This window comes from Musca autumnalis, unplaced genomic scaffold, assembly GCF_047663935.1.
Source record: "Musca autumnalis isolate F117 unplaced genomic scaffold, ASM4766393v1 scaffold_4, whole genome shotgun sequence".
Lineage (NCBI taxonomy): Eukaryota > Metazoa > Arthropoda > Insecta > Diptera > Muscidae > Musca > Musca autumnalis.
The window spans coordinates 231,776,852-231,848,940 of NW_027411977.1; the positions used below are offsets into that span (position 1 = coordinate 231,776,852).

The following is a 72,089-nucleotide window of genomic DNA, read 5'->3' on the forward strand; positions in this document are numbered from 1 at the left end:
ACAAGAACGTGGATTTTTAATATATATATTTTTTAAATTTGCAACAAGGACGTGGATTTTTTAAAAATATTTTTTCAATTTCCAACTAGGCCGTGGATTTTTTAAAAATATTTTTTCAATTTGCCAGAAGGACGTGTATTTTTTAAAAATATTTTTTCAATTTCCAACTAGGCCGTGGATTTTTTAAAAATATTTTTTCAATTTGCAAGAAGGACGTGTATTTTTTAAAAATATTTTTTCAATTTCCAACAATGGCGTCGATTTTTTAAAAATATTTTTTCTAGTATACATTTTTCAATGAAGCAATATTGGCGCCTAAAGCTATGCTTTATTTAGCTCATATATTTTCTAAAAAATGTTTTTTTTCAATTTCCAACGAGGACGTGGATTTTTTAAAAATATTTTTCCAAGTATACATTTTCAAAGAAGCAATATTGGCGCCTAAAGCTATGCTTTATTTAACAACCTAAACTACATGGTTTATTAAAATTTGCTTGATGTAAATGTGGCTTTACTCTCTGTACATTAGTCAAGGTGGACAAGAAATTACATGCTCTTCGATTAATAGAAATAACGGGTTTTATTAAGACATCATTAAAAGGACACACAAAATTTGACAGCCGTTAATATTTGTATGGGAAAAATACATAAATTATTGCACAGCTGATGTAATTTCCCTTTTTTTTTGATTAGGTGACTCTCTCTCTCTCCCTTTGTTGGTATTCAAGTATTATAAAAAAGAGCACAGTTGGAGTCTAGGTGTGCAAAAAAGGACATGCTCTTTAATAAATAATACAGGGATGCTCACAAAAATTTTTTATTTTTGTTGGCAAGAGCCATTTTTCTACACAAGGGTAAGGACATAAATAGAGAGAGAGTGACAATACTGTGAATTGTTGACACGATAATGTATTGTGGCGAGTGTGGCTGAAATAAAATCATGTACATTTTAATTAAGAGAGTCAGGATAATGCGCAGCATTCAATTTATTTCTCTATAAAATAGAAAGAAATCTAATACTCTCAGCTGGTCTGGCTGGCTGCAGTGGAGTATTTGTGGCAACTTATAGGGAAATATTATGATGATGTGAAGAAAAATCAGTTGCAAAGTTACGTGATTAAAGGATACAACAAATACAACGGTTGAAATATTCTACGAAAGGAAAGAATAATTTTGTTTTATAAGAAATGTAATAAATGTTGTTTTGAAAAGAAGAAAAAAAATAGGAAAAAATATGTGCAAAAAATAATAATATCACACTTGTGAAAAGAGAGAATATTGTGTAAACAAAAAAGATTAAAAGGAAAATCCCACAAAATATGGCAAATTCAAAGAAGAAATTTCTAAAGCAACAAAAAACAGCTTGAAAATCTCCTGGTTTAGTAAAACTTTGAAACTGCGGACAACAAAAACGGAATATTTTAATCTCCAAACAAATGTCCAGTTTATGGAAATTATGTAAAATTTTCTTCGGTGTTATGTGTTGTTGCTGCTGAAGAAGATACAGAAGAAGAGGAGGAAATAGTAATGAAAAATAACTCGCCTTGTAATGCTAACTAAAATTATCCTTCTTCTTCATTGTTGTTCGTTGTCTGCTGCTGTAAATTAAAAAGTTTTCCATTTAGAAAAAAAAGTAAAGAACTTGAATCTCTGCTACCCCTCAGTCACCTGCTCCTGCACAAAGTAAGTAACCGAAAAAAAAGATTTTTTTTGACAAAAATTCCCCAACAATTATAAAAGTCCTGACGTCTGACTCCCCAAGTGTTAACTTTCATTTGGCCTTTTTAACCTTTTTTGTTGTTGCTGTTTTGGTTTCAAAATCGATTGGTTAAAGAAATACGAAAAAAACGTAACAAAACGACTTTTGAAATAGCCATGCCATAGCTTCCTTAAACAGAAGAAAGCAACGAACGTTCTGCAATTATTTTCTGCTTTTCAAATGTTTGCTACAAATTTCTCCCTCCCTCTTGCTACTCTGCTCCTCAGCTGGCTAGCTGACTCTACACTTTGACTGGCTGCTTGTCGTCGTAGACTCATTTAGACGTGTGGTGGTTCTGTCCTGTGGTGTTTTTGTTCCTTTTGCTGGTTTTGTTTTTGTAATTTACCCTTAAACCAAATAATACCACAAACAGCAACAACAACAACAATATTCACGACAGTTACACAATAACACAAAAAATATAGTAGCTGATGGTGATGTTGATGATGAAGAAGAAGAAAAAACCTCGCGTGCATAAAAATCCTAGACATAGTGGAACTGTCTAGGACTGACTGACTTGACTGGAGTGGAGTATACGCGGCGCATAGATGGGTGTGTGTACCATTTAGTTAGGCGCATATCCTATTTAATGTTTGTATGTATGTAGATATGTATGTGTGCGCGTCTCTATAATAAACCAAAAACGTCAACTCCCTATTTTTGATGGGTTGCTTTAGTTTCTCGCTCGTTTTTTTTTTGGGAATGTTGTCTTTTGTCCTTTAGCTTCTCATATATACAAAATAAAACAATAACAACAACAGAGATGAAAAAAGTTTTGAATGGCGAACACAATTATGAATGAAACATTATTTGAATGTGGGAAAAATGTTAGGAAGGATGTTGATTTTTTTGAAAATATTTTTCAAAACAGCCACAAGCTGGTGGATTTTTTAAAAATATTTTTCAAAGCAGCCACAAATACGTGGATTTTTTAAAAATATTTTTCAAAGCAGCCACAAGGACGAGGATTTTTTAAAATATTTTTCAAAGCAGCCACAAGGACGAGGATTTTTTAAAAATATTTTTCAAAGCAGCCACAAGCAGGTGGATTTTTTAAAAATATTTTTCAAAGAAGCCACAAGCAGGTGGATTTTTTAAAAATATTTTTCAAAGAAGCCACAAGGACGTGGATTTTTAAAAATATTTTTCAAAGAAACCACAAGGACGAGGATTTTTTAAAAATAATTTTCAAAGAAGCCACAAAGACGTGGATTTTTTAAAATTTTTTTTCAAAGCAGCCACAAATACGTGGATTTTTTAAAAATATTTTTCAAAGAAGCCACAAGCAGGTGGATTTTTTAAAAATATTTGTCAAAGCAGCCACAAGCAGGTGGATTTTTTAAAAATATTTTTCAAAGAAGCCACAAGCAGGTGGATTTTTTAAAAATATTTGTCAAAGCAGCCACAAGCAGGTGGATTTTTTAAAAATATTTTTAAAAGTAGCCACAAGCAGGTGGATTTTTTAAAAATATTTTTAAAAGAAGCCACAAGCAGGTGGATTTTTTAAAAATATTTTTCAAAGAAGCCACAAGCAGGTGGATTTTTTAAAAATATTTTTAAAAGAAGTCACAAGCAGGTGGATTTTTTAAAAATATTTTTAAAAGAAGCCACAAGCAGGTGGATTTTTTTACAAATATTTTTCAAAGCAGCCACAAAGACGTGGATTTTTTAAAAATATTTTTCAAAGAAGCCACAAGCAGGTGGATTTTTTAAAAATATTTTCCAAAGAAGCCACAAGGACGTGGATTTTTTAAAAATATTTTTCAAAGCAGCCACAAGCAGGTGGATTTTTTAAAAATATTTTTCAAAGAAGCCACAAGCAGGTGGATTTTTTTACAAATATTTTTCAAAGCAGCCACAAAGACGTGGATTTTTTAAAAATATTTTTCAAAGAAGCCACAAGCAGGTGGATTTTTTAAAAATATTTTCCAAAGAAGCCACAAGGACGTGGATTTTTTAAAAATATTTTTCAAAGAAGCCACAAGCAGGTGGATTTTTTAAAAATATTTTTCAAAGAAGCCACAAGCAGGTGGATTTTTTAAAAATATTTGTCAAAGCAGCCACAAGCAGGTGGATTTTTTAAAAATATTTTTAAAAGAAGCCACAAGCAGGTGGATTTTTTAAAAATATTTGTCAAAGCAGCCACAAGCAGGTGGATTTTTTAAAAATATTTTTCAAAGCAGCCACATGGACGAGGATTTTTTAAAAATATTTTTCAAAGCAGCCACAAATACGTGGATTTTTTAAAAATATTTTTCAAAGCAGCCACATGGACGAGGATTTTTTAAAAATATTTTTCAAAGCAGCCACAAATACGTGGATTTTTTAAAAATATTTTTCAAAGCAGCCACAAATACGTGGATTTTTTAAAAATATTTTTCAAAGAAGCCACAAGCTGGTGGATTTTTTAAAAATATTTTTCAAAGAAGCCACAAGCAGGTGGATTTTTTAAAAATATTTTTCAAAGAAGCCACAACCAGGTGGATTTTTTAAAAATATTTTTCAAAGAAGCCACAAGCAGGTGGATTTTTTAAAAAATATTTTTCAATGAAGCCACAAGCAGGTGGATTTTTTAAAAATATTTTTCAATGAAGCCACAAGCAGGTGGATTTTTTAAAAATATTTTTCAAAGAAGCCACAAGCAGGTGGATTTTTTAAAAATATTTTTCAAAGAAGCCACATGCAGGTGGATTTTTTAAAAATATTTTTCAAAGAAGCCACAAGCAGGTGGATTTTTTAAAAATATTTTTCAAAGAAGCCACAAGCAGGTGGATTTTTTAAAAATATTTTTCAAAGAAGCCACAAGCAGGTGGATTTTTTAAAAATATTTGTCAAAGCAGCCACAAGCAGGTGGATTTTTTAAAAATATTTTTAAAAGAAGCCACAAGCAGGTGGATTTTTTAAAAATATTTGTCAAAGCAGCCACAAGCAGGTGGATTTTTTAAAAATATTTTTAAAAGTAGCCACAAGCAGGTGGATTTTTTAAAAATATTTTTAAAAGAAGCCACAAGCAGGTGGATTTTTTAAAAATATTTTTCAAAGAAGCCACAAGCAGGTGGATTTTTTTAAAATATTTTTAAAAGAAGTCACAAGCAGGTGGATTTTTTAAAAATATTTGTCAAAGCAGCCACAAGCAGGTGGATTTTTTAAAAATATATTTCAAAGCAGTCACAAGGACGAGGATTTTTTAAAAATATTTTTCAAAGCAGCCACAAGGACGAGGATTTTTTAAAAATATTTTTCAAAGCAGTCACAAGGACGAGGATTTTTTAAAAATATTTTTCAAAGAAGCCACAAATACGTGGATTTTTTAAAAATATTTTTCAAAGCAGCCACAAGGACGAGGATTTTTTAAAAATATTTTTCAAAGCAGCCACAAATACGTGGATTTTTTAAAAATATTTTTCAAAGCAGTCACAAGGACGAGGATTTTTTAAAAATATTTTTCAAATCAGCCACAAGGACGAGGATTTTTTAAAAATATTTTTCAAAGCAGTCACAAGGACGAGGATTTTTTAAAAATATTTTTCAAAGAAGCCACAAATACGTGGATTTTTTAAAAATATTTTTCAAAGCAGCCACAAGGACGAGGATTTTTTAAAAATATTTTTTAAAGCAGCCACAAATACGTGGATTTTTTAAAAATATTTTTCAAAGCAGCCACAAGGACGAGGATTTTTTAAAAATATTTTTCAAAGCAGCCACAAGGACGAGGATTTTTTAAAAATATTTTTTAAAGCAGCCACAAATACGTGGATTTTTTAAAAATATTTTTCAAAGCAGCCACAAGGACGAGGATTTTTTAAAAATATTTTTCAAAGCAGCCACAAATACGTGGATTTTTTAAAAATATTTTTCAAAGCAGCCACAAGGACGAGGATTTTTTAAAAATATTTTTCAAAGCAGCCACAAATACGTGGATTTTTTAAAAATATTTTTCAAAGCAGCCACAAATACGTGGATTTTTTAAAAATATTTTTCAAAGCAGCCACAAGGACGAGGATTTTTTAAAAATATTTTTCAAAGCAGCCACAAATACGTGGATTTTTTAAAAATATTTTTCAAAGTAGCCACAAGGACGAGGATTTTTTAAAAATATTTTTCAAAGAAGCCACAAGCAGGTGGATTTTTTAAAAATATTTTTCAAAGAAGCCACAAGCAGGTGGATTTTTTAAAAATATTTTTCAAAGAAGCCACAAGGACGAGGATTTTTTAAAAATATTTTTCAAAGCAGTCACAAGCAGGTGGATTTTTTAAAAATATTTTTCAAAGAAGCCACAAGCAGGTGGATTTTTTAAAAATATTTTTCAAAGAAGCCACAAGCAGGTGGATTTTTTAAAAATATTTTTCAAAGCAGCCACAAATACGTGGATTGTTTAAATACTTTTCTAAGGGCGTGGATTTTTTAAAAAATATTTTTTAAGGACGTGGAATTTTTAAAAATATTTTTCCAATGACGTGGATTTTTTGAAAATTTTTCTAAGGACGTGGATTTTTTAAAAATTTTTTTTTTTTTTAATTTTTTAAAAAATATTTTTTTAAGGACGTTATTTTTTTAATATTTTTCTAAAGACGTGGATTTTTGAAAAACAATTTTTTAAGGACGTGTATTTTTTTAAACATTTTTCTAAGGACGTGTATGTATTTTTAAATATTTTTCTAAGGACGTGTATATTTTTTAGATATTTTTCTTAAGACTTGTATATTTTTTAAATTTTTCTCTAAGGACGTCTATATTTCTTAAATTTTTTTTCTAAGGACGTGTATATTTTTTAAATATTTTTCTAAGGACTGGATTTTTTAAAAAATATTTTTTAAGGACGTGGAATTTTTAAAAATATTTTTCCAATGACGTGGATTTTTTGAAAATTTTTCTAAGGACGTGGATTTTTTAAAAAAATATTTTTTTAAGGACGTGTATTTTTTTAATATTTTTCTAAGGACGTGTATATTTTTTAAATATTTTTCTAAGGACGTGGATTTTTTAAAAAATATTTTTTAAGGACGTGTATTTTTTTAATATTTTTCTAAGGATGTGTATATTTTTTAAATATTTTTCTAAGGACGTGGATTTTTTAAAAAATATTTTTTAAGGACGTGTATATTTTTAATATTTTTCTAAGGACGTGTATATTTTTTAAATATTTTTCTAAGGACGTGGATTTTTTAAAAAATGTTTTTTAAGGACGTGTATTTTTTTAATATTTTTCTAAGGACGTGTATATTTTTTAAATATTTTTTAAGGACGTGTATTTTTTTAATAAGGACGTCTATATTTTTTAAATATTTTTTTAAGGACGTGTATTTTTTTAATATTTTTCTAAGGACGTGTATATTTTTTAAATATTTTTCTAAGGACGTGGATATTTTTTAAATATTTTTTAAGGACGTATATTTTTTAATATTTTTCTAAGGACGTGTATATTTTTTAAATATTTTTCTAAGGACGAGGATTTTTGAAAAAAAAAAAATTTTAAGGACGTGTATTTTTTTTAAACATTTTTCTAAGGACGTGTATTTTTTTAATATTTTTCTAAGGACGTGTATATTTCTTAAATATTTTTTCTAAGGACGTGTATTTATTTAAAATATTTTTCTAAGGACGAGTATATTTTTTAAAAATTTTTCTAAGGACGTTTATATTTTTAAATATTTTTCTAAGGTCGTGTATACTTTTTATATATTTTTCTAAGGATGTGCATATTTTTTAAATATTTTTATATTGTATTTTGTGGTTTATTTCGTACCGGTCTCAACCTTCGAATACATAAAGTCAATCATTATACGCCACGAATAACCACCTTATTGTCTACAATACTCATATTTCTTCTTTAAATGTCAAATTTAAATGTCAAACCACAATTACTTAACGGTTCAATTATTGCGGGGTAGAGAGACAGCAACGACATTAAAACACAAGTACTTCACCCACTTACCTTGATCCATTAGTAAATGGCTGGTTTTATCAATCAATAACAATCTCTATAAAGAATAACCATGTTAATAATGACATTTCAGGACTTGTTTATGTTTGTCGTGAACACACAGTGACGCACACACACACTCACCATACATAATGATTTGCCTTTTGTGTTTAGGCAGGAGGCACATTACCCTTGTCCTTATACTTGGAGATAATTACTAAGCACTTAGAGCTTTATTAGCATTAGTCTTCTTCTTTCTTTCTTCCATTTTCATTATGTTTTTATCAGTATTTTTTTAATTATATTTTCCATCATTATTTTACAATTTCAATAACTTGTTTTATACACTCCCTTGCATGCATTTTATACCACCCTCTTTCGAACAACAACAACAATGTGTCATGTGTGTTTACACAGAATCACAACAACACTCAAAGTCAAACACACACGAACTCTATTTACAGAACAGCTGGCACCTTATGCTCTTTCCTCTTCTCATAACAGTAGTTCCCTCCCTCCTCATAACATTACTCTCTTCCTCTCGCATGTAACGGAGGATTACCACCCTCCATAAAAGGTTATATGAGTTTAAGATATGAAAAACAATAAAACAAAATTAGAACAATAACAATATGTTAAGTACTCGGGTACTTCATATTTCTCCTCTTGTCGTGTCTTTTCATGATTTTTCTTGTTTCGATGAGTTGATGCCAAAACCCCTCTCAACCTTTCTTTCTCTCTCTCTCTCCCTATAATATTTATATTTTTATTTTACTCTTCAAAAGAGATGTAACTGTTGTTGGTTACATTGCCGCATACTTGTTTTTGTTGTCTAAGTGTTTAGGGAAAATAACAGTAAAAACAACAACAACAAAATCCTTTATGCATCATTGAAGATGTTAGATTTTCAAAAAGAAGAAGAAGAACATGACAAAGCAACACAATTATATGGGGGCAAAGAAATTATCAACCGGGAGAAGTACCTACCAAACCTTCATTACTCAATGATAGGTGGAAAATGTCATTAGAGTGGGAGGCCAAGTCAATGAAAGTGAATTTTTCGCATCCTCTTCCTCTCTCACCATCATATTTATCCTTTATAAAGAAAAAGAAATACTTGAAGGACACTTTACTGTAGCTCGACTTGACTTGATATTATGTTTGTTGTTGTTGCCAGATGTTCTTCTATACCCCACATGACAAAAATATGTTATTTGCCGGGTGGCTTTGTGGGATTTTTTGTGTATTCCAAGGCTTTATTTATATATAACTTCGTCAAGAAAGACATCTTGACACTTTTTTTTATCAAAAATAAGTTCTATTGTTACTCATGATTATTCTGTCAATAAAACAACAAAAATAGGCAACTATAATAAAACAAGCGTATGAGTTACAAACATATCAAGCTCCAAATTTGATCATACGCCACCTCCATCAAGACCGAATAATCATCAAGGAGACTAAATAATACTTCTATAGGGAATCTTCAATTCAGCCAGGCTTAATTGAAGAAACCTCAGCAAGGCCGAATTGAAGATTCCACCTCAATTCAGAAAGCTTTCAGCCTGGCTAAATATATTCAAACATTTATTGTTTCAAATTTAAAAACAGCAAGTTTTTAAAGTGGGCGTAGTTAAAATGTATATACTTTAGGGAAAGGAAAAAAGATTTAAAATATACATCCTTAGATAAATATTTTAAAAGAACACAGGTCCTTGAAAAAATATGTTAAAAATATAAACGTCCCTAGAAAAATATTACAAAACTATAAACGTCCTTAGAGAAATATTTAAAAAATATACACGTTCTCAAAAAATATTTAAAAAATATACACGTGCTCTGAAAAAGTATCTAAAAAATATACATATCCTTAAAGAAAAATTTAAAAAATTAATACGTCCTTAGAGAAATATTTAAAAATACACAACTCCTTAGAAAAATATTTAAGAATTATACACGTCCTTGGAAAACCATTTATACACGTCCTTGGAAAACTTAGAGAAATATTCATAAAAATGAAAAAATATTTAAAAAAATATACACAAACTTAGAAAAATATTTAAAATTATACACGTCCTTGGAAAAATATATAAAAAAGCACCTCCTTAGAAAAATATTTAAAAAATATACACGTCATTGGAAAAATATTTAAAAATATACACGTCCTTGGAAAAATATTTAAAAAAATATGCACCTCCTTAGAAAAATATTTAAAAAATATACACGTCATTGGAAAAATATTTAAAAATATACACGTCCTTTGAAAAATATTTTAAAAAAAAATATGCACCTCCTTAGAAAAATATTTAAGAAATATATATATTAAAACAAGTAAGAAAAGTCTATAGTCGGACGGAGCCGACCATGGGATACCCTATACCACTGTCCCTGGACAATCGCTCTCCACGGAACTTCTTTTCAATGATTGTGAACATTTAATTATCAAATATCAGAGATGTAATGTATAATACTTATGACCAAAACCAAAAAGTTATCTAGCATGACAAATACATTTTTAGCAGGAAAGGAACATTTAGTTCACACAAACGTTGATTTGTACGCTTCTTCTTCATCATAAACTCAAACTTTGTTTAAAATTTTGCGGGTTATTATTTTGACTTACAGAGCCGCTACAAAATTGGTTAAAATTTTGTTTTTGGTCTATTTCATCCCCTGAACATTTCATGATCATCACCAAAAACTAATCATTTCTATTCTGGCCCGAACCCAACCTCCTTAAAAAAAATCGTTACAATCGGTCCATAATTGCGGCCTTGTTTACAATTTTTAATGGACGGACACACATCGCTAAATCGCTTTATAAATTCGAGATATGAATTTTGGCATACCAAATAAGGGGTCTAGGACGAATATTTCGTGGTGTTACATAAACTTTTGGAGAGACAATATGTAGCATGGGATAAAAATGTGAAAAATGTGAGAACCCATTATATATTAGGCAGTAGGCCCGTTATCTAGCAAACACTTTATTGCAATTTACATCAGAGGAAAGGTCAGTAGTTTTTTCCATATGTAGGCTACTTTGCGAAATATATATGTCCTCGAGGAATTCAAATATCGACCAAAAATAAAATTTTTATATTTTTCATACAAAAGTAGTGGTCCATTTCACCCGCTAAAGAATATCAGATCATCATTCAAAATTGTAGGCATCTTTTTCGACCTATACTCTTACCCGGTGCAAAATTTCGTAACTATTGATGTATAATTGCGACTTCTAGCGAGTTTATTATTACACTACAAACAAATAACGGAATATATTAGGCTGTAACTCTGTTATATGATCATGCACACCAACATAATTGGCATCAATTGCAAGGTCAAGCGTTCCACTTTCAAGTATATCTCACTTGTCCGGAATGTCACTTCCAGGAATTAAGATATAAGCTGTATATTAAATATTTTCACAATTTTCACACAAAAGTTTTGGTCCATTTAACCCTCTAAATATTATCCGATCGCCATCTCAAATTGCAAGCTACTCCTTTGTGATATACTCTTACCTTATTTAAAATTACGCGTTGATCAGACTATTATTGAGACCTACAGAGCCGCTAGAAAATTGGATAAATATTATGTTTTTGGTCCATTTCACCCGCTAAATATTTCACGATCATCACCAATAAGAATAGGGATCTATTCTGATCTGAACCCGACCTCCATACAAAATTTCGTGACGATCGGTCCATAATTGCGGCCTGGAGCGTGTTTACAATTTATAATGGACAGACGGACGGACGGACGGACGGACTGACGGACGGACACACATCTCAAAATCGCTTTATCTAGTCGAGATATGAAGATTGGTATACCACATTGGGGGTCTCCGACGAATATTTCGCGGTGTTACATGAATTTTTACCAAAACAAACTTATAATACCCTTTTCCACATTGTGGTATAGGGTATAAAAATATGAACGCCCTCAGAAATATATTTTAAAAGTATACGCGTCCTTAGAAAAATATTTAAAAAATATACACGTCCTTGGATTTTTTCTTTAAATCCACGACGTTGAAAAAAAAAAAATTAAAATCCACGTCCTTAGAAAAATATTTAAAAAATATAAACGTCCTAAGAAAAATATTTAAAAAATATACACGTCCTTAGAAAAATATTTAAAAATATACACGTCCTTGGAATTTTTTTAAATCCGCAAGGTGGAAAAAATTTAAAATCCACGTCCTTAGAAAAATATTACAAAAATATACACGTCTTTAAAAAAATATTTAAAAAATATACACGTCCTTAGAAAAATATTTAAAAAATATACACGTCCTTGGATTTTTTTTTTAAATCCACGAAGTTGAAAAAAAAAATTAAAATCCACGTCTTTAGAAAAATATTAAAAAAATATACACGTCTTTAGAAAAATATTTAAAAAATATAAATGTCCTAAGAAAAATATTTAAAAAATATACACGTCCTTAGAAAAATATTTAAAAAATATAAACGCCCTAAGAAAAATATTTAAAAAATATACACGTCCTTAGAAAAATATTTAAAAAATATAAACGCCCTAAGAAAAATATTTAAGAAATATTTAAAATATATAGAATATAGAACATTGGTGGCGTCGTTTTTATTGGGATAGCTAATACAATTTTGTTTCTTCAAAATAGTCTGGCTTAATCCCATTGTTGTTGTTTTATTATTTTAAAACAACTAATTTATTAGTGGAAAAGTTTTGGCATTGTTCGCCAAGGGGTAAGGCAAGGAAGACTAGTTTCGATCCACGCCACTTGACGTCCTTGAAAAAAATTTTTTCAAAAATCCACGTCCTTAAAAAAATATTTAAAAATAATTACGTCCTTAAAAATATATTTAAAAATTCACGTCCTTGAAAAAATATATTTAAAGAATCCACGTCCATGAAAAAATATATTTGAAGTGAAAAAAAATATTTTAAAAATTCACGCCTTTGAAAAAAATATTTAAAAATAAATACGTCCTAGAAAAAATGTATTTAAAAATTCACGTCCTTGAAAAACTATTTTTAAAGAAACCACCTCCATAAAAAATTAATTTAAAAATGCACGTCCTTGAAAAAATATATTTAAAAATTCACGTCCTTGAAAAAATATATTTGAATTAAAAAAAAAAAAAATATTTTAAAAATTCACGTCCTTGAAAGATATTTTTAAAGAAACAACGTCCATGAAAAAATATATTTAAAAATGCACGTCCTTGAAAAAATATATTTAAAGAATCCACGTCCATGAAAAAATATATTTGAATTGAAAAAAAAAAAAAATATTTTAAAAAATCACGTCCTTGAAAAAATATTTAAAAATAAATACGTCCGTGAAAAAATGTATTTAAAAATTCTCGTCCTTGAAAACAATTTTTAAAGAAACCACCTCCATAAAAAATTAATTTAAAAATTCACGTCCTTTAAAAAACATTTCAAAATTCAAGTCCTTTAATTTGTTTTAAAAATTCACGTTTTCAAAAAAAAAAAAAACACCCTTTAAACGTTTTTATTTTAAAAATTTACGTCCTTTTATTTATTTTTTTTTAATTCATGTCCTTTGAACTTTTTTAATTTAAAAATATTTTTAAAAATCCACGTCCTTAGAAAAATATTTTTAAATCCTCGTTCATATAAAACTATTTTTAAAAATCTACGTCCTGAGAAAAACATTTTTAAAAACCCCATGTCCTTAGAAAGCTTTTTTAAAAAATCCACGTCCTTGGAAAATATTTTTAAAAATTTACATCCTTAAAAATATTTTAGAAAATGCACGTCCTTGGAAAATTATTTAAAAAAATACAAGTCATTGGAAAGATATTTTTAAAAAATTAGCGTTCTTGGAAAAATATTTTAAAAAAAATTTCAAACTTGAAAAAATATTTTTAAAAAATCCTCGTCCTTGCAAAAACTTTTTAAAAAAAAAATCTCATCATTGGAAAAATATTATTTAGAACTCCCCGTCCTTGGAAATTTTTTTAAAAAATTCTCGTCTTTGTTAAATATTTTTAAAAATCCTAGTCTTTGAAAAAAAAATTTTTTTTAAAAATCCAAGTCCTTGAAAAAATATTTTTAAATTACACTGTGTGTAATTTTTTGAGTCATGTTTTATTAACCATATTCTGACTCCACAGTGTGATAGAACACAAAAAAGAGAAGACACGTGTCTCGCCGTTTTTCCCTATCTCATCAATTTTCGCGGTTATAGGCCTCCAAAGGTTTGAGGCTTTGATGTAAAAAGGGTCGTTTAGTCGGGGCTATATCTTCCAAACCGTTAGGAAACTTGAATTTATCTCAGAGGCAAAGTTGTAGCTCTTGTCTTAAAGAACAAACATTGTGAACACATATAATCCATCAAACTTCATCTGTAAGGTCAAAATCGCCATAGTCAAATTTCTTTTAAAATTTTTTCTCAAGTTTTGTTATACACCTATCAAACCGATCAAATTTGAAGCAAACAACCAACTACAAAAATATTCCTCAGATCTCAATAAACATCTTTCAAGAATATACGAACTCTGTAGAAACGGATCGTAATGGTCAAAATAGCAAAACAATTTCGATTTTTATGCTCTTTTCTCGGCTTCTGCTCCATAGATACTAAACCGTTCAAAATTCAAGAAAACAATCAACCACAATATTGTAACAAAGGCATCAATAAACAACTTTCTGGAACATACGAAATGTCTATGAACGGTTCTTAATGGTAAAAATAGCAAAAATCTTTTGAACATATCCAATTTTTATACTTTTTTCTCCGACTCTGGTCCAAAGATACGCAACCGCTCAAAAATTAAGGATACAGTCAACCACAAAAATGTACCTAAGATTGCAATAAACAACTTTTTAGAACATATGAAGATTCTAGGAACAATTCTTCAAGCTCAAACTTCGATTATTTTAGATCATTATTTCCTGTTCAGGTCACTAAATAACAAACTTTCAAAATTCCTTGAGTTTTTAACAGTTTGTTATTTCCAAACCTGTGCAGGGGGAACGTTAAAATAGTTTAATTGTTCGTGAATTTCAGCCCTAAGAATCATTCCTAGAATCTTCATATGTTCTAAAAAGTTGTTTATTGCAATCTTAGGTACATTTTTGTGGTTGACTGTATTCTTAATTTTTGAGCGGTTGCGTATCTTTGGACCAGAGTCGGAGAAAAAAGTATAAAAATTGGATATTTTCAAAAGATTTTTGCTATTTTTACCATTAAGAACCGTTCATAGACATTTCTTATGTTCCAGAAAGTTGTTTATTGATGCCTTTGTTACAATATTGTGGTTGATTGTTTTCTTGAATTTTGAACGGTTTAGTATCTATGGAGCAGAAGCCGAAAAAAGAGCATAAAAATCGAAATTGTTTTGCTATTTTGACCATTAAGATCCGTTTCTTCAGAGTTCGTATATTCCTGAAAGATGTTTATTGAGATCTGAGGAATATTTTTGTAGTTGGTTGTTTGCTTCAAATTTGATCGGTTTGGTAGGTGTATAACAAAACTTGAGAAAAAATTTTAAAAGAAATTTGACTATGGCGATTTTGACCTTACAGATGAAGTTTGATGGATTATATGTGTTCACAATGTTTGTTCTTTAAGACAAGAGCTACAACTTTGCCTCTGAGATAAGTTCAAATTTCCTAACGGTTTGGAAGATATAGTCCTGACTAAATGACCCTTTTTACATCAAAGCCTCAAACCTTTGGAGGCCTTTAACCGCGAAAGTTGATGAGATACGAAAAAACGGCGAGACACGTGTCCTCTCTTTTTTGGTCTTCTATCACGATGCGGTGTCAGAATATGGTTAATAATTTTCGTGTTGCACAGTGTTATCCAAGTCTCTGAAAAACTATTTAAAAAAATACACGTCCTAAGAAAAATATTAAAAAAATATACACGTCCTTAGAAAAATATTTAAAAAATGTACACGTCCTTAGAAAAACATTTAAAAAATATATACGTCCTAAGAAAAATATTAAAAAAATATACACGTCCCTAGAAAAATATTTAAAAAAAAACGTCCTTGGAAAAATGTTTTTAAAAAATCCACGTCGTTGGAAAAAAATTTTAAATCCACGTCCTTGTAAAAATATTTAAAAAATATACATCCTTAAAAATATTTAGAAAAATTAACGTCCTTGAAAAAATAATTTTTAAGAATTCACGTCCCTTAAAAAAATTAAAATTCACGTCCTTTAAAGAAAATGTTTAAAAATTCATGTCCTTTAATGTTTTGTTTTAAATCCAATATTAAAAAAAACAAAGTTCGTAAAAATATATTTTTTAATATAAAAAATTTTAAATGCAAACGTCCTTGAAAAAGTATATTCAAAAATTCATATCCTTAAAAAATATTTAAAACTATTGACGTCCTTGAAAAAAAAAAAATATTTAAAAATAATTACGTCATTGAAAAATATATTTAAAAATTCTCGTCCTTGAAAAAATATATTTAAAGAATCCACGTCCATTAAAAAATTATATTTAAAATGCACGTCCTTTAAAAACAATTTTCCAAAATTCATGTCCTTTAATTTTTTAAAAAAAATTCACGTCCTTTAAAGAAAATTTTTAAAAATTCACGTCCTTTAAAATTTTGTTTTAAATCCAATATTTAAAAAAAATCCAAGCCCAGAAAAATATATATTTTAATATAAAAAATTTTAAATACAAACGTCCTTGAAAAATTATATTTAAAAATTCAAGTCCTTAAAAATATTTAAAACTATTGACGTCCTTGAAAAAAATATTTAAAAAAATTCAAATCCTTTATTTTTCTTAAATTCACGCTCTTTATAAATTTTTATTTTAAAAATTTATGTGCTTTTATTTTTTTTTCAATTCACGTCCTTTCAAAATATTTAAAAAAAAATCCACGTCCACAGATAAATATTTTTAAATCCTCGTTATTAGAAAACACTTTTCAAAAATCCACGTCCTTAGAAAAAATTTAAAAACCCCTTGTCCTTAGAAAGCATTTCGTAGAACTCCACGTCCTTGGAAAATATTTTTAAAATTTACATCCTTACAAATATTTTAAAAAATGCACGTCCTTGGAAAAATATTTAAACAAATGCAAGTACTTGGAAAAATATTTTTAAAAAATCCGCGTCTTTGTAAAAATATTTTTAAAAAAATCTCAACCTTAGAAAAATATTTTTAAAAAATCCACGTTCTTGCAAAAACATTTTTTAAAAAATGTCAACCTTGGAAAAATGTTTGTAAAAAATCAACGTCCTTGGAAAAAATTTTAAAAAATTACAGTTTTTGTTAAATATTTTCAAAAAATCCAAAAAAAAAGTCTCGTCTTTTTTAAATACCAATAAAAAATCCTCGTGTTTGAAAAAATATTATTTTAAAAATCCTCGTCCTTGAAATTTTTTTTTTAAAAATACACGTCCTTGAAAAAATATTTTTAAAAAATCCACTTCCTTAGAAAACGCTTTTAAAACCCCTTGTCCTAAGAAAGCCTTTCTTAAAAATCCACGTTCTTGGAAAATATTTATAAAAATTGACATCCTCAAAATTATTTTAAAAAATGCACGTCCTAGGAAATATTTTTAAAAAAATGCAAGTACTTGGAAAAATATTTTTAAAAAATCCGAGTCCTTGCAAAAACATTTTTAAAAAAAATCTCAACCTTGGAAAAATATTTTTAAAAAATCCGAGTCCTTGCAACAACATGTTTAAAAAAATCTCATCCTTGGAAAAGTTTTTTAAAATTCTCGTCTTTTTTAAATATCATTAAAAAAATTCCCGTCTTTGTTAAGTATTTTTAAAAAATTCACGTCCTTGCAAAAACATTTTTAAAACAATTCTCATCCCTGGTAAAGTTTATTAAAAATTCTTTTTTTAAATATCATTAAAAAAATCCTCGTCTTTGAAAAAAAATATTATTTTAAAAATCCTCGTCCTTGAAAAAATATTTTTAAAAAATCCACGCCCTTAAAAAATGTTTTTAAAAAATCCTCGTCCCTGAACAAATATTTTTAAAAAATCTCGTTGAAAAAGTATTTTTAACAAATTCAACTCCTTCGAAGAATATTTTCAAAAAATCCACGTCTTTAGAAATATATTTAAAAAATCCACATCCTTGTAAAAATATTTTTAAAAAATCCACGTTCTTGCAAAAAAATTTAGAAAATTGTCGCCCTTAAAAAAAAACCTAAAAAAATCCTCGTCCTTGGAAAAAATATTTAAAAAAATCCACGTTCTTTTGAAAAATATTAAAAAAATCCGCGTTATTGCAAAAAACAAATTTTAGAAAATTCTCGCCTCTGAAAAAAAAACTTAAAAAATCCTCGTCCTTGGAAAAGTATTTAAAAAAATCCGCATTCTTTGGATAAATATTTTAAAATATCCACAATAATGAAGTTTTTTTAAATCCACGTTCTTGCAAAAATATTTTCAAAAAATCCGCCTGCTTTTATAGAACTTTCCATAGATAAACTTTTATGCAGCCTCGTTAAATTGGATTTTCTAAAGAAAATTATTAATTCAGCCTTGCTGAATGTAGATTTCTTTGAGAAATCTCCAATTCAGCCTGGCTGAATTAGAGATTTCTTAATGAAATTTGGCTGAATACCTGATTTCTTATAAAAATCAATATTCATCTAGGCTGAATATGTTTGCAAATGGTTTTTAAGACCACAAATCATTTTTATAGTCATTATTCAAACAATCCAAATAATTCTTAAGGCAAAAAAAAGGATACGGAAATTCCTCACTCAACTAAAGAAAAGCAGAACAAAAAAACAACAACAGAAACACATGCCGCCAGCTAGCCAACAATTCATTCATTCAGTCAGTCAGTCAAACAAAACAAAATGGGTTCTTATGGAAAATGTGTCGGTGGATGGGCGGGCGGACAGAGGAGGCATCAGAGAAGAAAGAGTATAAAAGTGAGAATGACAAATGTTTATTAAACATTCAGGCCACAAGTAGCCATTTCATTGGAGCATGAGGGTGGGGGGGAGGTGGGTTGGTAATAGAGAAAACAGCACAAAAGGAAATATGAAACTGTGTAACCTATATCTTAGCAATGCAGATTCTCCAAAAACGACATGGCAACAAAACAACGAACACCGCCGCATCTTTATCCTTTTCATCAACATCATTATGGATAAAAAGCTGTTCCAGTGTTCCCTTTTTTCTTGTAAATATGTTGCCTTTGTCCGTCGTCGTTGTTGTTGTTGCTTGGCGTTTCTTCATAGCCGTCGTTATAATACAATGCAAATGATGTGTGGGATGAGTGGTTTTTTATTTAGCTTTCCCCTATTGGAGGAGCACCACACACACACATACCAACACACACTCACACTTTTTAAGCACACATTTCTTGTTTTCTTTCTTTGTGCTCTTTGTCCACAGGCTAAAGTTGTGATTGCATACATTATGTTCTCATCTCATTATACCCACACCCCCATCTCTCTGTCGAATCCCCTCAGCATGCGTGTAACGACAGGCTTTCCTCACTCTCGTATGCAAACTAATTTTGCATATGACAATATTTACACTTCAACATGTTAAGGATATCTTATCACAGGACTTGGGTATTTACAATATTGAAAGGCAAAAACGTCAGTCAGGCCGTCGCCCACCAAGCAGGCCGGCAACCTGTGTGTGCAGCTAGAAAAAGGAACGACAACAAAAGCCAAATAGAAGTCATAATGATGCAGGAAAAGGATAAAGATGCGAGAGGGTAAAACAAAGCCGAAGAAGACGAAGAAAAAGAACAGAAAAAAGCGCCAGAGATTATGTGTGTCAATAGTTTTTTGATTGTAGGACGGACGTTCGTTGAAAACGACAAGCGGCATAAATTAAATAAAGGAGCTCCTCAAACGCTACACGATGATGATGATGAGTGAGTGCAATGTAGGTGCAATAGCACACACACACAATCAAATGCATTGTGTGTACACAAAAACAAAGTACAATAAATGAAAGAGGACAAATATCAAATTTTTAATAGCTCGAAAGGGTATTGGGAACATTTGGCGCAAACAAATATTTAAACTTTTTGGGGCATCAACAGATGATCATGGAGTTCAAACAAACAAAGGCACAAGTGAAAGTTGAAGCTAAAAATCTAGATTTGAAGACAAATATAAATTAGAAATTCATAATATAGGATAATATAAGTTTTACCATTATTCAGCCAGCTGAATAGGAGTTTTCTATATGAAAACTTATATACAGCTGGCTGAATAGAAGTTTTCCTATGGAAAACACTATTCAGCCAGGCTGAATAGAAGTTTTCCTATAGAAAACACTATTCAGCCAGGCTGAATAGAAGTTTTCCTATAGAAAACCCTATTCAGCCAGGCTGAATAGAAGTTTTCCTATAGAAAACACTATTCAGCCAGGCTGAATAGAAGTTTTCCTATAGAAAACCCTATTCAGCCAGGCTGAATAGAAGTTTTCCTATAGAAAACACTATTCAGCCAGCTGTATATAAGTTTTCATATAGAAAACACTATTCAGCCAGCTGTATATAAGTTTTCATATAGAAAACACTATTCAGCCAGGCTGAATAGAAGTTTTCCTATAGAAAACACTATTCAGCCAGGCTGAATAGAAGTTTTCTTATAGAAAACACTATTCAGCCTGGCTGAATAGAAGTTTTCCTATAGAAAACACTATTCAGCCAGGCTGAATAGAAGTTTTCCTATGGAAAACACTATTCAGCCAGGCTGAATTAAAGTTTTCTTATAGAAAGCCCTTATTCAGCTAGCTGAATAAAAGTTTTTCTATAGAAAGCTCTTATTCAGCTAGCTGAATAAAAGTTTTCCTAAAGAAAACCCTTATTCAGCTAGCTGAATAAAAGTTTTCCTAAAGAAAACCCTTATTCAGCTAGCTGAATAAAAGTTTTCCTATAGAAAACCCTTATTCAGCTAGCTGAATAAAAGGTTTCCTACAGAAAACCCTTATTCAGCTAGCTGAATAAAAGTTTTCCTACAGAAAACCCTTATTCAGCTAGCTGAATAAAAGTTTTCCTATAGAAAACCCTTATTCAGCTAGCTGAATAAAAGTTTTCCTATAGAAAACCCTTATTCATCTAGCTGAATAAAAATTTTCCTATAGAAAACCCTTACTCATCTAGATAAATAAAAGTTTTCCTATAGAAAACCCTTATTCAGCCAGCTGAATAAAAGTTTTCCTATAGAAAACCCTTATTCAGCTAGCTGAATAAAAGTTTTCCTATAGAAAACCCTTATTTAGCTAGCTGAATAACAGTTTTCCTATAGAAAACCCTTATTCAGCTAGCTGAATAAAAGTTTTCCTATAGAAAACCCTTATTCTGCTAGCTGAATAAAAGTTTTCCTATAGAAAACCCTTATTCTGCTAGCTGAATAAAAGTTTTCCTATAGAAAACCCTTATTCTGCTAGCTGAATAAAAGTTTTCCTATAGAAAACCCTTATTCATCTAGCTGAATAAAAATTTTCCTATAGAAAACCCTTACTCATCTAGATAAATAAAAGTTTTCCTATAGAAAACCCTTATTCAGCCAGCTGAATAAAAGTTTTCCTATAGAAAACCCTTATTCAGCTAGCTGAATAAAAGTTTTCCTATAGAAAACCCTTATTCGGCTAGCTGAATAAAAGTTTTCCTATAGAAAACCCTTATTCAGCTAGCTGAATAAAAGTTTTCCTATAGAAAACCCTTATTCAGCTAGCTGAATAAAAGTTTTCCTATAGAAAACCCTTATTCAGCTAGCTGAATAAAAGTTTTCCTATAGAAAACCCTTATTCAGCTAGCTGAATAAAAGTTTTCCTATAGAAAACCCTTATTCAGCTAGCTGAATAAAAGTTTTCCTATAGAAAACCCTTATTCAGCTAGCTGAATAAAAGTTTTCCTATAGAAAACCCTTATTCAGCTAGCTGAATAAAAGTTTTCCTATAGAAAACCCTTATTCAGCTAGCTGAATAAAAGTTTTCCTATAGAAAACCCTTATTCAGCTAGCTGAATACAAGTTTTTCTTATAGAAAACTCTTATTCAGCTAGCCGAATAAAAGTTTTCCTATAGAAAACCCTTATTCAGCTAGCTGAATAAAAGTTTTTTTATAGAAAATCGTTATTCAGATAACTGAATAATGGCTAAATAGTGATTTCTATAGAAAATCTTCTAATTTTGTCATGCTGTTCGATATTTGTTTACTAAAACCATTGGTGGTAGGCCATCAAATAAATATTATGTATTTTATCTGATTTAGACAACCTCCCCATGAATTCAAATCATGCAGTGCTGTATGGTCTGTTGAGTACCAACGCACTGTGGGGAATAAATTGTAATTTGACAGTTAATTTTGGTCTGTAATGAAAGTAATTATGATTATCATAACATAAAGGTGATACTCACAATAATGTCATGTTAATTCTCTTTGATTTGTAGTTCTCAGAGAATGTTAAAACTTCCAACAACAAAACTCTGCACAAATACTAAAGCTGCATTTACACCAAAGCGATTTTAGTAAAATGCGACATTTCTTTGAATAGCTGTCGAATAAATGCTTAAAGCACTTGTTTTAGGTGCCAGTGTAAAGCTTATCTAAGACTTAATGAGCATATCTCTCATGAAGGAAACCATCTTTGTGCACAGCCTAGGTGTAGGCTGAAAAGTCCCAACCTTAAAGGGTAAACAACAGAAAAACATTTGTTTTTCTTAAAAAAAAAATTCCCAAAAATATACAAATATGTTATTAGTTGATTTGCTTTGTTAAGCATTTAAAATAAATTTAAATTTTCATTGTCATTGTTTACCAAACTCACCAAAAAATGCTTTTGTTGTGCGTCTCTGTCGCCAAGCCATTGCCTGATAATTCATTGGGGACTGTTTAGGCAAAGTGTGTGTTTTTGGTTTGTAGAATAATCCGTAACATTGCCATTGTAAAAATGAAGAGTAAATAATAACAACAATAGCAACAACAACAACAAAGTTGATCTGGTAGAACACTTCAGTTGGAAAAGTGTCACAAAACGCCCCATTAAACGAAAATTACTTTAAAACACAGACGCACACACAAAAATCAACATCAAAAGCAAAAATTTTTAAATAAAATATATCGAAGTGGCGACGATTCCGCGTGTAGCTGTTGCTTTATAAAAAATATGTTTTTATCATTTCATAAATATATATTTTTCTTAATATTGTATTGAATGTGTTATTGTGTGGTTTGCGGTTTGTTACATGGAAATTGCATTTAAGGCAAAACTAAATTCAAATAAGAAGTATTTTGTTTCTTCAATCTTTCATTACGAAGTTGAAGTGTTGGAAATAAGGTGTGTGAGCAAAGTGATTGCTAGAAAATATACATGGAAATAATAATAATAAATAACAAAAAAAAAAAAAAAAACAGGAAAAGAAAATTTAATAATGTTCGATAAAGAAGAAAGCATTTTTAAGAGCAAATTGTTAATGGAGTTTTAAGGACATTTGTTATGTCTAAAGAAATTTTGTGTTCGAAAATCTAAAGCAAAATTTGATGGAAAATATTTTTCCCTTCAACATTAACCCTCTACATATTTTTGAAGCAGCAACAAGGACGTGGATTTTTTAAAAATATTTTTCAAACAAGCCGCAAGGATCTGGATTTTTTAAAAATATTTTTCAAAGATGCCACAAGCAGGTGGATTTTTTAAAAATATTTTTCAAAGAAGCCATAAGCAGGTGGATTTTTTAAAAATATTTTTCAAACAAGCCACAAGCAGGTGGATTTTTTAAAAATATTTTTCAAAGAAGCCACAGCAGGTGGATTTTTTAAAAATATGTTTCAAAGAAGCCACAAGCAGGTGGATTTTTTAAAAATATTTTTCAAAGAAGCCACAAGGACGTGGATTTTTTAAAAATATTTTTCAAAGAAGCCACAGCAGGTGGATTTTTTAAAAATATTTTTCAAAGAAGCCACAAGGAAAAATATTGTTTAAAAATATTTTTCAAAGAAGCCACAAGAACGTGGATTTTTTAAAAATATTTTTCAAAGAAGCCACAAAGGACGTGGATTTTTTAAAAATATTTTTCAAAGAAGCCACAAGAACGTGGATTTTTTAAAAATATTTTTCAAAGAAGCCACAAGGACGAGGATTTTTTAAACATATATTTCAAAGCAGCCACAACGATGTGGATTTTTTACAAATATTTTTCAAAGCAGCCACAAGGACGTGGATTTTTTTAAAAATTTTTTTCTAGTAGCCGCAAAGAAAAATTGGTCAAATTGGTCAATTACGAAAATTGACCAAAAATACCCCTAAAATGGCGAGTTAGAGGGTTAATATATTTTGCGAAAAGCTTGATCGTGGTGTTTTGAATACTTTTTACATTAGCACTCATTCCCGAAAATCAAGTACTATGGGAGATAATGGCCCTTAATCAGCAACACTAGTTCCAAATAATGTTTTTAATGCATATCTGAAAGATGGATGAAAAATACCACTAAAATGGAGTGCTAGAGGGTTAATATATTCTATAAAAAATGTCCGCGCGTGATTTTCGGAATATATGGTTTCATTGACACTTACCCAAAAATATCAAGCATTACCGAAGATAAGACCCAAATTCAGAAACCTTAATTCACAAAAGTGTTTTTGGTATATTTTTGCAAAATGGACCAAAAACGTCCCTAAAATGGAAAGTTAGAGGTTTAATATATACCACAAATATCTTCCGCATGATGTTCTGAATATTTTCTTTGACGACACTTTGTCACGAAAACAAGTCCTGTGGTATATATGGCTTAAAATCAGAAATCCTAATTCCCATGTTTTTTATACATTTTGAAAGATGGACCAAAAATACACCTAAAATGGAGAGTTATAGAGTTAATATATTTTAAAAAAATATTCCTGGTGATCTTATGCATATCGTTTCCATTGACACTTTATTCCGAAACTCAAATACTATCGGAGATTTAGACCCAAAATCACAATCATTTACTACCAAACATGTTTTTAATATATTTTTTGCAAAATACACCAAAAATATCCCTAAAGCGAAGAGCTAGAGGGTTAATATATTTGACTGAAATGTTCAGCGTGATGTTCTGAATATTACATCCATTGACATTGATGTCCTAAAATCAATTGTTATGGGATATTAAGGGCCACCACATTAAACTTTAATACCCAAAAATTGTTTTTAGTAACTTTTGGGAAATTGGACCAAAAAGACCCCTGAAAAGTAGAGCTAGATGGTTAATATAGGTTACGAAAATCTTACCCGGGATATTTTGAATACTTCTTACTTTGACACTTGGTCCCGATAACCAATTATAAGGGAGATAAAGACCCAAAATCCGAAAACTTAATTCCCAGAAATATTTTTTGTATATTTTTCAAAAATAGGCAAAAAATGCCCTTTAATGGATAGCTAGAGGTTTAATATTTTTGACAAAAATGTTCCTAGTGATGTTCTGAATAATTTTTCCATTGACACTTATTTCATAAAATCAAGTATTATGGGAGATAAATGCCCAAATACGGAAAACTTTATAACCAAAAACGTTTTTAGTAAATTTTTTAGCGATGGATCCAAAAGGACCCCAAAATGAAGTTCTAGGGGTTTAATATATTTTACAAGAATGTTCCGAGTGATGTTCTGAATAATTTTTCCATTGACACTTACTTCATAAAATAAAGTATTATGGGAGATAAATGCCCAAACACAGAAACCTTAATAACCAAAAATATTTTTAGTCAATTTTTTAGTGATGGATCCAAAAGGCCCCCAAAATCAAGTACTAGGGGTTTAATATATTTGACAAAAATATTCCCCGCGATGTTCTGAATAATTTTTCCATTGACACTTATTTCATAAAATCAAGTATTATGGGTGATAAATGCCCAAATACGGAAACCTTAATACTTATAAACGTTTTCAGTAAATTTTTTAGCGATGGGTCCAAAATGGCCCGAGAATGAAGTTCTAGGGTTTAATATATTTGACAAAAATGTTTCGAGTGATCTTCTGAATAATTTTTCCATTGACATTTATTTCATAAAATCAAGTATTATGGGAGATAAATGCCCAAATACGGAAACCTTAATACCCAAAAATGTTTTTAGTCAATTTTTTAGCAATAGATCCAAAAGGCCCCCAAAATGAAGTTCTAGGGGTTTAATATATGTGACAAAAATATTCCGAGTGATCTTCTGAATAATTTTTCCATTGACACTTATTTCATAAAATCAAGTATTATGGGAGATAAATGACCAAATACGGAAACCTTAATACCCAAAAACGTTTTTAGTAAATTTTTTAGCGATTGCTAAAAAAAGGGCCCGAGAATGAAGTTCTAGGGGTTTAATATATTTGACAAAAATGTTCCGAGTGATCTTCTGAATAATTTTTCCGTTGACACTTATTTCACAAAATCAAGTATTATGGGAGATAAGTGCCCAAATACAGAAACCTTAATACCCAAAAATGTTTTTAGTCACTTTTATAGCGATGGGTCCAAAAGAGCCCGAGAATGAAGTTCTAGGGGTTTAATATTTTTGACAGAAATGTTCCGAGTAATGTTCTGAATAATTTTTCCATTGACACTTATTTCATAAAATCAAATATTATGGGAGATAAATGGCCAAATACGGAAACCTTAATACCCAAAAATGTTTTTAGTCAATTTTTTAGCGATGGGCCCAAAAGGGCCCGAGAATGAAGTTCTAGGGGTTTAATATATTTGACAAAAATATTCCGAGTGATCTTCTGAATAATTTTTCCATTGACACTTATTTCATAAAATCAATTATTATGGGAGATAAATGCCCAAATACCGAAACCTTAATACCCAAAAATGTTTTTAGTAATTTTTTAGCAATGGATCCAAAGTCCCCCAAAATCAAGTACTAGGGGTTTAATATATTTTACAAAAATGTTCCGAGTGATGTTCTGAAAATTATTTCCATTGACACTTATTTCATAACATCAATTATTATGGGAGATAAATGCCCAAATACGGAAACCTTAATACCCAAAAACGTTTTTAGTAATTTTTTTAGCGATGGGTCCAAAAGTGCCCTTTAATCGTTAGCTAGAGGTTTAATATATTTGACAAAAATGTTCCGAGTGATCTTCTGAATAATTTTTCCATTGACACTTATTTCATAAAATCAAGTATTATGGGAGATAAGTACCCAAATACGGAAACCTTAATACCCAAACACGTTTTTAGTAAATTTTTTAGCGATGGGTCCAAAAGGGCCCGAGAATGAAGGTCTAGGGGTTTAATATATTTGACAAAAATGTTCCGAGTGATCTTCTGAATAATTTTTCCATTGCCACTTATTTCATAAAATCAAGTATTATGGGTGATAAATGCCCAAATACGGAAAACTTAATACCCAAAAATGTTTTTAGTTATTTTATTTTAGCGATGGGTCCAAAAGGGCCAGAGAATGAAGTTCTAGGGGTTTAATATATTTGACAAAAATGTTCCGAGAGATGTTTCGAATAATTTTTCCATTGACACTTATTTCATAAAATCAAGTATTATGGGAGATAAATGCCCAAATACGGAAACCTTAATACCCAAAAACGTTTTTAGTACATTTTTTAGCGATGGATCTAAAAGACCCCAAAATGAGGTTCTAGGGATTTAATATATTTGACAAAAATGTTCCCCGCGATGTTCTGAATATTTTTTCCCTTGACACTTATTACCGAAAATCAAGTACTATGGAAAATATAGGCCCAAAATGCAAAAAGGTTACATTATTCTGCAAAAATATTATTCATACTATTCTCCCTAATATTGCTGAACATACCCAACATCTATGGCATGTAAAAATCATAGAAACAGTCAATATATTTGTTCCTCCTTAAAACTAAAACTTCCAACAATATTATTTTTAGGAAATTTTAATAAAACTTTCCTCTAATGAATTATATTTATAGTGCAAAAAATAGTTCTTAAAGTGTTTCACTGAACATACCCCACAGTGAAAATGTAATGATCCATTTATTAGTTCTTGTATTCAACCATGTAATTATAATTAATGTTAATATGTTTTTAATAATTTTACATTTTCTTCTCTCTCTCTCTCTCTCTTTCTTTATATGTATTTTCAGATAAACATGTTGGCGAGATTTAAATAAATGTTTTACCATTAAAACAAAACCAAATAAACAAAACAGAAAAATTGGTTTCATCAGCTAACAATGAGACGTCCAAAGATATCGTTAAAAAAGTATTTTTACTTTACAATCATATGTGCTCTATTGTTAATATTTTTATATAATTTTAAGTGAGTATATAACAAATTTTAATTAATTTTTATACCAATGTGCATTTTATATAATTTTTAAATACTTTTGAAAAACGAACAATTTTTAAATAAGGAACAAATTGTGGAAATTCGTCATATTTTAGATTAAAACAAAACTCATGTAAATCCATGTAATTGTAGAAATTGACCAAATTTTAATTTTGGAAATTCGACCAAATCTGAAAATTTTAAAAACTTGTTAAAAAAAACGGTTATGTATTTTTAATTCAGGAAAACTTTTGTCCAAATTAATTAATACAAAACTCATGTGAAACAATATAATTATGAACATATGAAAATGACCAATTTTTTATTTTGGGAATTCGACCAAAGGTGACCAATTTACAATTCAATGACCAATTTCCAATTCAATGAAAATTTCAAATTGATTCGCTGGAAACCTTCTATTTGTGGGTTAAAAAAATTACGAACAATTTTCCAATTTTTATTTTTTGAAATTCGACCAAATTAAAAAACCTACAAAATCTTGTTAAATAATCGATTCTTGTTTATTTAAATTGATGAAGAAATCATGGGAAAATAATATGGAGTAAATGGATAATGAAAAATGTGGAAAATCCTATTAAATCCCAATTTTAATTTGGGTAATTCGACCAAATTAGAAAATATCCCAAAAACCTATTGTATATACGATCTATTTTTAAAATTATGAAATAAATCCTGAGAACTAAACTATGTAGTAATAAAAATTGTATGGAAAATCCGACTAATTTTAATTTTGAGAATTCGACCAAAAAAAAAAAAAAAATATACCGAATTTTGTATTATAGACTATTTTTAAAATAATAACAATGCCGTAACGAATTTCTGCTCAATATTTGAATTATATAATAAAATTATTACGTTTTTTGAAAAACGACCAATTTTCAATTCAGTGAAAATTCGCTGAAATTCGACCAATTTCAAATTGGTAGAAAATTCACTGAAACCTTCTATTTGTGGGATTATAAAATTGCGGAAAAGTGTTAAATTTTTAATTTTGGGAATTGGAAAAAAATTTGAAAATATCCTAAAATTTGTTAAAAACTAGGCCAAATTTTGTTTACAAAACAATTTTTAAAACAATACCAATGCTGTTACGAATTTCTGCGTAATATTTGAATTTTATAAAAAAAAAATTATTTTTTTCTAAAACATTTTTACGTTATTGAAAAACGACCAATCTTCAAATCAAGGCGACTTTCGACCATTTTTAAATTGATAGAAAATTAACGTTAAATCTTCTATTGGTGGGTTTATAAAATTTTTAATTTTGAGAATTCGACCAAATTTGAAAATATCCTAAAAATTTTCAAAAACTAGACCTTATTTTATATCATAAACTATTTTTAAGATAATACAAATGCCTTTACCGAATTTCAGCTAAATTCACATACTTAATAACATTTTTGAAAAACGACCAATTTCTATTCTGGAAAATATTCGTATTAATTCGACAAATTTGAAATCGAATTCACGTGAAATCTTCTATTTGTGAGTTTGGTCGACTTCCAAATTATCAGTTGCTTTGTATTCGTGCATGAAACTAGGGGTTCTTAAATCGATTTCCCCACTACTGCAATTTCATAAAATTATTCTAGTATGGAATTCGATTTAAGAAACCCTAGTTTCATGCACGAATACAAAGCAACTTACAATACGGAAGTCGGCTTTTATAAAATTATAGAAAATTGTGCAATTTTTAATTTTGGGAATTCGACCAAATTTGAAAATATTAAAAAACTTGTAAAAGACTAGCCCGAATTTTATATTATAAACAATTTTTAAAATAATTTAGATACCGTTACGAATTTGTGCGTAATATTCGAATTTTATAAGAAAATTGTTTACGTTTTTGAAAAACGACAAATTTTCAATTTATGGAAAATTCGACCAATTTCAAATTAATAGAAAATTCTCGTGAAACCCTTAACAGTGGTGTTATACAAATTATAGAATAAAAATTATAGCGAATCGGCCAGTTTTTTATTTTGGAAATTCGACCAAATTAATAAAAAAAATACTACAAAAAATTGTTAAATGGTCGGTCCATGTTTAAATTGATGAATAAATCATGGGAAACATAATATGAAATAGATGGTTAATAAAAAATTTCGAAAATCCGATTAGTTTTTAATTATGGGAATCCGCTCAAATTAAAAAATATCCAAAAAATTATTACATAGTCGATCTATTTTTAAAATTATGAAAATTCCTGGGAATCAAACTATGTGGTAATAATGTAATAATAAAATATGGAAAATCCGATTAGTTTTTAAATTTGAGAATCCACCCAAATTAAAAAAAAAAATATCCAAAAATTTGTTAGTCTATCTATTTTTAAAATGATGAAAAATCCTGGGAATGAACCAATTTAGTAGTAAAAAAACTTTTGGAAAATCCGACCAATTTTAATTTTGGGAAATTCGACCAAATTTAAAAAATATCCAAAAACTTTTTAATTTTAAACATTTTGGGCTATAAAACAATCATCATTGCACATTTTTGCCACTCTCACTTACTTTACATATCAAAGAGAAGGTCCAACATACCCATAATCGAATTTTATAAGAAATTTTTTTATGTTTTTTAAAAAAAAACGACAAATTTTCAATTCATGGAAAATTAATAAAAAAAATCGCGTGAAACCCTCCAACGGTGGTGTTATACAAATTATAGAATACAAATTATAGAAAATCGGCCAGTTTTTAATTTTGGAAATTCGACCAAATTAATAAAAAAATACTACAAAAAACTTTTTACATAGTCGATCCATGTTTACTTTGATGCAGAAATCATGGGAAACATAGTATGAAATAGATGGATAATAAAAATTTTAAAAATCCGATTAGTTTTTAATTTTGGGAATCCGCCCAAATTTAAAAATATCCAAAAAATTATTACATAGTCGATCTATTTTTAAAAATATGAAAAGTCATGGGAATCAAACTATGTACATAGTAATAATATAATAAAAAATAAGAAAAATCCGATCATTTTTTAATTTTGGGAATCCACCCAAATTTAAAAATGTCCAAAAAATTGTTAGTCTATTTTGAAAATGATGAAAAAATCCTGGGAATCAACCAATTTAGCAAATTGATAAAAAAACTTTTGGAAAATCCGACCAATTTTAATTTTGGGATATTCGACCAAATTAAAAAAATATCCAAAAACTTAAAGGCTCGTCTTATTTTTAAACATTTTTGGTTATTAAACAATCATCATTGCACATTTTTGCCAATTTAGTAAATTGATAAAAAAAAACTTTTGGAAAATCCGACCAATTTTAATTTTGGGAAATTCGACCAAATTTAAAAAATATCCAAAAACTTAAAAGCTCTCTTAATTTTAAATTTTGAACATTTTGGGTTATAAAACAATCATGATTGCACATTTTTGCCACTCTCACTTACTTTTCATATCAAACCGAAGGCCCAACATACCCCTCAAGTTTATCTTATCTTTAAGATATTCAATCTTATCTAATTTAAATATTTTTCTTCCCAAATCTCTCAAATTTTTAACAGAGAACGTGATGTATGGAAATCAAAAAATTCAGCCCAGTCCCAGTTCAGCCCCAGTCATCATCAACAACATATTGAGCAAAATCAAGCCGATGAATATAATGACAAATATGATGACGATGATACAGATAAACCAGCCGAAACAGAAAATGGCAAAGTTTCGACAACAAAAACAACACACACAGAATCCGATCAACCGGCGGATAGTGAACAACAGCATCAGCCTCAATCACAACAACAACAGTCCCAATCATCGAATGTACTGCAAGCACCCCAACAACAACAACAGTTGCAACAGCAACAACAAAATCCTATAGCTTCCGATAATATGGAACCATTACCACGACCATGGTTCTTTAAAGATGGTGATTATTATCCAAAACCATCAAAAATTCCCAAAAAACGTCGTGGCAAAAAGGCCCATTTACAGGGTTCGAAATTATTTCCCTATCAGGATCCGCACAGTGATCGTATAATTAATCAGCTAATGTATGTACCGGCCAACTATGAAGAGATTAAGGCCAGCGGTAAATTAAAAACGATATTGCTGTATAATGGTCTGGGGCCATGGAATGTTAAGGCCGGTAATGGAAATGGAAATTAATTTTAATTAATTATTTGGGATTTTAATTGTTTTTGTTTTGTTTTACTAGGCCGTGATGTCTTCCTACGTTCAAAGTGTCCGGTGGACACATGTACCATAACTGCTTCACGCGATCAAGCCAATACAGCCGATATGATTTTATATAAAGATCATTTTATACCCACTGGTTTGCGCAAACCGGCCAATTCTCGCCAGGTTACAATGTTATATCATTTGGAGTGTCCATATCACACACAAAATGTTAAGGTTCCGGATGCTGTCAATTGGACGGCAACTTATAGGTAATTCAAAGAAATTTTTCTTCTTAACCTCACTTTTTCTTCTTCATAACCTTACTTTTTTCTTTATAACCTCAATTTTTTGTTCGTAATTTAAAAATAGTTTTCTTCTTAACCTCATTTTTTTATTCATAACCTCACTTTTTTTCTTCATAACCTTACTTTTTTCTTTATAACCTCACTTTTTTGTTCGTAATTTAAAAAAAATTTTCTTCTTAACCTAATTTTTTATTCATAACCTCACTTTTTTCTTCATAACCTTACCTTTTTTCTTTATAACCTCACTTTTTTGTTCGTAATTTAAAAATAGTTTTCTTCTTAACCTCATTTTTTATTCATAACCCCACTTTTTTTCTTCATAACCTTACTTTTCTCTTTTTAACCTCACCTTCTCAATTTTTTTTTTTTTTTTTTTTAGACGTGACAGTGATATTGTGGCGCCCTATGAAAAATGGCAATACTATGACACTCGTGTTCGGCAACAGGAACAAGATCGAAATTATGCTGCCAATAAAACCAAAAAGGTTGCCTGGTTTGTGTCCAATTGTGGGGCTCGGAATGGCAGACTGCAATTTGCCCATGAGTTGGGGAAATACATAGATGTAAGTCCATCAATATACTATACCCCAACTTCTCTCTATTTGTGTACATTTCCCCTCTGTTTGTTCTCAGGTTGACATCTATGGAGCCTGTGGCAATTACAAGTGTTCCCGTGTCAACGCCGACAAATGTTTCGAAATGCTCGATCGTGACTATAAATTCTATTTGGCCTTTGAAAATTCCAATTGTCGTGATTATATCACCGAGAAGTTCTTCGTTAATGCCCTGAATCGTAATATCTTACCAATTGTAATGGGTGCCCGACCTGAAGATTATGAAGTTAGCGCTCCCCAAAGATCTTATATTCATGTTGATGAATTCGCTTCAGCCTCGGAGTTGGCAGATTATCTACATATATTGGACAACGATGATAAGCTATATAATTCATATTTCAATTGGAAGGGTACGGGAGAGTTCATTAACACCTATTATTGGTGTAGGGTGTGTGCATCGTTGCACGATGAGGAATCGTTAAAGAAACCCCGCTGGTATACAGATGTCAATGATTGGTGGCGTGGTGCTGGTGTTTGTACAAATGGTTCATGGCGTAATTTTAAGGCACGCAAAGATATAATAACAGATGATTAGAAGAAGGCTGTAAGAGGGGCAAGTGGTAAGTGATGAAGATCGAAGATGACTGATGCTATTATAAGGGTGTGACAGTTACTTTTCCTGAAGGAAGGAAGTTAACCACCCTTTAAAACGAGACCCTGTAGTAAAAACCACAAAATCTAGTTATTTTTACCAAAGTTATGTAAAAAGTAATCTCAAAACCAAAACAACTGATTTAGTCATAAGTCCAGAATTTTTAAGTTTTAGTTAAAAGAAATTCCTATAAGCCTCTATAACTCCCTAAGATATATTCCCCCCTCAACATTCCATTTAAAGCTAAGTTTACACGTCTGAAGCAGATTAGTGTGGAAACACGATTCAATAAACCTGTTTTAAGGCATGGGGTGTGTTCAGTGGATGTATCAAAACACTGTGAGGAACACTTTTGTGGCCAATATGAGCATCAAAAACGTCTACGAAGGGCCTTTCCATTAAAAAAGGAAAATATTACTTTTTCCAACATAAAGAGGTAAAAAAATTAAGCAGTATCCCAAGCTTCCTTTTGTTTTAGGTGTAGGATATGTTCGAGGATATTATTAAGCACATTATGATGATCATTTTTGTAAAACATTGCAACCCTATAGGATCTCATTGTAGTGGTAGTTTTAGCTTATCTTAATAACTCTTTTTCCTGGTAATATTTTCCTCCGTAAAGAGGTAAAACAAATTAACGAGTATCCGAAGATTCCTTTTGCTTTAGGTGTAGGGTATGGGAAATTACTAAGCACATTATGAGAATCCTTTTTGTAGAACATTGTAGCTCTATATGACCTCATTGAAGTTGTCTTTTTGCCGTATTTTAATTTAATAACCTAATTTTTTATGGCAATAATATGTAATGGAAAGGACAAAGCCAAAAGCGACCCTTTATGACAGCATCTGATCCATACTTGAAACGTAATGCTTGTGTATCAGTTGGCGTGAAATTGTGTTTGTGTCTAATGTTAAAAATTAACGCTTCGACATTATGGTGTGTAGTTAATTTTTTTAGTGGAATGTCACCATATTTTTCACCTATGAGAAGGATATTCTCCATTGTTTTTATCCAACTCCTAGCTGTATTTGGCTCAATATTGCGTAAAAATGCTATGGATCTTTGTAATTTTAACATTTTCTGTTCCAAGGAATAAGATAACTCATATTGTATTAACTCTACTATATCTATCATGCCTCTTACAAAGTTTTTTGTTTGAAGATATTCATCTGTAGTGGAGTGTACAAGTGAATTTACAACTTCCTGATTATAGAGTGAGAAATAATTTTGAATAAACGAAACTCATAGTCGGTAGTATGCATGGAATTTTACGTGGTAGTCTTATAAATTCCATAGATATCGTAATATTATTGAAAATCATCGTCTTGTTACCGAAGGATCTAGTCATTGGATTTAGTAATTGTAGTATATCGTCACCATAAATGCCCGAAGACGTAACCGACATGAAAATAGAATTTCGTTTTTTGACGTAATCTGACACATAAAGCTAAATTACATGCTCTAGCAAAATTTCAAGCTTTTACGTTCAAAACCAAAGATGCTATTCAAGAAATGGCAGTTCGTAAAATGGGATAATGTTGCAGATTTTGTTGTAATGGAGGATCTCAAAACTAATCACTTCAGCGGTTTTGGTTTCACTACAAATTCCCCTTCGTATATGATCGATAATATCCCATATACTCGCCTTCATAAGATTAATATTCCATAAAAGAGTTTTTAATTTTATAACGTTTTTTGCTTCTCCCGTAAATTTTTGGTTTTGTGGGTTACGTCTTCGGGCATTTATGGTGACGATATGCATCATATCAATTGCAATGGGTATTATATACCCTTGCACAATTTCATTAAACGATTGGTTTAATGTCGCACGCAGCAATTTAGCATGTGCTCCAACGTAATCTAAAATGTTCATCGCAATTTTAGCGTTTATGCTATTGGCGATACTTAATACTTCATGCGTAGTATTTCGGATATTTATCGCGTCAGCTGAGTTATAAAAAACTTTAAGGCCTAATAATTGTTCCCAATCAGAATGAAAGCCGTGTATTTGAAAAATGTATGCTTTACGCTTTACATCTTCAAATAATTGTACTTCCATTCCATCGAGTGTTAGTACACATAGCCTTTCATTTTCAGGCATTTCACTGAACAAATCCCTTAAAATATTGGTTGTTTCTTCATCAAAACCTACATCTATTCTGGACCGCTGCGCTTCTAGAAATTATGCTGCGGGAATGGGAGCATTTTCTTCTACCCTCAAAGATTCATACATTATTCTAGACTTTAGTAAGTAAACATTAACACGTTCGCGGACGCAAGCAAATTCGGAGAAGTGAAAAAAATGACACCCAATTATTTTCGAAATTAGTTTTTTTGTTTTTATTTAGTAATTATTGATTATTATTATTATTTTTTATTTATTATAGAATGTATCTTGTTGAAATAAATCGTATTATGTATATTAATCACAAAAATTTAAGATTGTATACAAGTAAATGAACAAAATTTGGCTGACCATGTGAATGCTATAGCATTCACGTCATTTTACATCGGAATGCTATAGCATTCACGTCCGCGAACGTGTTAAGTACTCTTAAGTGTCTTTCAGAGTAAGGTTCTGCGTATCGACCACTAATAAGCCCAGCGAAAATATAGCTGTGTTCCAGAACTAAAAAGTTTTTACAATTTTTACGACTTTTACTCGAAAAAGCGTTCCCGTACACAAAAAAGTTGTAAAATGTTCACTTCTCTTTAAACAAAAATGGCGCTGAATGGCACTCTCTTTAAAAACTTTTTACACGACAAATTTGGGCGAGTAAAAAATAGTAACATGGTTGCCGGCGTCTGATTGGCTAATACGCCGACTTTGACATTTGTTCCAGTTTTTTTGACGTATTTTCCATTTTTCCGTTCCCGAACTATTTCAAAAAACTTGTGTGTGAAAACAAATTTTTTGCAGTTCTCTCTTTTACGAGTTTTACTATTAAAAAGTACGGGAAAGAAGCTTATGTCTATCTTCAATGTTTGCGAAGGCTGCTTCCGCATCATGTTGGGGAACAGTCACGTTATCAATATGATCTTGGGGCATGTCTTCCAACATAGCTTCGGCATCATTTTGGGGAACATTCTCTTGGGGAATGTTTTCCAACACAGCTTCCGCATCATGTTGGGGAACATTCTCTTGGGGAATGTTTTCCAACTCAGTGGTGTTTTAGAGCGATGCATTGGAGCTACTGATTCCTTTTGTTCCCTGGCCCTTGGTGAAATTTGTTGTAGAATATTTTTTCCTTTGGCAACAACGTGCTAAGATAAAGTCCTGCAATGATTTTAATATGCGTTTTGGGAAAGTACGAAACGTACCCAGACAAAATTACATTCCCATTTGTTATTGCCATTTTCCATAATATATTATGGATGTACAAAGTTTTTTTGGTCTACTGCTAATAGCTAAATTCGATGGAGAATATTTTCTTCATTAACACCTCTACGATAATGTGGAGTTTTGGGGAGATTTTGAACAAAATTTGATGTACTAAAAATAAAAAATTAGTTTTTCTTTATTACAGTTCCTAACGATGTTATATCTTTTTATACTTCACCTAAAGATTTCTTTTGTTCGGTGATCCATAGTGAATTTCAATGTGGAATCTTATCTCCTTTGACACTAATTTTCTAAAATAAATTTCTAAGGATAGGTTAGGTTTGGGGATGTGTAGTCAATATATATATTGACTACGCCAACAAGAGACCTTTCGGTCCATTGTCCCAGCCAATTCAAGGCTTTGATGATGTTATTTATGATTGTTGGTTCCATGTTTGAGTAGAAGGTTAAGCTTGGAGGAAAGCATATTCCTGTTAATCTATATCGTTTTCGAGTTAACATCGGGCAACGACATAAAATATGCTCAATAGTCTCCGTTTCCTCCTCATCTTCACAGAGCCTGCAATAGTCCACGCCGTCATCCTGCCATTTACCGACAAAAGCTCGGATGTTGCAATGACCGGTAATGACCCCCTTAAAATACCCTGATTTCTGATTTGCTCAAATTTAAGAGGTAAGTTGTTCTGTTTCTTGATAGAGTCGGCCAAATGGCCCTTGCACCTTGTTTCATTATGCCATAGTTCCTTGGCTCGTTCTTCAAAAAACGTCTCCACTCTCCGAAAAAGGTGACTTATGGGTGGTTTGATTGAGTCAGTGATTCCTAGACTTGTTGATTGTGATCCATGTCTTTCCAGTTCATCTGCCTTCTCGTTTCCCACAATGTCACAGTGTCCCGGTACCCAGCAGAGTCGGACAGCGTTTGTGAGGTTCCCTAAAGCAGTTCTACACTCAAGAACGGCCTCAGACTTGATGTTGGAGGAATTGATGGCTTTAAGCGCCGGCTGACTATCAACGAAGATAGTCACCGGTTCAAAGATCTCTGCATCCAGACTTTTTATCAACTCTGCAGCCATTTTGATCGCGAAGATTTCTGCTTGGAAAACACTACAGTCGCTGTTCAACCTATATGAGTATTCGAGACAAAGCTTTTCGCAGTAGACGCCAGCTCCGGTACCTTCTTCCATCTTGGAACCGTCTGTGTAGAAAGCCAGACCGTCCAGAGGAGGGTTACTACGGATCCAGTCATCTCTATTAGGGATAACGACCTCAAAATCTTCAAATCTTTGGATTGGTGATAAGTAGTCGCTAATTTTCCCCTGCAGATTGAAGCTAAGGTTTGGTCCTAGCTCCCGAAGAATGCATGCATGTCCATAGGTGCTGTCACGCCAACGATTCAATTCATGTAGCCTTTGATGCTGAGTCTCATGGGCAAGAGGTTCAACATCGCATTTAGAGCTGCTTGTGGTGTACTTCTAAAAGCTCCAGTAATCAGGATCGAGGCTGCCCTTTGCACCTTGTCTATGTTGCCGGAGTTCGATTTATGTCGAAGCGCATGCCACCAGACAAGACATCCGTAGGATAAGATGGGTCTCACAACAGTATTATACAGCCAGTGTATAATAGCTGGATTTAATCCCCAGCTTTTCCCAATCGAATTCTTACATGAATAAAGTGCAATCATACCTCTTTTCGTCCGTTCCTCTTCCATCTCAATTGAGAATCCAGGATTGTACCTAGGTATTTGGCCTCAGGAGATAGATGTAATTGCACTCCATCCAATGTTGGTGGCACGAAATCACCGAGCTTGCCCTTTCTAGTGAACAGTACCAGTTCCGTTTTCGTTGGATTTACGCCAAGGCCATTTGCGGTGGCCCAACGGGACAGCTCTGATAAGGCTCTTTGCATAAGCTCCGATATTGTGGACAAGAATTTGCCAGTTATTAGAATAACCACATCATCCGCGTAAGCGACAACCTTGATGCCCTGATTGTCGAATTCCGCCAAAATATTGTTTATCACAAGTAGCCACAGCAGCGGTGAGAGTACACCTCCCTGAGGGGTACCTCTGGTTACAGTCTTCCTTATTGTCAACTCCCCAATACTGGAATTAATGATCCTGCTCTCCAGTATCCTATTTATCCAGCATATCAGGGTGTTGACCGCTCTAAGCGAGAGATGAATAGACTCAAGTTTTACGTTGTTAAAGGCCCCTTCTATATCCAGGAAAGCCGCCAAGGTAAAGTTTCTCTCAATAAAACCCACGACCTCATGAAGAGCGGTTTCCACAGATTTACCTTTCATGTAGGCATGCTGTGAGTTGCTCAGCGAGGCAGTGTCTGCAAAGCTCCTAATCTCCAGATCGATCAGTCGTTCGAGTGTCTTGAGGAGAAAGGAGCACAAGAAGTTCTAAGGATAATTTTGCAGAAATCAAAAACACTAAAAATTAAAAAATATATAATTTTTATTAACCAAGTACGCACCGTTATTTTTCCCATATATACTTAACCTGTTGATTTCTTTTGTTCCGTGATCCGTATCCGTGACCCATAGTTAAATCTGATGTAGAATCTTATCACCTTTGACATTGAACTCCTAAGATAAAGTTCTGATAATGATTTTGGACGAATTCGTAAATACTAAAAATAAAAAAGAGTGTTTTTATTATCCAAGATCGAAGCGATATTATCTCCATTTATACTTCTCCTACCGATTTCTTTTGTTCGGTGACCCATGGTGAAATCTGATGTAGAATCTTATCACCTTTGACATTTAACTCCTAAGATAAGTTTTGAGGATGATTTTTGACGAAAACCCAAACACTGAAAATAAAAAAAGAGTGTTTTTATTATCCAAATTCGTAGCGATATTATCTCCATTTATACTTCACCTACCGATTTCTTTATTTCGGTGAAATCTGATGTAGAATCTTATCACCTTTGACATTGAACTCCTAGGATAAAGTTCTGAGGATGATTTTTGACGAAACCCCAAACACTAATAATACAAAAATAAAATTTTAATTATTCGAGTTCATACCGATATTATCTCCATTTATACTTCACTTACCGATTTCTTTATTTCGGTGACCCATGGTGAAATCTGATGTAGAATCTTATCACCTTTGACATTGAACTCCTAAAATAAAGTCCCGAGGTTGATTTTGGCCGAAATCGAAAACACTAAAAAATAGTATTTTTCATTTACCAAGTTCGCACCGATATTTTTCCCGTATATATTTCATCTATAGATTTCTTTTGTTCGGTGGCGACCCACAGTGAAATCCGATGTAGAATCTTATCTTCTTTGACAGCGACTTCCTAAATTAAAGTTCTCATGATGATTTTAATATGAATATTGACATTGGTTTAACTTACCCACACTTCATTCCATTCCAATTTGTCGTTGCTATTTTCCATGTTATACATTGGACCTGCAGATTTATTTTGTTCGGTGACCCACAGCGAAATTTAATTTACAATGTTTTCTTCATTGACACTTATCCGCTATACTGACGTTTTGCAGGAGATTTGGGCACAAACCGGAGACTCTTAAAATATATTTAAATAATAAATTATGTATAATTTAAACTAATATATGATTGCTATATGTTATACCTAGGTATTTCCTTTGCTCCAGGACTCCCGGTGAAACATTGTATAGATTGGCTGGCTTCTGTATCTTCAGTTGCTTGGCAAATAACTGAAAGTGTGTGAAGTATTTATTCAGTCCAATCATGAATATCAACTCACCGTGAGTTTTCTCACCTTCCTTCTTAAATTGAAACGGAACAAAGACAAAACTCACGTTGAGTTGACATTCATGATTACCCTGATGAATATTAAATCCCCGTGAGTTTTCTCACACTTCCCTTTAGAGTTGAATCGTCAGAGAGACAAAACTCTCGGGGAGTTTACATTCATAATTAGGTTGTAGTTATGTTGGGTACTGGATTTGTCACTGCTAGTTTCCGTGATAAATATTATAGCTACAGTTTACAATTCTTAGGTGACTCATGCTGAAAATTGATGTAGAAAAAGTTCCCCCTTGTCACCAACTCCCTTAAATAAAGTATTATGTAAAATTTTGCTGAATTTCAAAAATGCAGAAAACTAACCTCAAATTTGATATTTGTTTTTACCTCATAATCATCCTACAGCTTTCATTTCTTTGGTGGCCCATATTGAAATTTCATGTAGAACAAGTTCTCCTTTGAATCGGCAGAGAGACAAAACTCTCGGGGAGTTTACATTCATAATTAGGCTGGTTATGTTGGGTACTCGATTTGTCACTGCTAGTTTCCTTGATAAATATTATAGCTACAGTTTTCATTTCTTAGGTGACTCATGCTGAAAATTGATGTAGAAAAAGTTCCCCTTTGACACCAACACCCTTAAATGAAGTATTATGTAAAATTTTGGTGAATTTCAAAAATGCAAAAAAAAACTAACCTCAAATTTGATATTTGTTTTTACCTCATAATCATCCTACAGTTTTCATTTCTTAGGTGGCCCATATTGAAATTTCATGTAGAACAAGTTCTCCTTTGACACGAGCTGTCCTAAATGGGGGATTGTGTAAAATTTTAATGAATTTCAAAAATGCAAAACAACTAACCTAAAAATCTATTTTTGTTTTTATCTCTTTGTGGCACTTGCGATAACTTGTCAGCTTGAGTGTATTCCAGGACCTATAGTAGAATTTGATGGCCAATATGATTGTAAAACATTTTGATGCTCTAAATCCAATTTGAAAGGGAGATTTCCCAACTTTTCTCCACAAACCCTACCAAAAATTTAAACTTTCCTATTAAGGCGTTCTAGGTTTTATGTGTGACCCAATCATGTTCATCATCAATTTGCTGTTGATTGTGTAACCTTGGCTTTTTTTATGTCCCATAAAGAGAGTCCCCATGTTAAACGCACAGAATGTTATTAAGCATAATTCACAATAACATGACTGACAAAAACAAATCGAAATCCTCCTTGTCCTAAAATATGTATTTTTTATAATTTATCTTTTATCTAAATCAATGTTTCTGTAAATAGCTTCTTTGAAAAAAAAACAAAAACAAAACACAAAAATTAATGCTACTGGTTTATGCTTAAAATTAGAGAGTAAACAATAAAAAATAAAAAACGCAGTACCAAAAATTAACAAGAAAAGACAAATGCATTCGAAAAGAAATTTTTGTAGTGAAAAAGCTTTTTTAAATTACAAAAAAAAAAAAAAAAAAAAAAACAAAACAAACAATTATAAAAAATATATTTAAGTAATTTCAGTTTTTTTATAGAAGTTTTGTAAGGCTAAGGTGGCAAAGGAGGAGATAAAAACATATTTTCAAAATGGAGTTTGAAAGTAAAATATGCCACCTGCTTCTTTTTTTAATTTTTTGGTTCTATGAACAATAAAATCAAACAAATTCTTTCTCTTGCAACACTCGCATATTTAACAACAACAAAAGAAAAAAAAGTATTAATAAAAAAAACTCTCTTTTTTATACAAAAGAAAACAAATGATAAAAACCAAAAAAGAAATAAAAAATAATGTATTCCTAACTATGTTGTATTATATTAAGTTATTACAGAAAAAAAATGCAAATATTTTTTTATAATTTATATAATAAGAAGAAGATTTATTTATTTGTTTTTTAAGATTAAAGCATCTCTACGTATTCTAAGTATTATGTTTTTCTTTCATTATTGTGTACAAATTTACTTTGTTCTTATTTTTTCGTCGTCGTTTTTTTTTCATTTTGTATTATAAATTATTATAAAGCAATAGTCATATTTATGTGTATGTGTGTTATTTATTTATTATTTTTACTGTGATAAATGATGAAGAAGAATAAAGAAAACAAAACAAACAAAAAACCCCAAATAAACATGAAAACAACAAGAAGTTTATTAAAAAAAATACTTGGATTTTGGAGTTTTATTTGGTGGTATGTTTAACCTGTAAACAATGTGGAACTAACAAAAAATATACAGTTTGTCAAGTAATTGTTTTCGAACCAAGAAAACTAACATTTTTCTGTATTAATTTATGAAAAATTACTGATAATTAGGATAAAAATGTCGGTTTTTTTGCAAAAAATAATTGGTAGACTTATTAAAGACAAGATAGTATGCATAAATAAAAAATTGACGCACGTAGTCTAACAAAAAATAACGAAAACCCATAACTACATATAATTCAAGCTGTCAAATAAATGTTTTCGAAATTTAATGGAGGTTCCAAAATAACCAATATTTCTGGTAAGTTCTTGAAAATAATGACATTTTATGAATGTTATTCTTAAAAAGTGTGAACTACTAAAAAGTATCAACAATATTAGGCATAAAATATCCCTACTAGGAGGGTTACCATATGGACCATGGTTCGAAAACATTTACTTGACAAACTGTATGTAGGTATTAATAAACAATACTGGTAGACTAATGAATAATGAATAGGAAGAAGACATAAAACAAAACAGAGGTCCATAAGAAAAAAAAAACTTCCGAGAAATATATCAAAAAATTGCCTCTTAAACTTGACATTGTTGCAGTTGTATTAGGAGATTTTTCAAATTATTAGCTTGCGAAGGAGTGGCACAACCCACAGTAGCTGCAGCAACAAGTTTGGCAGCAATTTTGCGTTTCAAAGCAATGGCTTCCACTTTTTTCGAGAGCTGAAATGAAAAAAAAAAAAATAAAAATTATGATTATTGTAATAATTATTGTTGACCATTGGACTTTTATTATCTTCTTTTTAGTTTTGACCTCGAGCCAAACAAAACTAAAAAGAAGATAATAAAAAATTATGTCAAAAAAAAAAAGCGACAGCTATCCCAATAAAAATGCCACCCATATTGTATAAATAAATTTATTTACTTCATTTGTTAACCTATAGAGGACTTGAGAAAGGATTTCTTTAGAAGGGTGCTTCCAGAGACCCTTTCTCGAAGGGTGCTTCCAGAGACCCTTTCTCAAGAATGGGTGCTTCCAGAGACCTTTTCTGAAGCTTCTATAGCCCCTTCCTGAAAGAAAGGGTGCTTCTATAGAACCTTTTCTGGAAGAAAGGGTGCTTCTATAGAACCTTTCTGGAAGAAAGGGTGCTTCTATAGAACCTTTCTGGAAGAAAGGGTGCTTCTATAGAACCTTTCTGGAAGAAAGGGTACTTCTATAGACCCTTCCTGAAAGAAAGGGTACTTCTATAGACCCTTCTTGAAAGAAAGGGTACTTATACAGACCCTTCTTGAAAGAAAGGGTACTTATACAGACCCTTCTGTATAAGGTGCTTCTATAGAACCTTTCTGGAAGAAAGGGTGCTTCTGGAAGAAAGGGTGCTTCTATTGAACCTTTCTGGAAGAAAGGGTGCTTCTATAGAACCTTTCTGGAAGAAAGGGTGCTTCTATAGAACCTTTCTGGAAGAAAGTGTGCTTCTATAGACCCTTCTTGAAAGAAAAGGTGCTTCTATAGAACCTTTCTGGAAGAAAGGGTGCTTCTATAGAACCTTTCTGGAAGAAAGGGTGCTTCTATAGAACCTTTCTGCAAGAAAGGGTGCTTCTATAGAACCTTTCTGCAAGAAAAGGGTGCTTCTATAGAACCTTTCTGCAAGAAAGGGTGCTTCTATAGAACCTTTCTGCAAGAAAGGGTGCTTCTATAGAACCTTTCTGCAAGAAAGGGTGCTTCTATAGAACCTTTCTACAAGAAAGGGTGCTTCTATAGAACCTTTCTGCAAGAAAGGGTGCTTCTATAGAACCTATCTGCAAGAAAGGGTGCTTCTATAGAACCTTTCTGGAAGAAAGGGTGCTTCTATAGAACCTTTCTGGAAGAAACGGTGCTTCTATAGAACCTTTCTGGAAGAAAGGGTGCTTCTATAGAACCTTTCAGGAAGAAACGGTGCTTCTATAGAACCTTTCTGGAAGAAAGGGTGCTTCTATAGAACCTTTCTGGAAGAAAGGGTGCTTCTATAGAATCTTTCTGGAAGAAAGGGTGCTTCTATAGAACCTTTCTGGAAGAAAGGGTGCTTCTATAGAATCTTTCTGGAAGAAAGGGTGCTTCTATAGAACCTTTCTGGAAGAAAGGGTGCTTCTATAGAACCTTTCTGGAAGAAAGGGTGCTTCTATAGAACCTTTCTGGAAGAAAGGGTGCTTCTATAGAACCTTTCTGGAAGAAAGGGTGCTTCTATAGAACCTTTCTGGAAGAAAGGGTGCTTCTATAGAACCTTTCTGGAAGAAAGGGTGCTTCTATAGAACCTTTCTGGAAGAAAGGGTGCTTCTATAGAACCTTTCTGGAAGAAAGGGTACTTCTATAGACCCTTCCTGAAAGAAAGGTTACTTCTATAGACCCCTCTTGAAAGAAAGGGTACTTATACAGACCCTTCTTGAAAGAAAGGGTACTTATACAGACCCTTCTTGAAAGAAAGGGTACTTATACAGACCCTTCTTGAAAGAAAGGGTACTTATACAGACCCTTCTGTATAAGGTGCTTCTATAGAACCTTTCTGGAAGAAAGGGTGCTTCTGGAAGAAAGGGTGCTTCTATTGAACCTTTCTGGAAGAAAGGGTGCTTCTATAGAACCTTTCTGGAAGAAAGGGTGCTTCTATAGAACCTTTCTGGAAGAAAGGGTGCTTCTATAGAACCTTTCTGGAAGAAAGGGTGCTTCTATAGAACCTTTCTGGAAGAAAGGGTGCTTCTATAGAACCTTTCTGGAAGAAAGGGTGCTTCTATAGAACCTTTCTGGAAGAAAGGGTACTTCTATAGACCCTTCCTGAAAGAAAGGTTACTTCTATAGACCCTTCTTGAAAGAAAGGGTACTTATACAGCCCCTTCTTGAAAGAAAGGGTACTTATACAGACCCTTCTTGAAAGAAAGGGTACTTATACAGACCCTTCTGTATAAGGTGCTTCTATAGAACCTTTCTGGAAGAAAGGGTGCTTCTATTGAACCTTTCTGGAAGAAAGGGTGCTTCTATAGAACCTTTCTGGAAGAAAGGGTGCTTCTATAGAACCTTTCTGGAAGAAAGGGTGCTTCTATAGAACCTTTCTGGAAGAAAGGGTGCTTCTATAGAACCTTTCTGGAAGAAAGGGTGCTTCTATAGAACCTTTCTGGAAGAAAGGGTGCTTCTATAGAACCTTTCTGGAAGAAAGGGTGCTTCTATAGAACCTTTCTGAAAGAAAGGGTGCTTCTATAGAACCTTTCTGGAAGAAAGGGTGCTTCTATAGAACCTTTCTAGAAGAAAGGGTGCTTCTATAGAACCTTTTTGGAAGAAAGGATGCTTCTATAGAACCTTTCTGGAAGAAAGGGTGCTTCTATAGAACCTTTCTGGAGGAAAGGGTGCTTCTATAGAACCTTTCTGGAAGAAAGGGTGCTTCTATAGAACCTTTCTGCAAGAAAGGGTGCTTCTATAGAACCTTTCTGGAAGAAAGGGTGGTTCTATAGAACCTTCCTGAAAGAAAGGGTGGTTCTATAGAACCTTCCTGAAAGAAAGGGTGGTTCTATAGAACCTTCCTGAAAGAAAGGGTGCGTCCATAGACCCTTTCTGAAAGAAGGGTGCGTCCATAGACCCTTTCTGAAAGAAGGGTGCGTCCATAGACCCTTTCTGAAAGAAGGGTGCGTCCATAGACCCTTTCTGAAAGAAGGGTGCTTCCAGATTTTGCGTATAGACGCTTCCTGAGATATTTTCGGAAAGTGTGCTTCCAGAGACACTTCCTGAAAGAAAGGGTGCTTCCAGAGATGCTTTCTGAAAAAAGGATGCTTCCAGAGACCCTTCCTGAAAGAAATGGTGCCTCTATAGACCTTCCTGAAAGAAAGGGTGCTTCCATAGACCTTTCCTGAAAGAAAGGGTGCTTCCATAGACCTTCCTGAAAGAAAGGGTGCTTACATAGACCCTTCCTGAAAGAAAGGCTGCTTATATAGACCATTCCTGAAAAAGAGGGTGCTGAGGAAAGGACCACAGGAAAACGTGGATTTTTTAAAGATTTTTAGGAGCACCCATGGACCACAGAAAGCGTGGATTTTTTAAAGATTTTTAGGAGCACCCATGGACCACAGAAAACGTGGATTTTTTAAAGATTTTTAGCAGCACCCACGGACCACAGAAAACGTGGATTTTTTTAAAGATTTTTAGCAGCACCCATGGACCACAGAAAACGTGGATTTTTTAAAGATTTTTAGGAGCACCCATGGACCACAGAAAGCGTGGATTTTTTAAAGATTTTTAGGAGCACCCATGGACCACAGAAAACGTGGATTTTTTAAAGATTTTTAGGAGCACCCATGGACCACAGAAAACGTGGATTTTTTAAAGATTTTTAGGAGCACCCATGGACCACAGAAAACGTGGATTTTTTAAAGATTTTTAGGAGCACCCATGGACCACAGAAAAGTGGATTTTTTAAAGATTTTTAGGAGCACCCATCGACCACAGAAAACGTGGATTTTTTAAAGATTTTTAGGAGCACCATGGACCACAGAAAACGTGGATTTTTTAAAGATTTTTAGGAGCACCCATGGACCACAGAAAACGTGAATTTTTTAAAGATTTTTAGGAGCACCATGGACCACAGAAAACGTGGATTTTTTAAAGATTTTTAGGAGCACCCATGAACCACAGAAATCGTGGATTTTTTTTAATAATTTTTAGGAGCACAGCCAAAACGACTGCGGACAGGGCTTTATAATAGTTTAAAACGGATTTCGTAGAAACAAATGTGGGGTCTAAAACCCTGACAGCCTTATGGCTAATGTTAAAAAAATACTTACCGCATATGCCCTCTTTATAATGCCATGCGGCATGCCAGCCAATTTTGCTGCATTAAAACCATAGGATTTGGGACAGGCCCCGGCAGTATATTTGTATAGGAACGTTACGGTTTCTTGGGTAGGATCTTCGGTGTCCTCATTTTCCACCATACAGGCCTAGGAAGAAAACAAAAATTGGGATTATAAATCTCCAAAATCCTTTCCCCCCAAAATACCCACCATATGACCCAAGGTAATCCTCTCATCATTATGGAAGAAATCAATTAGATTGTGATAATGTGTAGAGAAAAGGGTGCGACATTTGAGATCTGCCAAAAAGTTCACCACAGAGGCTGCAATAGCAGTGCCGTCATAAGTGGCGGTACCACGACCTAAAAGAGAAAAAATAGTAAACTTCGAATACAATGGACCAAACAATTTAAACTTACCCAATTCATCCAGCAAAACCAAACTATTAGCTGTGGCATGTTTCAAGATCAGCGACGTTTCATTTAACTCCACCAGGAATGTTGAATGCCCCGACAAGATGTCATCTTGGGCTCCCAAACGCGTAAAAATCCTATCGACCAAAGATAGGCGGCAACTTTGTGCCGGCACATGAGCCCCTATCTGAGCCATAACTGTGAGCAAACCAACTTGCCGCATTAGCGTACTTTTACCACCCATATTAGGCCCCGTGAGTAATGACAAAGCTGGTGTCTCATTACATCCCAAGGATAAACCATTTGGGATGTATGTATCCGAAGCCACACAAGGATGATAGCCTTCTTCAATTTCAATAAATGGTTCTTCACCTTCGTTAAGATTTACCAATTCTGGTATACACATTTCGGTCGATTGGGTGCGGGCATATTCTGCCAAGCCAGCCAGGACATCTATTTCGGCCACACAATCAACACACTGCTTCCATAGATCGTAGTGTTGGGAGAATTTTTCAAAGATGCGTCGTGATAAATCTCTGAGAATTGTGTTGCGTTCGTCTTCGGCAGCAATCATGCGTTTGAGGAAGGTCTGTAAAAAAAAAAAAAAAAAAAAAAAAACATTAAAATTTGGAGTTTAAAAAACTTATTGCTCCACATATTTACCCTTGTCTCCTCGGTGGTATAACGCCGAGAAGCTTTGGCACCCTTTTTCTGTCCCTCCAGCGAATATTTACTGTTGACCTTACGTGCATTTGACTCGGGTATCTCCAATTGATAACGTTTCTTTTCGGTACCAAAATAGGCCACCCGACATTCGAAAAACTTCTCTTGTTGAATGCGATATTCTTCTAATTCATCTTTAATTTCTCGAATTTTGGCTTCCACCCGATCATAGTCTTCATCAACACCATGTTCTGGGGCAATAACACCACTCTCAGAGGCTTTGTCGTGATCAAAGGCTTCCTGCAAAGGAATAATGTTAGCTTAAGGAGAAAAGGGAATTATGGTTGAAGGAAGTTCAGTTTAGGGGCTCCTACAAATATGTAAAAAATTCACGTTTTCTAGGGTCTTTGTGGCTCCAAAAAATGTTTAAAAATCCACGTTTTCTACGGTCTTTGGGGGGCTCCTAAAAATATTTAAAAAATCAACGTTTTCTACGGTCTTTGGGGGCTCCTAAAAATATTTAAAAACCCCACTTTTTCTACGGTCTTTGGGGGCTCCAAAAAGTTTTTAAAAAATCCACGTTTTCTAGGATGTTTGGGGCTTCTAAAAATGCCTAAAATATCTACGTTTTCTAGGGTCTTTGGGGGCTCCTAAATATATTTAAAAAATCCACTTTTTCTACGGTCTTTGGGGGCTCCAAAAAATGTTTAAAAAAAATCCACGTTTTCTAGAACGTGTGGGGCTTCTAAAAATGCCTAAAATATCTACGTTTTCTACGGTCTTTAGGGGCTCCAAAAAATATTTAAAAATCTAAAATTTTTTAAAAAAATCGACTTTGTCCAGTGTCTTTGGGTGCTCCTAAATATTTTAAAAATCCAAGGTTTTCTGCAGTCTTTGGCGGCCCCTAAAAATATTTAAAAAATCCACGTTTTCTACGGTATTTGGGGGCTCCTAAAAATATTTAAAAAAACCACGTTTTCTACGGTCTTTAGGGGCTCCAAATAATATTTAAAAATCCACGTTTTCTACGGTCTTTGGGTGCTCCTAAAAATATTTCAAAATTCAAGACATTGGGGGCTCCTAAAAAAGCCACGTTTTCTACGTTCTTTGGGTCCTCCTAAAAATCCACGTTTTCTACGGTCTTTGTCTTAAAAATCCACTTTTCGCTGTATATCTGAGGCAGGTCCTTAAACTGAACTCGTTTCAAAACCTTTTATACCTTGAAGAATGTCAATTGCTTGCTTAAATCTGGAAAGGCTCCGCCATTTTCTTTGTCCTGGGTTAGATGTTTCAACAGATCACAAGAGATTCCATCGAACATGTATGGTATTCTTTGCAAAGTCTCAAATCCTTTGAGAATGGCTATGAAGTTCTGCAAACAAAAACAAAAATAAATTTATATAGAATTTAAAACCCGATTTTTAATCATCTTCCTTACCTGTATCTTCTTTTTGTTATATTGTTTCTCTTCAAAGAGTATTGCTCTGCCATCGGGATGTTTCTCTTGTACCAGCTTGCTGCCAAAATGATGAAATTGGGCCAGGTATCTTTCAAAATCTGGCAAGGGAGCCATAAGGGCTCTTACCTCTTGCAGAAGGCTAGATTTTTCCAAAAACTCTGCAATTGCTTGCTGCCTATCTTTGATTATACCCAAATTACATGATGGAGCACACAGCCAATGATGTAAAAGACGTTTACCAAACTTGGTACAACACTGATCCAATGTCGATTGCAAGGAATGCTCTTCGCCAGTTATACGCAAATTCATTAATGTGGTGGCATCCAAGACCATATGGGCCCTTTGCAGAGTAGACGATTTCTTGACTGGAGCTGTTGTGGTCGCCAACATATCTGGTGGTTCATATAAATGATATCTTGTCATGGGTATAACCTTCTCGGCCACTTTACATTTTTTCATGTAATTAATACACAGACCCAATGCCTTGAGGGCCAATCTTGCCTGGCGATGTGGTGTTAGACCCAAATGATCGCATTCATCCTGCATGGTGCGCAATACCACGGGCCAATTATCACCATTACATGCATAATAATTCTCTGCCAATTCTTTGAGGGTCTTTTCAGCTGTACTTTGTTGGCTCCCATTTGCCGGCATATATTCTTTTAAGGTTCCGCTTAATACTGTTCTCATAATGTCCTGGGTTTTTTCTCCAATATTCGACTTTTCCAAAACAACCAATACGGGCATGTGATGGGAGAGCAAAGTGTGTAACCGCGAACAGTTCTTATCATCCTCAAATTCACCCAAATAACAATCACCAATTGAGGTGTCTATAAAACAAACGCCATAGCAACTTGTACCTCCACCAGCACCTTGGGGTTTCTCCACAATGGCCAACATATAACTTGTTTGATGATTTTGTGTAATGCTGCATTGGGAACCAAACACCCTTGTGCCACGATTCATTACCTGACATATTTCACGTTTAACAACTTTATCAAATTTGGTGGCCTTAATACGTTTGCATCTCTCTGTCATCATGTCAGGAGTTTCGGTTTGTTCTACACGGGCAACTTTATAACCCCTTTCCACCAGCACTGAGGCCATTTTGTCAAAAGATACTTCTGGGAATCCGGAGTGTGCAAACTCCCCCCGCATATAGGTAAATCCCAGCTCATTGACACCCACATCGGCGTCCATGTGGTACAATTCATAGAATTTACCAACTTTAAAGAACAAAACGCAGTCATAGTTATCCGATTTCAACACCCACCATTGACGTACACCCTAAGGAGATAAACAGAATTTGTATTCCATGACTTGTTTCTTGTATTGTTCACAAAAACTCTTACCGGTGACAGAGAATCCAAAAATTTCTCCGGCACATGTAGTGTGGAACCATCATAGTCTGGATGATCTGGTCTACGTCCATGCTTGTCTTTAATTTTGTCTGGTTTTAAAAATTCCAATTTTTGATGTGGCCAAATGACCGGCTCGTCGAGGGTAGAAGTTGTTACAATTTCCTCACACTTCGCTTCCTGTTTCTTTGATGTCTTGCAATCATCTGAGGACTGTAACTGTTTTAATTTCTCCGCAAATGTTCCCGAAACCAAGGAGGCATCCAGTTTAACCTTTTTGGATTTTGGTTCATCTTGGTTTTTGGTCTAAAAGAAAGGAAAGAATAAAAAAATTACATGTTTATGTATTGATTTTCCATTCCCCCGTCATTTAGGGATACATACATTTTTCTTCTTGGGCGTTGGAGAACAACCTGATGCAGACGACGAACCGTCATCACTTTCTTCGTCTGAGCCATGAAACGAGGAATCATCTTTGCTTTTCTTGCCTTTTTTCTTTTTTGCCTCGGGAGAATAATCTTTGCCCTTTTCGTCCTCATCGGAATCGGAATCAACTAACATTAAACGTTTTCTCTTCTGCTTATGTCCAACAACTTCCTCGTCATCAGACATATCCATTTTTTGCTGTTTCTTCTCATCCTCCTTAACGTTTCCATTTTGCGTCTTAATATTTTCCTTTATTTCTTCATTGTTATTGTTGTTCGTGGTTTTTAGTATTTTCTTTTGACTCGCTGGAGAACTAAAGTACTTGAACAGTGTATTTTTCGGAGAACCCACATCCTTTGATAAACTTGAATTTAATTTTTTCGACATAATTTATCCTTTGCCACGAAATTTGAAACCAACACGCGCAAAAACTCCTCGCAAAATGATGCAAAAGTTGTTTTTCGCGCCCACAACAAGTTTGACAAATTTAAAAATAGCAATGTTGCGCAATTGTCAAAGAAGAATGGTATACAATGACAGGGTGGCACAGAGGAAATTTAAGTTGCCATCAGACCATCTGCTTTTTTCGTACATACATGGTCTGTTCCTTTACTTTTAAAAGTGGTAACAGTGGCAGAAAATGGTAAAAGTGGTGAACTGTTCTCATATAAAGTGTATGCTTTTAAAAGTAAGGGAACACTTTGCGGGTAAAAAGTGGTAAAAAATGGTAACCTCTGGCACGTAACCCTGCGTTTACAAATGACAGGACAGTTGACTTCATGTATTGATTGTCAAAATCCCACAACTTGCCTGTGTGACGTAGGCGTCCCGATAACAGCAAAAACAGTTGTAAAATTTTTAATGATAATCATCGACTTCTTTTCGTTTTCCGTTCACATATTTTGTTTTTGTTCATGTTCTTTTGTTTTTAACACATTTCAATCATTATCTCACTTATTTTTACAAAAATGCCAAAAGTGTGTCTTCCTTACTGTCTGTGAAAAAATGATGGACAGCTGGGAGACAAACGACAAATATTTGTATGTGTTAGTAAATCAGAGTTGTATTTGAAGACAAACTGTCTGGTGTAAACGCCTAGTAAAGGAACACGACTACAGTATGCAAAACTCAAATTCGAACATCCGTCAAGAATGAGTTATTTATTATGATTATGGCAGATATGGTAGAAACAAGCGCTTATCAAACCAAGTGTTTACCAAATAACTTGATTTAAATCAAAATTAAATAATATAACATTTGCATGGTTTTTAACCATTTTTTACACTTTTGTCCTAGTTTTTCTACAACACACACAAACAAACAAAGACATCATAAAACAGTTGCATTTTTTGGTAGTTTATGACGAACAAGCAGGGTTGCGTATAATAGTATGGTGTTTTCGTGCTTTGTTTAGAATAAATGACAAAGCTATCGTCATTTATTTTTGTAAAGTAAATGACGCAAAATGTTGCCTGTTTTAGCAAATAAATGACGAAACAGTCCTAAAATCTGTTTTTGGTGCTAATGTAAAAAAGCACATTAATTTATTGGAGTTGTATAGTTCATGAACGAACTAAGTTCAATAGAACGATTCATTAAAAACCCTAGTCTGGAGGAATGGGGCTAATACCAAAGGTTTACGTAACATATGGGCAGGGATATAACGCATTCAGCTATAATTATGAAACATGTTCCTATATTTGACTCCTATGTATGTATATCAGATCACCCATTGAAGTCTCTAGACTACAAATCAAGAGAGTACTTGCCGAAAAAATTCGACAAAAACCGAAATAGAGGCCTATTTTATGCCGATATTACTCGAAAGTGGTACCACGGAAATATCACCGGATTATACCAAAACACTCGTTAATTTATTGTTTGGAGGCTCGTAAATAAATAAGTTCAAAAGCAAAAATATCCATTCATTTTGTTAAAGAAATAAGAAAATTCTTGCGTTTGGCAAAAGTGTAAACTTTATTTTGACGCGTCAAATTTTGGGTTATTTTGGAAATCTTAATTTTTTCCCTAATGAAACGTGGGAAGGGCCTAATATTTTCTGGATTTTAATTTAGCACTAAATACTTAAAAAAAAGTTGCATATATATGTTACACGTATAATATCTCTATATTGGTGTAATAATGCAATCAAAAAAATGTTGAGAGGTGTAAAGTTTATTTTGACACTCACTGTATGTGTATTTATACATTTTATGGTTTCAGCGAATGTTTTTGGGTGTCCAAGATATATTTTAGAGATACAAAAATAGTTTTTGGGGGTTAAATGCCGTTATTTAAGGTAGGAATTCTTGTATTCCTCATCAAAGCTGACCCATGCTTAATTCTTTGCATTTTTAGGTATTGTACTTTATAAAAAGCACAAAATTAATGTCAGATGTCAAATATTGAGACCCTGGAAAGCTTTGACGTTGTTCTTGTTCATAATATTCCTTCCGTGACGTCGATAACGAACGTTTTTCCTTAGATTTCGCTGGAAATTAATAGATTCCGCATAATTCTTTGCACAAATTACAGAAGATCTTGAATTGCCTTGTAATATGTCTGATACAATCCTTGGACATCAGTTGAACCAGAATTGTGAAATATTCTGTTACAAACCTGCTCCCAAGGCTTCCATAGCATCAAAATATAAGCACTACAAAAAGAGCATGAAATTTATACCGTGAACAATGTCGTTTTTGTATTATGATCATTACCGTCACTATAGGGGCGAAAAGTTTCGGATAATTGTACATTTCTGAGTCAATTGATGTCCACGGATTGTATCAGACCATCTTACAAGGCACTTCAAGGCCTCCGGAAGTAATTTGCGCAAAGAATTCTTCGGAATCTATTAACTTCCAGCGAAATCTGAGGAGAAACGTGCATTATCGACCCTAAACACACAAATCCAACCGTAAAGCACCGAGGAGACTGTTATGGTATGGGGTTGTATGAGTGCTTCCGGTGTAGGAAATCGTGTCTTTATCGAAGGAATTAAGGATAAGATGTATTATTTAAACATTCTGAAAGGATAATTTGAAATTTAGGCGCTGAAAAAATGGGATTTGGGACAACATTCCAATTTTATGAATATATGAGCCCGAGCTCAAATCACCTACATATTTTTCCAAAATGGATGCTATGTAACTGTCCAAAAGTGATTCCAACACCTCCCCGATCCCCGGATTTAAATCTTATATGCAATTTATGGAGTATTTTGGGACAAACAGAAGTCAGAACATCTAAAGTATAGGAATCCTGAAAAATACCTTACAAGAAGAATGTGGAAAAATTCAGATATCTTGCACCGAACATTTTGTTAAATCTCATCGGAATCCACTAACATTCAACGTTTTCTCTTCTGCTTATGCCCAACAACAACTTATAGTGCGGTTACACTACAGTTTTTTGCCGGGTTAACCCACTTTATGAGGATTTATTGCTTAATCTGGTCAAATCTGACCAGATTTGCCATACAAAAATTAAATCCTCTCACGACTGGGTTTATTTTAAATCCGGCACAAATCCACCAAAAATACAGTTTGTATTCGGTATTTGTGCAAAAAAAATCCAACTCTACTCAAAAAGTACCAAAAGTTGCAACTGTTTTTGCAACAGAGTTAGTCGTGTTTTACACGTTTACGATTGGTCGCATGAGATTTTATGGAGTTAATAAATCTAAAGTTATTTGAAAATCATAAAATTATTTATTTTTTTTACTTTAGACACTTTTTTAAACAAAAAGTACGCTTGATACCATGATACAAAAATGTATCCCTGTGTGTAAAATATACCAATATGAGAAATTGTCATACGAGAAATTGCAAAAGTGTAAAACACGACTTTATTAGTTATTTTGTATGTATACGTAAACAAATATCAGCTGACAGTTTATATCCTCGAAAAGCTAAGTGTAACCAGCAAAGATTAACCCACTGGATCTATTAAACCCAGTGGGTTAACCTTCAATAGTGTAACCGGGGTATTACTCGTCGTCATTAGACATATCCATTTCTTGCTGTTTCTTCTCTTCCTACTAAACCAAATTTACAAAAACAAGTAGGAAAAACGTAACGTTGGGCCGAACTTTTTATACCCTCCACCACAAATTTAGCCATTTCGGTGGATTAATGTGGCCACATCCTTCAAAATACCGAAAATCGGAAGGTACCGTTGTATGGGGGCTATATGATGGCGTGGACCTATACCTACAAATGTCTGGGGGAAAGTTCTATACCCCCAACGAAGACTAAATACCAAATTTCAGCCATCTCGGTGTGATAATGAGGACAAACCCTTCAAAATACCGAAAATCGGGAGATATCGTCCTATGGGGGCTATATCAAAACGTGGACCTATATAAACATTTCATGGTAGAAATATTTCTTAGCCTCTGGAAACACAAGATACAAAGTTACAACCGATTCTGTTGTCAAATGGGACTACTAATCCATTCAAAATACATTAAAATGACGCGTACTTTATATGGGGCTATACCAAAACGTGGACCTATATAAACCAACTTTGGTAGGAATGTTTTTTGGCCTCTGGAGACACAAAATACAAAGTTACAACCAATTCGGTGGTAAAATGGGACAAATATCTTAAAAATTCCTTAAAACGACGACGCGTCACGCGTCATTTTGTATGGGGGCTATACGAAAGCGTGGACCTACATAGCCCGCTTTCAATACCAAATGTCCTACGTACAAATAATAGATTTTCCCAAAATTTCATCCACCTACGTCAATCCGTTCGGTGATTTCCACAGTATGCAAAGTCCAATTTACATACAGTGAGTGTCGAAAATATTCGGTTTTCAATTTCTCCAATAATAAAACCTCAGTATTTTAGAAGCCCATGACCAATATCCAAAAAATAAAACCAATACCTAAAAAAATGTTGGTCCTGTGGCAATTAAAAAGTGTACAGTTAGGCAAGAAAAGTATTGCAAAAACCAAAATTGTAGAAAATTTCATATTAATTGTTCGTTTATGGCAACAAATTATGTAAAAACTATACGGTTTTTTGTGCAAACCTCTTGGTATAGGTCCTTACAACAATATTCCATCAAAATATGCAAAGGTTATTTGCGATTTATAACAAATACGGTCAAAAATATTAATTAACTACTACTTGGGGGTGACAATAAAAGTATTGCAAAGGGAAAATCAGTACTATAAAACTATAACATTTTTGCAATTTTTTGGGGTAATTATGCATTTTTATGACTTTTGCGGCTAATAATAGACTAACAGTATTGAATGTAATAAAGTTCAGTGATAAAAAATGCGGTCTTGGAGGGTCATCAGGCAGGTAAAAAGCGCATGGGACCATATTAACAATAAACAATGACGAATCGGCCACAGGCAAGTATGCCAAGAATGAATATTTGACTCAATATGTATTGTAGGATAATGGAACAATGCAAAACAGTCCGATTTTGGCTTTGAGAACATCGAAATACCTTTGGAAAATATATGGAAAAAATTGACACCAGTGTAGTATTTTGAAACGACCTACGACAGAGCACTATTTCGTCTCTAAATGGTATTGATATGATTTAATTTTTACTAAGTGGATAGATATTATCCCCTGCTATAATAATAAATCCAAAAAATTGCGCCAAATTCAATAAAACCCATCAAATATGGAAATTAAGCCGCTACTGGAGAAGCTTAAATACCGAATATTTGGGTACTATATTCTTTACCATGGAAAATAGTATGTGAAATTGGGTTCACGGATATAATAATGATTGGGAAGACATCCCCACTGACATCATTAAGAAATTTGTATAAGCATTAGTCTGAAAGTCAGAAAAATCGATCCCGAAAGCTCAAACAAAGTCAACTACTACCATTCCAAAGACCAGATGATGACATGTTAATCTTATTTGTGTAAATTGCCGATGTAATATAACAACACAAAACTCTTAAATACATCGGGCCAACATCCTGATATCAACCCTCATAAAATTTTTGGGTCCAATTTAACAAAAAACTCCAAAAAGGTCCTCCAACGAAGGATCAAGATTTACTAAAAATTGGGGAACCAGTATCCTTAGAGTGGAACATACCCAGCCTTAATTTTTGGTTTAACTAAGATCATTAATGCTCTAATGAATGTCCAAAGTGGATAGACAACTCATTAAGGAACATACCTTTGGCAATTCTCGAAGAAACCATCGATTTGATAATTTTTGCAATACTTTTATTGTCACCCCCAAATAGTAGTTAATTCTTATTTTTGACCGTATTTGTTATAAATCGCAAATAACCTTTGCATATTTTGACGGAATATTATTGTAAGGACCTATAGCAAGATATTTGCACAAAAACCCGTATAGTTTATACATAATTTGTCGCCATAAACGACGTAATTTTGTTAAATATTTTGCCAAAAACCCGGCCATTATCGAACTTTTTCTGCAATATTAGTATACATTTTAATAATTGCGAACAGAATCTTTGTACCTGTGTGCAAACATTTTATATTTTATAGCAAATTGTTAAAATTTAGGGCTAAGGAAAAACGTTATCCCAGAAATGGGAAAATTGGTCATATTTCATTATAAAAACAGCAGAAATAAAAGGAAAAATTTGCTTATTTTTGAATATTTAGTCGAATATAGTTGAAATAATGTGCAAAAGTCACGAAAATATAGAAATAATCGATTTTGTGAAACACATAATCTAGGCAAAACGAAGAACAGGGAGAGAAGGTAGAGGAATCTCCTAACAAATTACGGCTAAACCGCCCTTAATTTTCATGAAGTTGGTCACTGAGTCCTAAATGACTCTCAGAAGATAGAAAATATGCACTTACATTCCAAAAAAATCGTAAGGATAAATTAAGGGAAAAATTTTCGTGTTTGACATATACCACCTTGTTGTTGCAGTAATTAGAAAATTCATAAGAGGACAATTACGTCAGGTTCTAATTACATTTGCCTTTAGTGAATCACAGTCAAAAGTATCCACTTTAATTTCTTTCATTAAAACTGCGATAGCTAAGAGTTAATTAATGATAGCGATTTCATTCTTTTTTATATTTTTACATTAGGGTCTTAACTTAAATATAATAAAATAAAATTGAAGAAATTCGGGTAAATTTGGATAAAAAGATAAAAACTGTTAAACAACATCGATTTCTACCTCATAGTGAAAAGTATCCACTCTAAAAGTTTTATGAAACAAAAAGGATTTCTTAGGGTTTTAGCACTTGGTATGACATCCTTTGTAGCTTTTAGCCCTTTTGGCAGAGGTTTAACTAAATTTTCGGTGCAAGATATCTGTATTTTTCCCCATTCTCCGTGCAAGACATTTTTCAGGGTTCCTATACTTGAGATGTTATGACTTCTTATATTTGTCTTCAAAATACTCCATAAATTGCCCATAGGATTCAAATCCGTGGATCGTGGAGGTGTTTGAATCACTTTTGGACAGTTATATGGCATCCATTCTCGAAAAATGTGTGATTTGTGCTTGGGGTCATATTTTGATAAACTTGGAATGTTGTGACAAATCCAATTTTTTCAAAGCTAAATTTCAAATTATCCTTCAGGATGTTTAAATAATATATCTTATCCTTATTTCCTTCAATAAAAACAAGATTCCCCACACCGGAAGCACTCATACAACCCCATACCATAACAGAGTCTACTCTGTGCTTTACGGTTGGAATTTTGTGTTTAGGGCAGCACAGCTGCATTGAATTCCCGTCTTTTGCGATTTAAAATTAAAAAAAATATATAATTTAAAATGGATGCACTTACGCGTACGGCAATACACGCAAACCTTTTGGTAATTGCGACCATGGAGGGCGATAGAGTTTACACCCAGGAGCAGATAAGACTCATAACAATTTTGGCTTTAAAGTCCAGGAGCGTTTATAGGATTGATGAGGAGGAGCTGGGAGCTCTGACTCCACCTGTGGAAGTGGTGGAGACTTGGTATCCTCGGCAGGCGGTCGGGTTCGCGGATTCCACAAGGAATAGTTTAATTAATTTTTTCCAAAATATGCCGCAAGCGCATCGAGCCTGTCATTTGGTATTTGATGCTTTAATGGTTGATGATGGCGTAATATCTAGCCAATATGGATTTTTATAAGTTGGTGCGATAGCGCCGTACACAATTTTTGTTGGGACGGAGGGCCATGCTAACTATCCATATGAATTAGTTGTTGAAATGGCTGTAAGGATGCTAGCCGAATGTGTCGCAATTGGGCGATTCAAACGGTCCGCATATTGAATTAGCGCAAGCAAGTCCAGAAGGCATTTTATCTTTTAATGGAACATCTTTCTTATTTGATTTCCACCATCTGATTGTTGTATTATCACAACAATTCCTTGCCAACAAGATTAAATATAGAAATTAGAAGATTTCATTTTGCTATGTGCAACACCGGTCCGACGCAGCTCATCGAACGAAAATTAACAAAACCTACTCATATGAAGAGCTCAAAATTGAAAAAAATGAAGTTTTGTGAACCACCCTATCATTTCAAATTGGAATATTGGAATATATATTTTGACATTTAGTTCTGTCGCCGGTATCTAAAATTAAAAAATTTCAATTTGAAGAATTTCAATTCGTGAAATTTGTGAGAAGAATAAAAACTTTAAATAAAATTAATAAAATTAAAAAATTTCAATTTCAAGAATTTCAAGAATAATCATGTAAGTAATACATATTTTAATATTTAGTATTTTCTATTAGTATTTATTATTTATTTATTAGTATTTAGTATTTCCTCGAGAATATTTCTTCGAGAATATTTCCTCGAGAATATTTCTTCGAGAATATTTCCTCGAGAATATTTCTTCGAGAATATTTCTTCGAGAATATTTCCTCGAGAATATTTCTTCGAGAATATTTCCTCGAGAATATTTCTTCGAGAATATTTCCTCGAGAATATTTCTTCGAGAATATTTCTTCGAGAATATTTCCTCAAGAATATTTCTTCGAGAATATTTCTTCGAGAATATTTCTTCGAGAATATTTCTTCGAGAATATTTCCTCGAGAATATTTCCTCGAGAATATTTCTTCGAGAATATTTCTTCGAGAATATTTCCTCGAGAATATTTCTTCGAGAATATTTTCTCGAGAATATTTCTTCGAGAATATTTCTTCGAGAATATTTCTTCGAGAATATTTCTTCGAGAATAATTCTTCGAGAATATTTCTTCGAGAATATTTTCTCGAGAGTATTTCCTCGAGAATATTTTATTCTATATATTTATCAAATATAATATTCTCAATTGCTTCACTTATATAAGAGAGATGAATCTTTTAACAATAATAAAAATAATATATAGTATAGATAATAATTAATTTATAGACGATGTATTTTTACATGCATCAAAATAATAAAGGTAATAAAGAGAAGTAACGATAAAAATCTTAAATACAGCATGTTTCCGATTTCGTAAATTACCTCTTCACTGCGGGTTTATTCTTCGCTTGGCGAATATAATAATTCGCAGCTCACGATCCACCTCCACATTTCAGGGTAACGCAATTGGGATTGCACGAATGGTTAATATAACGGGCCAAACCGCCACACAGTGTGGCATCAACGACGCGATCTTCGTCCGCGAAACAGTAAATGCCGCGATTCTGGGAAAAAAGTTAAGTAAATGTTTATATGGAATATAATTAATATAATGGTACCCTCGCTTCGTATTGCTTTTCACGAACTTCGGATACTTCTGAACGTATCACCTCACCGATGTCTTCGATTATCATTGTGTGTTTTTCCATATCACGGGCTGCACAGGCCCCTGCTATTTTTGATCTAGAAAAAGGATGGCAAAATTATTGCAAATCAAATGTGACCCTATGTAAATGAAGTTACCTGTTATTCGCCACTCCTGTTTCATTTTCTTGTACTGTGAACTTTTCGAGTGGACAAATTGCTACTGGCATGTAACCTCACCAGCTGCTGCTGTTGATGGAAGAGTTGCCTGATGACCTCCCAAGGAACTGATCGAACTGCATGTTCTCAATGTTCTCACGAGCTGCTCCGAAGGATTCAAGGCAAGTGGGCAGTAAGGGATTGCGGCCATATTTGAAACGATAGTTTGTCAATGTCTCAACTCCGGGAAGACTTTCGATAATGCCCCCCTGAGACACCAAATCAGGCCTTATCGATGGTATCGACGATGTGCCCTGGAACTGTACGAAACAAACTAAACAAACTTTATAGAAATGTCTTGGCTGTGTCGGATGCAGTAGTTTGGCATGCAACGTGTTCTTAAGGCACCTTCCCCTATAGAATACCTTGAATGTGAAGATTTCTTAATGCCATTTCACGATCACTTGCTGGCAGCGAAGATAATTTGTCCTCAAATCGGCATCTCCTTCATAGCAGAAGAAGTCGGTAAGATAGAATTACATTTTGGCTGTTTTCGATATTTTTTAAACTGAAGCGGAACAGAGATTGGAATATTGAAATAATTGGGAACGAATAAGTTCTTACTTAAAATTATATTTGACCGCCTCTGTGATCCAGTTCATCTGAGAAATCTTTTATAAACATGCCGCTGTCGGCTTCATTTTCCAGCGGTTTCAAGGGCGTCTTTTTCCGTTTGGTAACTAAAGCCATCGAGTTGACCGGTATAACTGGGGACATGCGTCCCATTCGCTGTTGCGAATTGCTCATTAAAATTAAACCCGGGAAGTTTCCTGCTGCAACATATTGAGTCGAATTGTCTTAACAGGATCAACGGGCATAAGATGCTGACGATTTCGGGTGTGTCACAGCTCGTTCGCGGTACGCGGTACGCTTGCTTTTACCCAGCTATTCAGTTTTTCTGGTTCGGATTTGTACGTAAAGGAGGAAAACTCCGATCGTAGTAATTATTTTGTATGGATGATGAAGTGTTGGCATCCTCGGCGCTTTACGTCCCCGAAATTTTTTCAAATCATAAAAAGGCACTTTGTTGGGTATGTAGGCAGCACCGAATTCACCTTCTAATTCTTGCTCGAAAAGGTTACCGCGTTCACTCTGTCGACTTTCTTTTTGAGGGGAATTGCTAGAGGAGCAATTCCGCCAACCGAACATATTGCACACCCCATAATTAACATTTAGCTGCGGTTCCAAGACTTGCATTGGTGGCATTTGACGTAAATGCAGCATCAAGTTTTCTATAAAAGAGTCGTAGTCCTCCTCTAGTTTAAGCGACATTTGCTGAAACATTGGCTGCAGAGCTGCCGCTGACGGGCGTTTCTTTGGCATTAGAAGTCGTCAGTTGCTTACGTTGTTTTTGTTGTTCACGCTTCCGTTTCTTTTTTTTACGATTATCACTGTCTTTTGTGACGGGACTTGAACCTGATGTCACCGATGTAGGACTATGAGATTGGGCTTGTGCTTGGGCCTGCTACTGAAGCAATAATTGTTGTTTATTAATAATATTCACCGGGGGCTGATATTCCCTGTCGGAGTGGATGCAACTGAGTTTGTGGGTGTAGTCGATACAGGACTCGGCGTAGTATTTTGCTGTTGATGTTGCGTTTGGCTTGTATGTTGGTGATGTATTGTATACTGTTGTAGGGTTGTGTTTTGTTCGTCTTGTTCTGTATTTGTTGTGGAGGTACCGACCTTTGAACAATCCTGCTGCTGGACATTTTGTGATTGGGCTATATTTTGATTGGAAACTTGTTGTTGTTGTTGTTGCAAAGATTGATCCATGCTTTTTTCAATCAAGCCTGTAAAGTAAATGTTAATGAATGTCTGTCACGTAATTTCATTGATTTTACTCACTTTTCTTCGTTGTTGGGGCCACTGGAAAAAGTTCTAGATATCGATAGAGTCGCTGCTGCTGTTGTTGTTGATGCTGCATGTCTCCTATCTTCCTAATATCCCGCATATACTTTGTAATTTTGGTAGTTGTTGGATTTTGCGGAGGATTGTGGATAGCTTGGATAGCTTTGAACGACGTCTGCTGGTCAATCGATTGTTGGTGCCGCTGAATTTGTTCAGTAGAAGACTTCCCAGAATTTTCAGAAGCTGTTTGCAAAGAAAATATCTCAATAAAATAATAAATAATAATAATAATAAAATAGGTAAATTGAGAATAGGGGGTAGGAAAAAGAAAAGTTGTTCGTTATATCCAGAGTTCGTTATAGACGTATTCGTCTGTAAAATTTTTATTAAAGCCTACTTTTAAATATCATCATATATTTAAATATTTAAAACAGTGCTTAAATTCGTCCCTATCCGCTTCTGCTTTAAAGCGGTAACAAATCGTAAAAAATTCTATTCGCGGGGTAACAGCTTTTGTTTGTTACGTGGTCGTTTTAAGAAGTTGAATTTGGAAACATAAAACTTTGTTCGCTATAAACATAAACGCAGTTTCTTATAACCGATGTTCGCTATATCCGAATTTTACGTTGCAATTCTTTGTTTTATCTTACTTTTGCATATAATGCAATAAAAATGTATAAAAAGCCACATATCCACCGCTATTAATTTTTGCCTCAAAAAACAGGCCAAATTACTATAGTGCCTTGTGGGATTTTTAAATTAATCGCGGTAAAAATTCACATTTTTAGGTGTTGGTGTTTTTTAGGTTTTCACGATTTTGCTTGGAAACCGCAAGTTCATATTCCATATTATATATTTTTTATTTGTGTTTTATATCCTTTCCACTTTGCTACTATAAGTGTTCAGTGTGGGTTAAAATTAAAAATAGAATATTCGGTACGGTCAGGGTTGGTTGTAGTGTATAGCCACGAAATGCATAATTGGTACTTAGTCTCCCTTGCGGGTAAAAAAACATTTGAGCAGAGAATTATTACGTAACTTCACGATTTTCAATATTTTGGAGTCTTTAGAGTCATTATTCCACCGAAAAGGCTACTTATGGGTATAAAAACCGATTTTTGGGGATTTTTTTCAACAGAAATGGATAGCAGTCCATTTGGTAAACCAAAATACTCATAAATAAAACGTCTAGTTTTTAGATATTCTCGCTTGAGACATAGGACATTGCCTAATAACACTGTGCAACATTTTTAGGTGATCTTGTGCAAACAATTCGAACTGAGGATTTTTTGAAAGTACAGACCCAAACGACAAGAAACCCTAGTTAAGAATAAAATATTTGGAGAAATAATGAACTCGAAAAGCTACATTTATTGCCTCAAATTTCAAAATATATGCAAAAATTCCACAATTTTTATACATTTCACACCGTATCTCCAAAACCATTAATTTTTTCTGAATATTTTCTTTTGCAAAAATATTCTCTGGAATGTAATACACAACTCTTCAGTTGTTGTTGTAAAATGCCTCTATGCCTCTATTTTTAGTACATTTTTCAACGACGATATAATAAAAATGTCAATAATGTAGTGAAATCCGAAATGCGAGAATAAACTGTTGGTGTGAACTGTGTTTGAAATGATATGAAACAAAATACCGCTGAAACAACATGAAGTAAGCAAGGCCAAATTCCTAATCGTTTCTGAGATAAAGGCCCGATAAATGCAAAAAAGTGTAATTTTAGCCCGGTTTAGATGAGGCCATAAAATCCGAACTGGATCTGGCAGGACAAAACCCTACTAGGATTTTTGTAGTCTAAATATGTACTTTCAAAAAATGCATACTATAAGTTGTTTGCATTTTCAGTGTTGCATAGTGTAATCCTTGTTAAGAATAAAATTCATAAAATGTCATGTTTTTTAACATTTACCGAAAACATGGGTATTTTGGAACCCTAATTTGGTTATTATTGGGTCTTAAATAAGTCGACCAATTAATTTTTGTAAAATCCCCGACATTTTTATCGCAACTATTTGTTATTTTTGAAGAAGTAGCTAATTTTGGAATTTGTGATATCAAAATGGAGTCCCATAGATCACGTTGTTAATCTACTTTCTAAGACGCTCAGAAAATATATATAAAAATGAAAAAAAAAAACAACAATTTTTTCAGTGTATCTTCGACTTTTTGATTTACGAAGTATGAATTTCAAAACAACATCAATATCTCAATCCTCCACTCCAACAGCACTCCTTATTCCAAATTTCAGGATTCCACATTCTTTCCTTGCAACATCTTTGAGTAACTGGCACTAACAGTTTCCGGCAATGCGATTTTAATGATTTTTTTATTACACCTTAGTCCATGAGTTGAAAAAAACAAATATTTAGAGATAGCAAAATTCAAATATTTCACAAAAACCGACGTTTTTTATTTTGCAGAGAATGGAGAGAATGGAAGTTGACGACATCGACACCATTTGGGCGCTGAAAACATACAAAGACCTTGGCCAATACCTCCTAGCCATTTCAGCGGCTAAGAAGAAGGCAGAGGAGGAGCGAGATGCCTTTGGAAAAAAGCTAATGGAGGTCCAAAAAGCAAAAAGGGAATTGGAGGCAAAGTTAGTGGAGGTCAGAAGATTGTTACAGGTCCCGGAGGTGAAAAGAAAGAAGCCTCGTCGCCTCCAACCGGTGCCTCCTCCGTCTCCAAGCTCCTACTCCTCCTCCTCTCCAACATTCTCCCCAATAAGGCCACGTGAGCACGGCAACAACAACAACTACAACGATAACAATGACAACTACTACAACAACAACAACGATAACAACAACTACTACAACTACAACAACGATAACGATAACAACAACGATAACAACAACGATAACAACTACAACAACGACGACAACGATAACAACAACAACGACGACAACGATAACAACAACAACGACGACAACGATAACAACAACAACGACGACAACGATAACAACAACGACGACAACGGTAACAACAACGACGACAACGATAACAACAACGACGACAACGATAACAACAACGATGACAACAACGACGACAACGATAACAACAACGATAACAACTACAACAACGATAACAACTACAACAACGATAACAACTACAACAACGATAACAACAACGGTAAATACATACTTACCTTCCTTATACTAATACTAACATTATTATAATAAGTATATAATTAAAATAAAAAATAATTTAAAAAGATTAAGTTTCAGTGTTTTATTTAGAAATGCACTTAAAACTAGGAAATAATTTGTCGCTTAGCTTCAATAAATATCTTTCTCATGGTGGAATCTCTCAAAGAATATATTTATTGAGGCTAAGCGACAAATTATTTCCTAGTTTTAAGTGCATTTCTAAATAAAACACTCACGGGTATGTGATGAAAACCGAATCGACTCGATTTGCAGAATCGGAATGGTATATAATCGGAATGCCGTTGATGATATATATAGTTTTGCTTCGCAAACGCCCCTTATTTGAATAATATTTTTAAAATCCATTTTCAATTTCATTAAAATATTCATCAAAATTGGAGATATACGATTTCGATTTATGTCAAAACGAGTCGAATCGTTTTCCATCACATACCTGTGAAACTTAATTTTTTTTAAATTATATTTTATTTTTAACTTTTTAGTAAATACATTTTCTGAACACTGAGAACAAAATTATAGTCAATTTAGATAAACACTTTAAAATGCCTGAAATCGTGTAGTATCTTTATATAAAGGCTATACCAAAACCAGGACTTATGTCCATAATTTTTTATGGGGAAGTGTCTGTACCATTGGGAACTCTAAATGCCAAGTTACAGTCAATTCTGGCTAAAAATGAAGATAAAATCCCTAAAAAACTTGAAATCAGGTAGTAGCATTATATGGGGGCTATAGGAAAAGATCGACCCATATTGATTTCGGTTTCATATTCACGTATTGTCATCCATATCTGAAAAGTTTTCAAAGTTTTAATCGATTGGTCAACTGCTGAAAAATGAGTTACCAGATTTGAACTAAACACACACCATCGAAGCAAGTTAAATAAAACACTGCAAAAAGACATTTTTATTTTAATGCATTTTAAGACAATTTTATTTATTAAACAAATCTGAAACACATTTTATAATAGAAATAAAATTAGAATAATAATTACTAATTTAATATATTAGTAAAAATTGCAAGTTTAGTCTTGGACAAATTAATTTACGACAGCTGATTGGTTTCAATTCATTGATATGTTTTTTATTAACGAATTATTCGAGAGGGAAGTCCATGTCATTTAAAAAAAGCTCATAGGCAAGGTCAAGTCTATTAGTGGTTTCAAGGCAAGCATCATATCTTGCCTTCGCATACATCATGGTAACATATGTTGGCGTGTTACCACATGTCCTCCTTCGTATTTGTGCGAAAAATCGCTCAAGAGTACGATGGGTACTTAAATGGAAAAGATCAAAATTTCCATGTACCCGGAGCAGCTCTTTCCATGCCGTTAGCGTTCCAGACAGAAGTAATCTGTTAGTATAACTTATTTTATCTAACATGTTGATATATTCTGTCAGAACGTTTACTTTGTCATCTCGGTCTCCTCCGACATTTAGTATTTGGAGGAATTGTGTTGTTAATGAGACGAACTTATACGTATTTTTCATATCAATGTTCCTTGGGTTTTCTCTACACATTGTTTCAAGTTGACCTACAACAATTGCGTTGAAAACGTCTTGATAGTAGCTCATTCTGAATCTTTCATAAAAATAAGAATTCTTGAAGTAACTTATATGATCTGCGTTGATGTGCAGATACGTGCTTATAATTCGACGCCGATCCTGGATGATCACTATTGTATTTGTTACAAAATGTGTCACTAGTGTCATAAACAAATGGATTATGTCGAATAAAAATATTTTGCCGCGATAGAGATAATCTGTCTCAGAATAAATCGGCACCAAAGACGTATGCTTACTATCCGCATCGCAAGAACTGGCCACTATGTTAATGCCTATATCTGCTGCTTCACGCAAAACAACTGACATCATGTTAGCCACTAACTGTCCGTCGTACTCTTCTTCACCTCGAGTTCCCATAAATAAAGTTCAATTCCAAAGCAAACCTCTTACTGAAAATGCATACTGTGAGGTTATATCGCCACTATTGACGTTCAGTGCGTCGAAATAGAGAACTGCTTTTTTCTGATCATCGCTTTTAGTTGCGAAATAATCCGTTAGCCTTGACTTCGTAGAAGGAGCAAAGCCCATTCCTTGCCTCGGGAACCAGGCTTCCACATCCGCTATTTGGGGGGTTTGGGTACCCAAAATTACTCTGTCGAACACGTATGCCTTCTTGGACAGAAGGGCTTTAATTGTTATCACCCTTACCTCTCCGGGAGTATAATTAGGATACACGGACTCTCGTTTAGCTACTTTGCAGTAGTTATTTTGGTTTTCCTCCCACCATTCTGCCCCTTCAGCAAGCACCGCAAGCACCATTATTAAAGAAATTATTATTATTATATTATAATTCATTATTTCGATTGCTTTTATTGCTTTTGTTATGAGTTTTATATAAAAACGAATGTTCTCCTTTGTTTCCTTTGTTTTCACCTTGACCTCAACACTGTTTTGTTTTTCGACTGGGGGATAGGCGACTTCGATTAATTGATTAGTCACTTTTTGCTTTTGTTATGAGTTTTATATAAAAACGAATGTTCTCCTTTGTTAGGCCATTGAGTCCACTATAAGAAAATAAAAATTTGATTACTAGAAATTTTGAAAAACGTTTTTCAAAATCGTTTTTACCTTCGTACGGATCTGTTATACAACTGTTATATTAGCTGTGTCCTTTTACGTGAAAATTTGTAATAATTATTACCAAATGTTACTAAATGCGATTCACGAATATTTATTGATTATTTTATTAATATATTAATTTTTTTATTTTGCTTTTTGCTTTTGTTATGAGTTTTATATAAAAACGAATGTTCTCCTTTGTTTCACCTTGACCCAACACTGTTTTGTTTTTCGACTGGGGGATAGGCAAGTCGGCTTCGATTAATTGATTAGTCACTTTTTGCTTTGAAAATTCTAAAAATCGAAGTCGACCATTGGTTAGTAAAATCGAAAATTCGACATTTTATCGATAGGCAAAACTATCTATCGATATTTAATTTTTAAAAAACAATCGATTTTATCGATAGTGCCATCGATTTTTTGTCAGCTCTACCACACACAAGTAATTAGATTTAATTTGTAATTAAACAAAGTAATTAATTGCTTGTTTTATTCCAGACAATGCCCCGTTCGTACCGCTCGTAAGTGCCGAACAATACGACGAAAGAATGCGGTTGGCCGTTGAGTTTGTTGTGGCAACCGACGTGAGCTGCTACAAAGCAGCTCTAAAATACGACGTGGCTCGCTCTACTTTATACACGCATGTTAAAGCCCACCGAAAAAACATCCCCCGGTGCTATAATCAACGTGTAGCACCATCCACCAACCCAAATGCATGGTGACGGAGAAGGAGGTACAACCAATTGTAGAGGGGATAATGTAGATTATTATTTATTATTATTTAATACTTTTCATTTCTAATTCCTAAGATTTAATTTATAATTCCTAACATTTCATTTGTAATTCCTAACATTCAATTTATAATTCCTATGATTTAATTTGTAATTCCTAACATTTCATTTGTAATTCCTAACATTCAATTTATAATTCCTATGATTTAATTTGTAATTCCTAACATTTCATTTGTAATTCCTAACATTCAATTTATAATCCCTAAGATTTAATTTATAATTCCTAACATTTCATTTGTAATTCCTAACATTCATTTGTAATTCCTAACATTCAATTAGCAACTATTAGTTTTATAATCAAGTTGAACTCATTACTTTTGTATTTTGTCTTAGGAAAAACTCCAAAAACACATAAACAAAATGCAATAAAGGAAAGCAGTTGATCAGGCGAATACCCTTTGTGGAACATATTTTAGAGGTAAGTCTCCTTTGTCAAATATGGGATGCTTAAACAATTATATACAAAAGTAATTTACATCTGTGAAAGCCCGTATACAAAAGCGACAAAAACGAGAAAAGCTTAAATTTTAACTTACGAATCGAATACATACAGAGAGGGACAAAAGTTTACATACACCCCCTAAATCTCGGGTTTTAAGGTAAGTAATGATTTTTATGAAATTCCAAATAGGCATACAAACCTGGCGTTGTGGTTGATGGTGTGGTGGATGGTTTAACACCGGGTTTACACGGCATACATGTCCACGAAAGTGGTGATGTTTCGGCTGGTTGTGCATCAGTTGGTGGCCATTATAATCCACGAGGTTCCCCACATGGCTCACCTGAAGATGATGCCAATAACCGGCATGCTGGAGATTTGGGAAATATCAGAGCTTCCTGTTTCTTTGATGTCTTGCAATCATCTGAGGACTGTAACTGTTTTAATTTCTCCGCAAATGTTCCCGAAACCAAGGAGGCATCCAGCTTAACCTTTTTGGATTTTGGTTCATCTTGGTTTTTGGTCTAAAAGGAAAGAATAAAAAAGAAAAACAATTACAACATTCCCTTCCCCATGTTAATGTATTGATTTTCCATTAGTTATTTAGTCCCGGTCCACACTGCCGTGAATTTCATTAACAAATTTCATGAAATTAGGTGTTCTTAAATCCAATTCCCCACTACAGCAATTTTATAATTTTACATTACTATGGATGTCGATCTAGAGACGCATAATTTCATGCAATTTTTTCAATGAAATCACTCTAGTGTGGACCGGGACTTATTATGTTTATGGCAGATATTGTAGAAACAAGCGCTTATCAAACCAAGTGTTTACCAAACAACAAGTGTTTACCAAATAACTTGATTTAAATCAAAATTAAATAATATAACATTTTCATGTTTTTTAACCATTTTTTACACTTTTGTCCTCGTTTTTCTACAACACACACAAACAAACTAAGACATCATAAAACAGTTGCATTTTTTGGTAGTTTATGGCGAACAAGCAGGGTTGCGTATAATAGTATGGTGTTTTCGTGCGTTGTTTAGAATAAATGACGAAGCTATCGTCATTTATTTTTGTAAAGTAAATGACGCAAAATGTTGCCTGTTTTAGCAAATAAATGACGAAACAGTCCTAAAATCTGTTTTTGGTGCTAATGTAAAAAGCACATTAATTTATTGCATGGTTTAATAAGAAAGGTTAGCCAAAGCTTTATGTCAATTTAAATTTTTTCATTCGAGTATGCCTAAAACTTCAAAACAATAT

At 32.9% G+C, this 72,089-nt stretch overlaps 3 protein-coding genes and 1 pseudogene across 5 annotated transcripts; 1 reads left to right on the forward strand and 3 right to left on the reverse strand.

Moving 5' to 3' along the window:
* The first annotated feature begins 1,068 nt into the window (after positions 1-1,068).
* Positions 1,069-36,553, forward strand: FucTA (glycoprotein 3-alpha-L-fucosyltransferase A). The gene is made up of 6 exons (XM_073987971.1): positions 1,069-1,683; positions 27,733-27,908; positions 31,460-32,040; positions 32,110-32,341; positions 32,757-32,940; positions 33,011-36,553. Exons 2-6 carry the CDS (start codon positions 27,823-27,825, stop codon positions 33,524-33,526), a joined length of 1,599 nt encoding a protein of 532 aa, XP_073844072.1. The 5' UTR covers positions 1,069-1,683; positions 27,733-27,822; the 3' UTR covers positions 33,527-36,553.
* Positions 36,554-42,826: 6,273 nt separating this feature from the next.
* On the reverse strand, positions 42,827-52,545 carry Msh6 (DNA mismatch repair protein Msh6). Of its 2 annotated transcripts, XR_012413001.1 has the most exons (10): positions 51,961-52,545; positions 51,571-51,882; positions 50,198-51,505; positions 49,979-50,131; positions 48,760-49,059; positions 48,103-48,685; positions 47,894-48,045; positions 47,675-47,830; positions 43,320-43,597; positions 42,827-42,896 (listed from the first exon to the last, which is right to left on the reverse strand). XR_012413001.1 is itself a non-coding variant. In XM_073987970.1 (9 exons), the coding sequence occupies exons 1-9, from the start codon at positions 52,387-52,389 to the stop codon at positions 43,454-43,456; spliced, it is 3,537 nt and encodes a 1,178-aa protein (XP_073844071.1). In that variant the 5' UTR covers positions 52,390-52,530; the 3' UTR covers positions 42,827-43,453. The 2 variants fall into 2 exon arrangements, 1 of the variants encoding a protein (XP_073844071.1); XM_073987970.1 differs by having other exon boundaries at positions 42,827-43,597; positions 51,961-52,530.
* An 8,792-nt stretch (positions 52,546-61,337) lies between these two features.
* Positions 61,338-72,089, reverse strand: part of LOC141400955 (histone-lysine N-methyltransferase trr-like) — a 208,528-nt pseudogene continuing 197,776 nt past the window's right edge.
* On the reverse strand, positions 62,023-71,207 carry LOC141400954 (uncharacterized). Of its 2 annotated transcripts, XM_073980667.1 has the most exons (5): positions 71,020-71,207; positions 63,773-64,018; positions 62,489-63,717; positions 62,290-62,432; positions 62,181-62,198 (listed from the first exon to the last, which is right to left on the reverse strand). In XM_073980667.1, exons 1-3 carry the CDS (start codon positions 71,072-71,074, stop codon positions 63,425-63,427), a joined length of 594 nt encoding a protein of 197 aa, XP_073836768.1. In that variant the 5' UTR covers positions 71,075-71,207; the 3' UTR covers positions 62,181-62,198; positions 62,290-62,432; positions 62,489-63,424. The 2 variants fall into 2 exon arrangements, with proteins under 2 accessions (XP_073836767.1, XP_073836768.1); XM_073980666.1 differs by having other exon boundaries at positions 62,023-62,432.

Coding starts and splice junctions, on each gene's coding strand:
- FucTA (XM_073987971.1), top strand. CDS start 27,823: ATGAGACGTCCAAAGATATCGTTAAAAAAGTATTTTTACTTTACAATC. Junction 32,342..32,756: donor AATTGGACGGCAACTTATAG/GTAATTCAAAGA, acceptor TTTTTTTTTTAG/ACGTGACAGTGATATTGTGG. Junction 32,941..33,010: donor AGTTGGGGAAATACATAGAT/GTAAGTCCATCA, acceptor GTTTGTTCTCAG/GTTGACATCTATGGAGCCTG.
- Msh6 (XM_073987970.1), bottom strand. CDS start 52,389: ATGTCGAAAAAATTAAATTCAAGTTTATCAAAGGATGTGGGTTCTCCG. Junction 48,046..48,102: donor GGTTTTGCTGGATGAATTGG/GTAAGTTTAAAT, acceptor TTTCTCTTTTAG/GTCGTGGTACCGCCACTTAT. Junction 43,598..47,674: donor TTATAAAGAGGGCATATGCG/GTAAGTATTTTT, acceptor TTTTCATTTCAG/CTCTCGAAAAAAGTGGAAGC.
- LOC141400954 (XM_073980666.1), bottom strand. CDS start 71,074: ATGCCGTGTAAACCCGGTGTTAAACCATCCACCACACCATCAACCACA. Junction 64,019..71,019: donor ACCATCAACCACAACGCCAG/GTTTGTATGCCT, acceptor CTTTGCAAACAG/CTTCTGAAAATTCTGGGAAG. Junction 63,718..63,772: donor GGCCCCAACAACGAAGAAAA/GTGAGTAAAATC, acceptor TTTACTTTACAG/GCTTGATTGAAAAAAGCATG.